We start from the raw sequence: 72,089 nt of genomic DNA, 5'->3' as shown, positions 1-72,089 counted from the left end.
TCGCTTATTTCACTTAACAATGATCTCCAGTTCCATCCATGTTGTTCCAAATGACTGGTCTCATTCTTTTTATGGCTAAATTGTATTCCATTATGTATAAGTACAATGTTTTCTTTATCCATTCATCTGTTGATGGACCTTTAGGTGGGTTCCAAATCTTAGCTATGGTAAACAGTGCTGCAACAAACATAGGAGTGCAGATACTTCTTCCATATACTGATTTCCAGAACTGCCACTTTAAATAGAGAGGTCAGTCAGGATTCTTTACATTTATGTGGGTACCCAGTTGAAAACCAAGAAGAATGCAAAGTCTGAGTATTTTTATATCTGCAGCTAAGGACATAATGATGAGCACCTGTGTCCTAGAGCAGATGCAAAAATTAATCCACAGCCAAGGTCTCCTGGTCACTCTTGTCTTGTGTGCCTCCCTTTAGTAGGGGAAAACATTTTACAAAGTCTTCCACTGACAAAAGTCAAAGAAAACTTTGTGAAAAGTATCAGGTTCAATGGCTCAGCAGGGACCTCAGACCAATAACCACAACCATTTATATACTTCGGTAGATAGCAAGCAATAATACCTTATTTATTTTTCTAATGGAAAAATTTTTAATGGAAAAAATTTCACACCTACACAAAAGTTGAAAGAATTGCACTATGAATATTCAGATACCTTCCACCTAGAAGTAACAATTGTTCATCTATGTCACATTTGCCTTATATTTCTGTTTGCATATATACAGGCCCCATCATTTAAAAACAGAGTCAAAAGAAAATGATTGAAGTGACTGCTATAGAGCTTAAAGGCTTTATTCAGCTGAGGTGCATCAGGTGATGTCCTGATTGAAGCAGGATCAGGGTTTTTATGAGGGAAAGTGGAATATGTGTTCTTGCTTTTGGCTTAGGTAGCTGTATGTGTGTACACACACACACACACACAGACACCACACACACACACACACACACACACACTAGAGAGAGACAGGGTCTTGCTCTGTTGCCCAGGCTGGTACCAAACTCCTGTCCTCAAGCGATCCTCCTGCCTCAGCCTCCCAAAGTGCTAGGATTATAGTTGGTGAGCTACCATGCCTGGACTGGGTAGCAGTTTTTGACTTTAAGTGAAACTCGTAGTTGGTGGCAGGGTCGTTCCTGTTTTTGTGCCCCTTGCTCAATCAGAACCCTTCAGGACAGTATTTTCAGAGGATTACTTTTGCAAACATTGTGGCTTATCTGCTAGTCAGAGCTCATGGGGGCAGGGGAGAGATAGCAAAAAAGGATGAAAGGTGCAAGGTACAAGGCAACAGAGAAACTGAGGACTCCACCGTGTTTGTTTTACAATACCTTTGTACAGTAAGCTGCAGACATCATGCTCCTTATACTCAGCAGGATATATACTCAGCATGTATCTCCTGAGGGACTGAATATCCAAACAGGCAATGGCCAGACCATGTATAACAATAGAATCCTGACCTACAACCTCTACAGCAATAAGCATGGGAAGCTAAACCACAACCTCAGTAGCAATCAGCCCAGATGGTCAGGATTTGATTGATGACATCTAGCTTCTCAATTTTTTTAACCCAATTTCCAACTCAGGGCCAACCAGAAAAAGCCGAATCTACTTCCCAAATCAATCGCATAGGTTGCCCCACTTCAGTTAGTCCACCTCCAGCTTGTGCACTCCAACACCCTCCAATCAGGACACACCTGAAGCCTTCCCCTTTTTCTACTACATATAAAGCTTTCCCATTCTTCTGCCTGCCTTTGAGTCTTTGACAAACGCCAAGTGATAATGGCCCAATACCTTACTATAGTAAGCTCTGAAAAGTCTCTGCTTTTTCTCATTGGATCGTCTGTGTATATTTCCACTCTCCTAAGAACGAGGACATTTTCTTGCATAGCCACAAACCCATTCTCACCCCTAAGAAATTTGAGAGGTTTTTTTAAATGATTTAAAATTTTATGTTTAAATTATCATATAGTAACACTGACTTTTTGGTGTACAGTTTAATTAATTAATTACCTTATTTATTTATTTTTGAGATGGAGTCTCGCTCTGTCACCCAGGCTGTAGTGCAGTGGCCTGATCTCAGCTCACTGCAACGTCCGCCTCCCGGGTTCAAGCCATTCTCCTGCCTCAGCCACCTGAGTAGCTGGGATTACAGGTGTCCACCACCATGCCCAGCTAATTTTTGTATTTTTTTAGTAGAGATGGAGTTTCACCATGTTGGCCAGGCTGGTCATTAACTCCTAACCTCAAGTGATCCTCCTGCCTCAGCCTCCCAAAGTACTGGGATTACAGGCGTAAACCACCATGCCCAGCCTAATTAATTTATTTTTAAGTGGAGGTCTTGCTCTATTGCCCAGGCTGGAGTTCAGTAGCGTGATCATGGCTCACTGCAGCCTCAAACTCCTGGCCTCAAGCAATGCTCCTGCCTTGGCCTTGCAAAGTGCTGGGATTACAGGCATAAGCCACCACACCCAGACCAGTTTCATAAATTTTAATTCATGTGTAGATTTGTGTAACCACCACCACCATCAGCATACAGAACAGTTCCATGACACCTCCCCCACAAAAAAACTCATCACACCTAAGAAATTTAACAATGATACAAAAATATTATGCAGTCCAAATTCCATATGTTTCTAGTTAGCTCCAATTTTTTTTTTTACAACTTAAAAAAAAAAATCCTGTATCCAAACAGGGTTCATGCATTGCGTTTGGTTGTCGTATCTCCTTAGTCTCTAATCTCTTCTTTAGTCTTAATCTATAATAGTTTCCCAGCCTTTTTGTCTGTCACAATGTTAATATTTTTGAAGGGCTTATGTCAATTGTTACAGATGGTTACAGTTACAGATGGTTCTGCATTTCTAACTGTTTTCTCAAAAACGGATTTAGGCCAAACGACTTGGAAAAGAAAACTACATGGGTGATGTGTCCCTCTCGGTAAGTCGTATCTGGAGGCATGTGTCAGTTCACTCTGTTGGTAATATTATACTAAGTTTGACTTCTTGGATAAGGGATGGACCACCAAATCTCCCCATTGCAAAAAAAGCCACCTCTGCCCTTTGTATTTAGCTGTGGGGTCATTCTTTGGGAACCCTGTGAATAATCTGTTCCCCAAGAAGCATTCACAAAAATGGTTTTAGCACTTTGACAGGTCACATTTAGCAGGCTTCCAAATTAACCCACCCAGGGAAGTATTAGAATTCATGGCTTATTTCCTGTCCCTGGAGCAAAAAATCTTATGAGTTCCTCAAACTATTGACAAACTGATTAATACATAACCTACTGACACTAAAAAGGACACTAATTTGTTTCTAAATCATGATGTTTTACAAATTTTTTGCTAAGTCATAAAGTTTTACTGATTGTCTTACGTGTAGAACATTTTAGCCTATGTGTTATAATCTATAGTTAATGATTATAACCTCTATATTATACCCTTCAATAAAAAGGACAACTGACATGAAGAGTCCTTCTCCCTTCTTCTAAATTTTCCCATAAAAGCCTTTCAGCCTATGGCAAACTTGAACATGATCAACTTTGTTGGTGTGTCTTCCTGGGTTGATCCTCACATTTGGCTTCCAGTAAAACTTTTCCAAATTATTTCTACCTCAACAACCTTAATTTGGGTCCATTGATGATCTTTGCCTAAAATAATTATTAACTTTAGGGTGGCAAAATGTGCTTCTCTAATTCTATTATTTTTCTGTATTAGCTGGCATTTTTTGTTAAAGAATTTTCCTTCCCTGTGCATGTAGGGTTTTTTTTTTAGAATAATTATAGTCATGTCCCACCATCAGATTTACTGCTTTTCTGATTGCAGATACATTGCATAACACACAATTAGTGCTTAAGAAGTATCAGTGCAATGAATAAATGATAAGTACTGCTATAATAGTCTACTAGAACTCCTGGACATATAATCTGTACTCATCAATTCCAGTTTTCTTCCCCAATTGCAGTATGTCAGATATACTGGTCCTCAGAAATCTTGTCTTGGCTCTGAAACCACATTTTTTTCTTACTTCTAATCTAATATCTTCATGCTTCTTGATTCTAGTGACTGGAATCATGCTGATGACTTGATTTCATTGATTTATTTGAGCTCTACTGAGAAACAACTGAACTATTGAATATTGCCATATTCATCTCCATAGAATTGTATTGTTTTGACTCACCCCAGCAATAGATGAAAGTATTAGTTTTCTCATAATTTCGCCAAAAGTATGGGTTGTTAAGCTTTTAGATTTTGCCAATCTGGGAGGTGGGAAATGATATCTCAAGTGTAGTTTTAATTTACTTTTGTCTTAATATGAGGGTGGTTGAGCATGCTTTCATGTTATTAAAATCCTGTGTATTCGTTTTTCTCTCAATGAATTTTGCCTATGTTTACTTCAGTTAACATGACATTAATATACTGCCAAATTTTAAAACTTCCCTTTAACCCTAATATAGTCCTACTTAGTTATGATGTATTATTCTTTAAAAAAATTATTGATATATAATAGATGTACAGATATATTATTATTATTTTAATGTACTATTGGATTCTATTTGCTAATATTTCATTTAGGAATGTTTTTGTTTAATGTTCCTAAATTAGAATGCTCTAAACTTAGTGTTAGCATGATATACCTTTCTTTATCCCCTTTGCTTTTAAACTATCTGTATATTTATATGTAAAGTGGGCTTCTTATAGATTGGCATATAGTTGGGTCTTGGTTTTTTATGCACTCTGACACTCCCTGTTTTTTAATTGGTGTATTTATATGATTCACATTTGATATGGTTTGGCTGTGTCCCCCACCCAAAATCTCATCTTGAATTGTAGTCCTCATAATCTCCACATGTCAAGGGAGAGACCAGGTGGAGGCAATTGAATCATGGGGGTGGTTCCCCCGATGCTGTTCTCGTGATAGTGAGAGAGTTCTCACAAGATCTGATGATTTTATAAGTGTATGGTAGTTCCTTCTGTGTTCATTCTCCTTCCTGCTGCCTTGTGAAGAAGGTTCCTTGTTTCCCCTTTGCCCTCTGCCATGATTGTAAGTTTCCTGAGGCCTCCCCAACCATGCTGAACTGTGAATCAATTAAACCTCTTTCCTTTATAAATTACCCAGTGTTGGGCAGTTCTTTATAGCAGTGTGAAAACAGACTAATACATTTAAGGTGATGATTGATGTAGTTTAATTATCTACCATCTTTTAAACTGTTTTCTATTTATTGTACTTGTACTTTTTCCTTTTTTATCTTCCCCTTTTTTCTGCCTTCTTTGGTTTTAATTAATCATTTTATATGATTCCATTTTCTCTCCTCTCTCCTCTATCAATTACACTTTTTAAAAATATTTTTTAGCAGTTGCCGTAGACTTTTCAATATACATTTACAACTAATCTAAGTCCACTTTCAACTAACACTATACTGCTTCATGGGTAGTACAGGTACTTTATAGCTGAGTATTCCCAATTCCTTCCTCTCATCCTTTATAACGTTGCTGTCATTTATTTCACTTATAAATATGCTATAATCGTATAATACATTACTTTGAACAGTTGTCTATTAGATCAATTAAGAATAAGAAAAATAAAATATTTTAACTTTAATTATTCTTCCTCTTCCTTCCTAGTAGATCTGAGTTTCTGACCTAGATTATTTTCCTTCTTTCTGAGGAACCCCTTTCAACATTTCTTGCAAGGCAGATCTATTGGCAATGAATTTCTTCAGTGTTCGTTTATCTGAGAAAGTCTTTATTTCACCTTCATTTTCGAAGGATAATTTCACTGGATCTAGAATTTAGGTTGTTGGATTTTTTCTTTTGACACTTTAAGTGTGCCTCTCCACTCTCTTACTGTTTTCATGGTTTCCAACAAGTCGTCCAATGTAATTCTTAATCTTGTTCTTCTAGTGGTAAGATTCCCCCTCCTCTGGATTCTTTCAATATTTTCTCTGTTGTTGGTTTTCTTCAGTGCAACTATCATATGACTAGTGTAGATTGTTTTGGTATTTATCCTGTGCTATGGTTTGGATGTTTGTTCCCTCCAAACCTTGTGTTGAAATTTGATCCCCAGTGTTGGGGGAGGGGCCTAATGGGAGGTGTTTGGGTCGTGGAGGTGGATTCCTCATGAATAGATTAATGCTCTCTCTCAGCGATGAGTGAATTTATACTCTATTAGTTCCCAGGAGAGCTGGTTGTTAAAAAGAGTCTGGCACCTACCCACTCTCCCTTCCTTCTTCTCTCACCATGTGATCTCTGCACATGCCAGCTTTCCACTATGAGTGGAGGCACCCTGAGACCCTCACCAGGTGCAGATGCCCAATCTTGAACTTTCCAATCATCCAAATCATGAGCCAAATAAATCTTTTTTTCTTTATAAATAACCAGGCCTCAGGTATTCCTTTATAACAACACTAAGTGGACTAAGACATCCTGCTTACTGGATCTGCAGTTTGGTGTCTGCCATTAATTTTGTAGAATTCTTGCCATTATTTCTTCAAATATTTCTCTTCTGCTCCTTCCTCTCTTCCCTTTTTGCTTTCCAATTATGCATATTTTACACTCTTTGTAATTATCCCACAGTTCTTGGAAATTCTGTTGTGCTTTTTTTTCATTTTTTCTTATCCTTGCTTTTCAGTCTGAGATGTTTCTATGACCTTTCTTCAAGCTCACTGATTCTTTCCTCTGCTATGTCCAGGCTACTTACGAGCTCACAAAAGCCATTCTTTCATTTCTGTTATAGTGTTTTTTTATTTCTAGCATTTCCTCTTGATTTTCTTAGAGTTCCTATCTCTCTTCTTAAATTACCCATTTGTTTTCACATGTTGTCCACATTTTACATTAGAGCCTCTAACATATTAATCATATTTCTGTTAAATGCCCTACATGATAAATTCAAAATCTGTGTCATATCCGAGTCTGGTTCTGATGCTTGCTTTGCCTCTTCAGACTATATTTTTTCTTGCCTTTTAGCATGGTTTTGTAATTTTTTGTTGAATGCTGGACATGATGTGTCAGGTATCTAACAAATACAGATCTTTAGTATGAGGTTTTATGTTAATCTAGGAGCTGGTCTGTGTTTAATGTTTGCTGTAGTTCTAGATGCCAGAGGCTTCAGGTTTCTCCAGTGTTCTTATTTTTTCCCTCCCCTGGTGTCTTTGAGTTTCCCTAAGAACTCCTTCATTAAATAGGGTCTGTGTCTTGCAGCTCTTTCAGTTTTAATTCACTGTTATTATACTGCAGTAGTAAAGAGTGAAAGAGAGGAAATGTTCCATTATCTTATGATTAAATCTCACTCTTTTTGTGGGCCTTAGTCTCTGGGCTGTGACCTTCAAAAGTATTTCTTAGCCTTTTTTTCTCCCCTGAGATTACACAGGACGTTTTTGACTGGGTGCCCTTCACCCAGGTAGACAAGTCTCTGGAAAAATTTCTTCCCCTAGAGAGCAGTCCTTCGTTATAGAGAAAGCTCTGAGTGTGTTTCAAAATGGCAATTTGAACCCTCTTACCCTCCTACCCTCCTCTTGCCAGAAACCTGAGGGGATTGTCTTTAGATCTTCACCTGAGGACCTTCTTGGCTTCCTGGAGGTAAAACCCAGGAAAGCATGAGACCTCCGTAAGAGGTTTCTTATTCTCAAGCTATTCATACTCAGCCTCTAGCAATTTGTCAAAATCACCAGTGAAGTGTTCCTATCTGCTTAGGGATCCAGCAGCTTCTGCTCCAGGTAAAGTAAGCTGATCTCAGCTGTGATTCTCTGTATTTGTCTGTCTCTCCAGATTTGGGGGTGGCAGTTTGCCTTGTGACCTAAACTCTCTGACGGCCTATGAAAAGTCATTGAGTTTCAGTTTGTTCAGCCTTTATTATTGTTGCAAGGATGGGAGTGATTACTTCCAAGCTCTTAACATGTCAGAGCTGAAACTAGAAGTCTGTGTTCACTTGTTAAATCTCATCAAATAGTGCACATAAGATTTGTGTGTTTTACTGTGTGTAAATTTTGCCTTAGAATATAGACAAATACTAAACTCTAGTTTATGATATGCATGTTGAAACTTTAGGGGTGATGTGTGCTGACGACTGTAACATAATTCGAAATGCATCAAAAAAAGAAGATGGGTTGATGAATGAAAAGAAAGATATGTGTATGAATAGATATGAGATAAAGCAAATATACTGAAATATTTGTTATAGATTTTTAGGTTGTGGTTTTGTGCATACTCACTTTAAAATTCTTTTAGCTTTTCTTTATGTCCCAAAATGTTCATAATAAAATGTTGTAATGAATGTATCATACTTTATATAATCTTTGGCAATTTACACTTTTTCACTTAGCATCCCTTCGTGTTGTTAAATATTACTGTAGTTTGTTCATTTTTACTCCTTTGGTGAGCATCTGGTTTGTGTCCAGGTTTTTATGACATGAATAGGCTTTCATGAATGTCCTTTTACATATTTTGTGGGGCACCTGGGCAAGAGCTTCTCTTGGGGCTATTTCTGGGAGTGGACTTTCTGTGTGATGAGGTGTGTGAATGTCCAATTATAGAAGGAAATGCTAAACTTCTTTCCAAAGTGGTTTCCCTAACTTACATTCCCACCAAAATTGTATAAGAGATCCTTAGCAACATTTAATCTTGCCCAACTGCTTTATTTTTACCAAATGAATGGATATAAGAGAGTATTTCAGTATGTTCTCAATAGGCAATTCTCTGATTAGTAATGTTTTACTCATTATTTTATTAATTTCTGTTTTTAACATTTACTTACCTCCTTTGTGGGTATTTCATTTTCCTTTCCTACAGTGTGTACTAAAAGTTTAGATAATTCATCTTCAGAATTTCTTGTTTACTAATAAATGCATTTTATGATATACATAATCTTAAGTATATTAATTTTCCCAGCCCATAGATGTTATATGTAGTGCTCTCATAATACTAGGTAGTTGGTAATCCATTTTAATTTCCTCCTTAACCCAAGTATTAATTGTATGTGAGTGCTTTTAATGTCCAGGTATTTGAAATATTTATTGTCCCTTTGCTTTTACCTCCATTTTTATTTCATTGTGGGTTATGAATATTGCCTTGTGATATCATTTTAAAGATTCATTATTTTGTTTGTAGTCTAGTGCAAGAATTTTTAAGGGTGTCTCATTCATGTTTAAAACATGTGAATTCTCTTGAGTACAAAATAAAGATTGAATATAGCTATATCAAATACCAAGTTTATTGATTGTATTATTCCAGTCTTTGTGTCTTACATATTTCATCTATTTGATCTTGTCAGTTTCTGTGAGATATATTATTCTTCCTTTGTAACTGAATACTCGTAAAATTTTCCCCATTGTGTCAGTTTTTGTTTTATGTATTTCAAAAGTACATAGACACACACACACACACACACACACATATAAATGCTCATGATTGGTGTGTCTTCTTGGTGGCTTGCATGGTTTTAAATTAAGAACTCCCTCTGTTTATCCCTTTTTAAATTCTATACTTCAAAATATATTTTGTCTAATGTTAATATCGTTACTCGTGAATATTTTCATCCATTTCTTTTCTTCATTTAAAACCTTTTCACTGCAAACTTTTTGTATATATACACCAAAGTAGATCAAATACAATAGTGACTTCCTATGTACCCAAAACTCAGCTGCAACAGTTATCAACATTCTATTTTATTTCCTCACTTCTCCACCCCTAGTTAAACAGCCCCATTGGTTGAGTATTTTAAAGCCAATACCAGACTTCATATCATTTCTTCCATACACTTCAGTATAAACCTCTAACATAACACTAGGACACTTTCCTTTTCTTTTTCTCCTCTTCCTCTCCTGTGCCTGAAACATTTTTAGATATGTATACGTGTGCTAGCAAGTTTCCACTGATTCAATTTCTTCTTTTATTTGTTCACTATATTAGTCTGTTTTCATGCTGCTGATAAAGACATACCTGAGATTGGGTAATTTATAAAGAAAAAGAGGTTTCATTAACTCACAGTTCCATGTGGCTGGGGAGGCTTTACAATCATGGTGGAAAGCGGAATGCAAAAGGCACATCTTACATGGTGGCAGACAAGAGAGAATGAGAGACAAGCGAAAGGGGAAACCCCTTATAAAATCATCAGCTCTCATGAGACTGATTCACTACCATGAGAACCATATGGGGGAAACTGCCCCTGTGATTCAATTATCTCCCACCAGGTCCTTCCACAACACATGGGAATTATGGGAGCTATAATTCAAGATGAGATTTGGGTGGGGACACAGTCAAACCATATCATTCACCAAACAAAAAATAATCCAATCCAGGGCTGTAGGAAAGACAGAGAACTATGTGATAATTAGACTCTAACCCTCTAATGTCTAGAATGTTGAACTGGGCTCCAAAAAGGGTGTGACTGATCTGAGGGCACAAAGATAGAGGACACCAGAGCTTAGGAACAAGCCCTTTAAAAAAGTCTTCCCTACTTGCTGGGTCAAAAGGTTCTTCAGCTAGCATAGAGTCTCCTACCACAGTCAGGGAGGGCTTCTCATAGGAGGTACTTGAACTGGGTGTTGCAGAATGTGTAGCAGTTCATCCATTGAGGGGATGTATGGATTCTTATTACCTCTGCCCCTCTGACATCTCCCAGAGGGGCACTGGCATCTCCATAATTTTGTATTTGAGGTGCTAAGAGGCAGCAAACTGGTTGTGGGGCAGGGTCAGAAATGTGTCTTAATGCTATGCTTCCATAGGAATTATGAACAATAAAATTTTCTAAAAGATGTTTTTGTTGACACATATTAAAGAAAACTAGTAGCCATATCAACTTAAGACTTATTTAATTGATACCTATTATCATTTCAGTTGAGATGGCTTGTGGGGGAGCTCATGGAGATTATGAGGATATTTAGGTTCTTACTCCAACCGCATCCCTCTCCTCCCATCACCAACACAGTGGGACTGGACGGTACCACTCTGATTTATCTCCCCTCTCTCCTCATGGTATCTCCTAGATGGGGACTGTACCACTCCCACTGCATCCTTTCACATCCAGTAGTATCACCAAGGAGAGGATGAATCTGTCCACCAGGAAGTCTACCCAAAGAAGTGTTACTGGCAGTGAGTCTGGGCAGGGTCTACAGTCCTCAATTCTTGTCTTCTTGAGAGAAAGAATTCAGCCGAGAGACAGAAGTAGATTTAAGGCAGAAATGAGAGTTTATTGAAGCAAAGTATACTTGAAAGGAACCAAGCAAGCAACTCAAAAGATGGAACGCCCCACCTGATTTTTGGCTCATGGCTCTTATATAATAATTATAATATAGAGTTACTATTTCCTGATTCTTCCCAGTCTCATCCTTCCTCTTGGACAGGCTGTTGGCTAATCACCACAGGCAGTGACTTGCCAGTATCTGGGAGTGGCGGCATGAGCCATTTGATGATTGAAGTTATGTGCATGCTGTCTTAGGGCAATTTTCACTTACTGGTCTAGTGCCCCTGGAGGAAGATCATATACAGGTCAGACTCCACCATTTTGCCCCTTACTGTGCATGCCTGGACATGTTCCCAGAGGAAGATCAAACTTTGCCATTTTAAGTTCTTATTGGGAAATTGTTGCCAACAAGCTCAAGATGTCTCTTGTTTGTTAGGAAATTTTCCCCTCCCTGTCACCAGCCACCTGACAACCACCTGACAGTCAACTGAGAGTCACTTGACATTCTTTGGGGCCCTATCCTCTTCTGCTCATATCTGCCTATCCACCTACTCTAACAGCAGTGCAGGCCATTTCTTCCCGGGGGAGCACCACTGTTCTGCTCTGTGAGGTGGGAAGCCACAACTTCTTTAACTGTATAGCATGAACACCCTTCCAATGATATCATCTGCAAATAAAAATGATTATCTCTCCTTTCTTAATATATAATCAGTTTATTTTATCTTCATATTTCATCGCATTAGCTAGAGCTTTTTTCAAAACACCGTTGTGATAGGAACAACTGTATGTCATTACTAGTTTTATTGGTAGCAACTTCAGCATTTTACCTTTTAGTAATAGGCTTCCTGGTGATTTTGAGCCTGTAATCTTTTCTGAATTTTTATATTCCCATTTTAGTCTGGTTTTAGTTTGAGAATACTGCCAAATTGTGTCAAATGCTTTTTTAGTATCCATTGATGTGATTTTGTCGTTTTCTCTTTTATTTCTTGATGTAGTGAAATAAACGGATAGATGTACTAACATTAACCATCTTTACCTTGAAGTTGAAGTAGGAGACGTAGTCAAGAAAGTAGCCATGTCTATCAGGATGTGTTAATACAGTGCTTGCTTTGTGGTCATGCTCCTCTGGCTTAGGCAAGAACTAACCTCAGTGGGGACTTCAGCCTGTAGAAAGCATGCACTTTGATTTTACTTGTCCTTGGACTGACTTTTTGCTCATTATACTAGTGAAAAACACACTACTGGGTGGAGATTTAAGATGCTAATGAGAGGTGGTGTATGAACAAACATGTACAGTTACCGAACATGTGCACCTAGAGGACCACCCATCACATACTTACTAGCAATGCCCTTTCCCACACTCTTATGAATAATCATGTAAAACTCCCCTAAAGGGAGCTTCCCTAGTGTCAGCCAGGGGTGTCTCACTCTTGAGCAGCCCACTCTGACTCAGCTCTCAGAGTGCTCTTTCAATTTTGTAATAAACTGGTTTATGGCTGTATCTCCCTTGCTGTGTGTCTCTTGCTTAAATTCTGTAAACCAGGAAGACAAGAACTGAGGACTCACAATCACCATCAACAGCCTTACTGGAAAATCCAGTTTGGTCATGGGGTAAATTTTTCTTTCCATACTTGCTGGATTCAAATTGCTAAAATTTTATTTAAGATCTTTCCATCCACAAGACAAAAAAAAAAACAAAAAAAACTCCAGATGTTAGAGTAGATAGATAGATAGATGATAGCTAGATAGACAGACAGGACAGACAGACAGACATGAGCAGGAAAGGCAGCCTCAAAGTAAGGAAGCCCTGGAAACCTTACCCCACTAGCAATCAGAAAAAACAATGGCCATATCTGGACTTGCAGTTAGGCTTATCTGGCCCTAACTGGGACTTATCTGGCCCTGGCAGGACATAACTTCAGTAGGGACTTTCCCCAGCAGTAAGCATGTGCACTTCAGCTTGGCTTGCCCTAAAGGTAACGTTTTGCTCATTTTAATAGTAAATATATATATATATATATATATATATATATATATATACACACACACACCCCTGGGTGGAGATGTAAGACATGTAACATATATACTAGCATGTACGGCCACAACATATGCACACCTGGGGACCACCCAAAGGTGAGCATATGTTGCATCCAATTTTTTATTGTAACATCCCATTTTTATTGTAAAAAATGCATAACATAAAATTTACCATCTTAACAATTTTTAGGTTTATAGTTCAGTAGTGTTAAGTATATTCACATTGTTGTGCAACTGTAGCCACCTGAGGGGTTCTTCCTGCCCACTGCACAAAGAAAGACCACAGTATTGCAGTAAAGAAAGAGTTTAGGCCAGGCGTGGTGACTCACACCTGTAATCCCAGCACTTTGGGGGGCCGACGCGGGCAGATCACGAGGTCAGGAGATCGAGACCATCCTGGCCAACATGGTGAAATCCCGTCTCTACTAAAAATACAAAAATTAGCTGGGCATGGTGGTGCACGCCTGTAGTCCCAGCTACTCAGGAGGCTGAGGCAGGGGAATCGCTTCAACCTAGGAGGCGGAGGTTGCAGTGAGCCGGGATCACGCCATTGCACTCCAGCCTGGGCGACAGAGCGAGACTCAGTCTCGATTTTAAAAAAAAAAAAAAAAAAAAAAAAAAAGAGTTTAATAGTCACAAGGCGGGCCACGGCATATGACAGACAGAGTTATTATAGTACTCAAATCAATCTCCTCCAAAGCTTGTAGGTTGGGGGTTTTTCGAAGGCAGTTTGGGGGAAGCAGTGGGGGTGGCTAGGCTTGCTGCTAATTGGTTGGGGCAGAGATGAAATCATAGGAGGTGAAAGCTGTCCTCCTGCATGCTGAATTGCCTCGGGGTGGGGCCACAGGAGTGGGATTGGTGAGTCTAGGTGGAGCCATGGATGTCAGACATGCAAAAAACCTGAAAAGATATCTCGAAATGCCAATCTACAGTAGTGGTGTTATCTGCAGGAATGGCTGGCAATCTATGTCTAAACCTTAGCAGAATCAGGTTCCTCTCCAACCCCTAGCCTGATGGCCTTCCATTAGCTTTACAATGATTTTTGGGAAAGAGCTATTATCATTTAAACCATAACCTAAATATCTTCCAAAGTTAGTTCAGCCCCAAAGCCCAGGAATAATTAAGGAAAAGGCAAGATGGGTGGTGGGCTAGATCAGATCTCTTTCACTGTCATAATTTGCTCACTGATATAATTTTTGCAAAGGCAGTTTCACAACTGTAACTGAGTACTCCCATTTTCCTAAGCAACAGTTTTTTTCTCTTTTCTCCTTTCCCCTTTCCTCCTACTTCCCATTAGCCCTTTTTCAAGTGCAAAATAACCTCTCACCTCCCCCTCTCCAGACATTTCCTACATGGCAAGTTCATCTATGTGCTCCAAGAGGGAACTCCCACCTCCAGGGTGTTGCCTCAGGAGGACATGCCCAGAGCATGCCCACTTAGCCACTTTTACAACTTACTTCTGCCCAGGAAGGTGGCAACACAATGGCCCAGTAGATAAGGTACAGATAAGGCTAGCAGAAGAGCCCTGCCCTTGCTCGTTTCCTCCCCTACATTATATAAATGCTCACTTTTTGCTCCAAAGGTGAAGCAGTACATTTAAAGCTGGACACTTTGTGCACTCCCCCAAGCTAGCTTTGGAAATAAAATCACTTTTCTGGAAAGTACCAGGACTCACTCTTATTAATTGGACTCTACATGCAGCAAGCGACTAACCCACTTTTTGGTTACAATTTTTGGTGGCCCACACAGGGACATGCTCTGTGCTCCAGGTAGGCCTGTGCCTGACCACCCAGTTTCGCTATCGGATGAGACATGGGGTCACCTGTGAGTGCCAGCTGCTCATGGCTATCAGATCCCACGATGAAAGCGTTAGGGAGCTTCCCAGCAGCTGCAAAAAAATGCTTTTTTTGGGGGGAAATTTCCCTTTTGCTCCCCACTCCCAGCACAACATTTGCTGCCTTCAACGCATTGCCTGTGCAAGGGAAGTGAATTCTGGGGGAAAAAGAGAAAGAGCTGACAAACTTTGGAACTGGGTAATTTGGTTGGCAGTGCACCTGACCACCCTCTGTCTCTTTTGGGGTGTCACTGAAGCCCTGCTCTACTTAAGACCTGGCTGTTATTGACATCATTTGAGCATTTTAATGCATTTGTATTTATTTGTATGTGCGGCACCATGGGACCTGTGCTCGGACTGGACTTAACAGCCCATGGAGCCATTTGGAACTGGGGAGAGGGATTCAGGACCTCACCCAGCCCCCTTGGTTGGGGACTCGTTTGGAAGCATGCTGTCTGTTTGCGTATATGAATATATGGCTTTGTGTATGGGCCCTGATTTCTTTCTTTTCTCTCTACCTCCAACTTCACCCTTCTATCTTTGGAGAGCCGCTTACAGCTTTACTCTTCTCAGCTGCAGGCGGCTCTAGCTCCCTCTGGTCTGACCAGTGACTTGCAGAAGTAGGAGGAACCCTTCCCACACTGTGCAGACTTAGGGTGCTGAGGCTCTCCCTGATGGGAGATAAATGATGGTGGTGGAGGTATCAACCTCACACCACTCAATGTCTGCAGGAGGGCTCTTGAGCTCCCTTTCCATCGCTTTATTCTCTCATCTCTTTCTTCCCCTACCTCATGCCACCCTTGCAGAAGGCAGCCAGGTGATATCTTCCTCTGTTTATTTTTGGCCTGCTTTATATAAGTGTGTATGTGTGTGTTTATGCATACGTACATGTATTTTGTTATGTATTGTGGTCACAAGGAACCAAATTCCTTAGAGTTAAGACGTACTCATAAATTAAGTAAAATCTTTAATAAATAAGCTGGCTTTACATTATTGGTAAAATAATATTATAAATATCTTAAGAATTGTCAACATACATTTCCATTTGAGTTTATTGATCAAGCGGTTTCATATTTATCTCTGCCAGATATCATTAGGTGCCAAAATTTGGCATAAGAGTTATAAAACTATAAACCCAGCCCAAGACAGAATGATCTTTGTGTAATTTTTGATAAATAAGACATTTAATATTGTTTGAGGAAAATAGCTAAACCTTATGAGTTATCAACAAAACGCCTATGTGTTTTAACTTTAAGGTTCTTACTTAGATGAACACCTGATGTTCACAAGCTTTAAAATGGTTAACAGGGAATTAACTTTCAATAATGACTACCTCTGTGGTAAGATCTCAGTTTTCAGAAGTAATCTAAGTAAACGGTTAAAAATGGGAGAATTATATGCATATAAATGAGATAAATGCTTCTAAGTAAAACTTTTTTGTATGATTTAAGATCTTAAAATCATTGTAGATGCTTGTTGAATGTCTGGGTCATTTCCAACTAAGAAAGGGTTATTATATAGGAAACATGTTCCAAAATTATGGACTGGTTCTCATCTATAAAATGGTAATATCTGATAGGCAGTTCAGAACTTCTTGCTTCTGGCTGCTGTGCCAATGGAGTAGCCATTCTTTATCCCTTTATTTTCTCAATAAACTTTCACTTTACTCTGTGGACTCGCCCTGAATTCTTTCCTGTGTGAGATCCAAGAACCCTCTTTTGGGGTCTGGATTGAGACCCCTTTCCACTAACATCTTCCTGGCGAACCACAAGGGACTATACTGAGGAGACCCCCTGATCCAACGGAAATAGACTGCAGCACCAACTGGCTGATTTTGGGTAAGTGGTGGGGTATATTTTACCTGGGTAAAGGGTGGGATTGAGTTAGAGGCCCAACTTAGGATAGACTCTCCTAAGATAGAGAGGGTTAAAGGCCCATCTTAATAAAAGGCAAGGCTTCTTGACCAAACTTGGGTCTCAGGCCCAACTTAGGAAGGTTAGAGTCCTTCCTAAGATTTAGAGGGTTAAAGGCCCCTCTCAGTAAAGTCCCTCTTGGTTAAAAATGAATTTGGCATTATGGGATGTTAACCGCTATTCTCTTTGGATTAATCTGTCTTATACTCTTTGCTGACGACTGTGGGTGACAGGATTAGGCGTATACAAGACCGTGGAACATGGGGAACTTTTTCCTTCCCAAAAGGGGAAACTTGAGAGCTGATGGGACTGCTGGAAAAGATCCCTTCACAACTGACAAGTGGCCATTTGAACTTTTGATTCAGTGTTGCTGCAATGAGTAGGTCTTTCTCTGGCCTCCCTGAGTTCTTCACCTTCCCCACCGCAGGGAATGCTTTCTCTCTCTCTCTCTCTCTTTTTTTTTTTTTTTTTTTTTTTTTTGAGACGGAGTCTTGCTCTGTCGCCAGGCTAGAGTGCAATGGCGCGATCTCGACTCACTGCAACCTCTGCCTCCCGGGTTCAAGTGATTCTCCTGCCTCAGCCTCCCAAGCAGGTGGGACTACAGGTGTGCGCATCATGCCCAGCGAATTTTTTTGTATTTTTAGTAGAGACGGGGTTTCATCATGCTGGCCAGGATGGTCTCAATCTCTTCCTCGTGATCCACCTGCCTCGGCCTCCCAACGTGCTGGGATTACAGGTGTGAGCCACTGCGCCTGGCCCTCTCTCTCTTTCTCTCCTTTCCCTTTCCTATATTTTCTGTTACTCAGAGCAACCATCTTGTCCAAAGACCACATGTTGAAACTCCTGGTTGGAGACCTGTGAAACAAACAAAAAAAAAAACTGGATGAAGTTTCCCTCTCATCTTGTTTTATGTCCTTGGGAGCTTGACTTTGTAACCAAGTGGGTGGTACTTTCTCTTGGTCTCCACCATCCAGGGAACAGGAATTTTGGAGTTCGTGTTATAGTTAGCCTTAAAGATTATCCAGAGCAGTTAAAAACCTTTGCAAGCTCAAAATTGGCTGACTCTAGACTCCTAGGAAGAGCAATGAAAACTGCTCAGTGCTGTAGCTCAGTAGCTAAGGCTTTGCCATTTTACAGTGGTAGCCCAGGCTCTCAATTCCCTGTCTAGGGAATGAGTACTTTTTGGTTGATATCTGTGTGACCTTTGCCATTTGTTGATTCTCTTCCTCTCCATGAACAACTTCTGACTTCTCTCTTGAATTTTTCTTTCTCTGAGCACCTGGGAAGTTACCTTTGGTAAAGTTCAAAAGCCAGAAATATTGACCATTTTACTCGGCTAAAAGTTGGATAATAAGAAATTTTAAAAGACTTTTTTAAAAAGAACACTATGGTTAAAAGTCAGCTTAATTAAAAGTGGATATTCAAGCTATGGGTATATTGAAAAGGCCTTTATGTTTTTTTCTCAAATCTTGTTTTTCTTGGGAAAAAGTTTTTCTTTTCAGTCAACTGAAAAGTCATTTTTCTCCATTTTGTTTTCTTGCCACTCTTGATGCATACATGAGAGGACCTAAGAAAATTTCTAACAGCCTGGGACTCTTTGGGGAAAACAGAGGAGGTGCCACACACCCTGTTTGGGGAAAAACCTCTGTTTTCCTCATGAAACCCCAGGAATTGAAAGTGGATAGATCTCTCTCAAAATCTAAGGCCCTGTTCTGTATTACATTGTGTTATCTGATGTTTTTGACATTTGGGGGTATCAGAAATTACTTCGCATTATGAGAGAACTTTGGTGTCTAATTACTAAGTAGGAAATATACTTTTAGGGCTGGCTAATGGCAGTTATGGGCTTTTATGGGATATGGGCTGATTCCCTCCTCTTTGGGATCTAAAATCTAGTATAAAAATGGGACCCTTAATTTTGGGGGATCTGTTTTGCCTTCCAGCTGTGCCTGCTTATTAGGCCCTAGAAACTGAATGGTTTCCTGGCCCTGTTCCTCAAAGGGCTCTACCCTGAAGCCAGTAATCCAATTGAGAAACAAAAACTGGCAAATGAAAAATCTTACAACTACAGAATCTTCTGACTGTTTGTGTATTTATATGTGTTGTATGTGTGTGTGATGTGTGATCAAATATTTTGTCAGAAAAATAAAAACTGTAATGCCTTTTAGTTCACATAACTTTAGTAATCTTTGAGAAATAAAGATAGTTTTAAAGATTATTGGTAAAATAAAAATGTCTTCAAAATTTAGACATTTGGTCTAAATTAGGCAGGTCAGATATTAGGTTTGATAAATGCTTTAAGGTCATAAGTTATTTATTTGACTTTTGAAAATTGTTCAACTTACCTGCTTTAGAGCCATTAGATTCTACATAAGGCCTGGGGACATGTGGAGTTAGCCATAACCCCTACCAATGCTGACAAGAGTCAGACTTTATCTGCACTTCTGTCTGGTGTCCTAAGCCTCACACCTAGTACATAATTAAAATTGCTTACTTACTAAGTTTTTCACCAAAAATAAAAGTTACTAAGAGTTAATATTGTAACATGTAATTGAAACTACTGAGGAAACAGTTTTACATGCAAGGTGTGTAAGGAAAGTAAAATGTGTTTTTGGTAAAAGATTATAAGAAGGCATGGGAATGTGGATTTTTTTTTTCTTTTTTCTTTTTTTGCCTAGATTAAAGGGTTAAAGTCTTGTTTTAAGTTTGATAGGAAAAAGCTAAACTTTTGAGCAACTTATGGAAGGTTTATGAAAGATTAATCTTGTAAAAGAAATTCTATGTGTGAACACTGGCTAAAGTTAAAGGGGTATTCAGTTTTTTCATAAGTTGAACATTGGAATAAAAAAGCACAATAGATTTTTCTTAGAGCACTGATCTGTTCTTTAACAAAAATCTGTAAAGGGTTATAAAAAGTTTATGAGACTCTTACCTTATGGTCAGGCATGAAAATTGGATAGATTTGTCTATAAGGTTTTATTAAGAATTGGGGTTGACATTAATAGCACACCAATGCAAAGGGTGAAATTTGGCTTTCTCTCTTGAACAAGATTTTCATGTTATATTAAAAATATTGAAAGATTTTTGTTTGCCTTTTGAATAAATTATAGTAAAAATAGGGGAAAGAAAAGAAACAGATTGTTTGGAAAACTAAGTCTTCCCTGTATTAATGAGTAAAGGTTTTATTTTATTTATTTATTTATTTATAATAAATATGTTATTGATATGTGTTCCAAAATTATGGAACCTCAAGAGGAGAGGAATTTACCTGACTCGTATAGGCATTTGACAGTACAAACCCATGGCTGGGGCTCAGCTTTAAAAAAGGTCTTATCTGAGATTCTTTATGGAACGAAGTTTCATCAAAGCCAATTTTTAAAAAGCCTATGTGAAAATAATTATTCTTGCTGCACTTTATACAAATAAACAGGCCAAGTATAAGACTAAAGCTTATTTTATAAACAAATTAGCCCTATTATTATTTGTTTTTAATAAAAATGAAGACTGGAAAGAGAAAAATTATGTTTCAAGAACTATGGCACACCTGTTATTAGATTCTAGTCTCATCAGTTGTTTTTGTTTTTTTTTTTCTGTAATTTAGACTAACCCTGCTTATTCCTGTGAATCAACCAGTGATCTTTGACTAGAGCTCAGAAGAAACAAGAGGGATGGGTACTGTAGAAATCTGGATCAATATTCTAATTCTGGGCACATATTGGAATTGGCTAGCAACCCAATATCAGTTTGGTCCCAACAGTTGCCCAGTTCATTGAATGCCTTATTTTTTTCGTTTACTTAGAATAATTTTGCTTATTTTACTTTACTGTTGTGAAATATATTCCTGCTGTACTCTGTGTAGAAATGCTGGATAGGTAAGCTTACTCAATGTTTTCTTAAATTGAACACATACCAATCTTCCAGATATCACCTTTGGTCAGAACTTGGAGTTATGAATGGCCCTCAGTGTAATGATGTTTTCTCACTGAGCTCTTCTCTACCCTGGATACAAGACACCCCAATAGTTAGGCGGGAATGTCATCACCCCATTTGGCCTGAAAATCACAGAAGATGGATCTTTGTCCCTCTACAATTGCTAGGATTAAGGGTTCCCTTGTAAAAGGGAGGGGGGAAATATGTCAGAGGTGTTCGAACCAGAGTAACTCCATCTTGAATAGGGGCTGGGTAAAATAAGGCTGAGACCTACTGGGCTGCATTCCCAGGAGGTTAAGCATTCTTATCTCACAGGATGAGATAAAATGTCCACACAAGATTCAGATCACAAAGACCCTGCTGATAAAACAGCATACAGTAAAGAAGCCAGTCAAAACCCACCAAAACCAAGATGGCAGCGAAAGTGACCTCTGGTAATCTTCAGTGCTCATTATATGCTAATTATAATCCATTAGCATGCTAAAAAAACACTTCCATCGGTGCCTTGACAGTTTACAAATGCCATGGCAATGTCTGGAAGTTACCCTATATGGTCTAAAAAGAGGAGGACCCCTCAGTTCTGGGAAATCCCCACCCCTTTCCCAGAAAACTCATGAATAATCCACCCGTTGTTTAGCATATGATATGGTTTGGCTTTGTGTCCCCACCCAAATTTTATCTCGAATTATAATCCCCATAATCCCCACCTGTCAAGGGAGGGACCTGATGGGAGGTGACAGGATCATGGGGGCAGTTTCCCCCATGCTGTTCTCGTGATAGTGAGTGAGTTCTCACAAGATCTGATGGTTCTATAAGTGACGGTTTCCCCTGCTCTTTTCTCCCATGTCATCTTGTGAAGAAGGTGCCTGCTTCCCCTTCTGCCATAATTATACATTTCCTGAGGCCTCTCCAGCCATGCAAAACTGAGTCAATTAAACCTCTTTCCTTTATAAATCACCCAGTCTCAGGGAAGTTCTTTTATAGCAGTGTGAAAACAGATTAATACAGCATATAATCAAGAAATAACTATAAATATACTCAGTCGAGCAGCCCATGCCACTGCTCCACCCATGAAGTAGCCATTCTTTATTCCTTTCCTTTTTTTTTTTTTTTTTTTTTGTGGCTACAAAGTCTTTATCAAATTATTTAAAATGTTGGCATTTAAGTATTCATGTGTGTACAGTTACATGGAACCTTCAGGTCAATGGGGCACAAATGTGGTATACACACAATGAGCCTGGCAGGGAAGCAAATGAGACCAGGCTTGGAGCTACAGGGCTTTAAAAAAATTGGATGTCTTTCTGAGGGTCTGAGAAGAATAGGGCAGAAGAGGAAAGGGTCACTTTAGGGGTCTGGCTTAACCCACTGCCCAAATCTCCAACTGAAGAGCTCTTTTCCCATCCTCAGGGGAAGAGGGCCTGTTTTCAAACGGCATCCCTACTACACTTACACCCCTTCCCTAAAATCTTGATGTGGCAAACACACCCAAGAACCCACTGGAATACGTCCTTGTAAATATGTTTGTATCAGAGAAAACAAGGCACTTTGGGAGCATTATGGCTTACTCTACTACATGTACATCATTCTAGACAGAAAGTAAAAATTAGTTACTTCCTCAAGTGAATTAACTGAATAAACTTAATACAATGACAAAATTGTTCCCTAACCCACACTGAGGCACGGTTAAAGTGAACACGGCAGGAGGCACAGAATGAGGCACATCTCTGCGCGACACCTGGTGCCAGGTCAGCTGGACCCCAGCAGGGCTTAAAGCCTGATGCCCCCAGGAAGCCTGACATCTCTCATGAGCAAAGCCCCCTGGCCTTGGGGCACTGGCTCCCTCCCTCCCCATACCCTGAGGTCAGGTGAGGGGCCGCAGTGGGAGGCAGTCTTAGAGCAGAGCTGGGACACGGTGGGAATGCTTAAGCAGGGTCAGCAAAGCCACAGAGACCTCAATCTGTCCAAGCTGGCGCTGCAGAGTCGGAGGATCAGCGCCACGGGAAGAGATTTCACATTAGCCCTGACAACACCGCCTCGGCTCTGCAGTGACATTGGCCAGGGTCGTTTCTGACGGCACTCGAGCTTCCACTGGAGGCGAGCTGGAGCCTGGGTCAGCTGCTCTGAGCCTCCAAGGGCTGGCTGAGCCTGCCCCCTCCCCCGGGCTGCTCCTTTAGAATGTACCCATCTCACAACCAAGGCAAAGCCACAAGTCACTTCTGACACTATTGGAAGCTGGGCCCCAGGGCCACAGGAATGGGGGCAGGTCCCCTGGGTGGGGTGAACCAGGAAGGGAGGAGGCTCCTTGGCTTCAGCGCTTAGGAGTCATTATGGGCCATTGTTCCATACTCTCACTAGCTTAGGCCCAGATTAAATAATCACTAAACTTTGCATTCTACATTATGTGAGTCCAAAAACAGGATTACCTGCATTGGGTCCTTTATCATCTTAAAGGGCTCTGGGTCTAAAGAAGCCTTTTTTTGTTTTTCTTTTGGTGCATACACATAGGTGGAGCCCAGAGGGCCTCCCGACTCACTGGGTCCCCGGCCCCCCAAGCTGAGGAGGCTTCGCAAGGCTGGCTGCGACAAAGTGCTGAGCTTGGCTGCATAGATTTTAATGAGAGTGTCAGGCAGAGCTTTGCTGTTGCTCTCCGGACTTGCAGATCATTACCAAACCAGCTGTAGGATGAGAACACAGCACATCGAAACCCTAGGAGGTCACTGAGCTAATGATCTAATCCTACCTTCCACAGGCAGTGCCCCTCCCCACCTCCTCCTGCCCCCAGCCCTTTCCACAATGGACTCAGTCCATTCCAGAAGCCAGGCCAACACCGCCCCCTTCAAGGTCAGAGCAGAATGACAGTGAGTGGCTCTAGCTCTCCGTTTTCTGGAAAGGAGGAGGATGGGGGTAATTCAGTCAAAGCCATTAGGCCCAAACCCTGGCCTGGCCAGGCCCCAGGTCTCCTATTTGGGACAACCACTGCCCTCTGCCTGCCTCTGCAGCTACTGCTGGGCTGCGGCCCAGGCACCTTCAACAGCCATTTTAGGATTCTGATGAAAGCACCTTCAGCTTCTAAGGTACAGGCTGGGAAACAAGGTGGGGGCCCACATAGCCTGGTGTCTCAGCATGGAGCTTGGTGCCAAGTCCTGTGCTAGAGACACCTGATCTAGAGTGAGGGAAGAGGGCATAACTTGGGAGTGGCCACAGCAGGAGGGCATGCTGACCCCTATAGTGTCAGTCCCCACACCCTGAGTTCCAGGAAAGAAGGCAAAGGGGAAGCAGCCAGCAAGGCGACAGAGGCAGAACTCATGACTATACACTCTCTCCTCAAGCCAGAGGGCTTTACGAGGGCTTTGGCAATTACTACAACTATTTGCTGTGCTGGGTAGGGACAGGTCCTGTTTCTCTTTGTTTCAGGGCTCTGAAAGCCAGAGAAGCCAGCAGAAGCCGATTTCAGCATAAGAGGCTACACAATAGTTAGGGCAGAAGAGAAGAAACCTCACTGTTGGTTAGAGCTGACCAGTTTTTTTCTGAATAATAGCACCTGTGAATTAGCTCTGGGAAAAGTGGGGAGGGAGGGAGCTTCACCATGTGCAGTGAGGGGAGCTGGAAACAGGACCTGGAGCCCCTCTGCCTTTCAGCCTGCTTCACAACTGCCAGGACCCCCCAGGCAGGTACCGGCACAGCTGCCAGCCTGAGGGACTGAAGTTTCCACAGTTGGCAGAATCTTTGTTTAAACTAGGGAAATAAAAGGGGGAGGAGTTGCAGAGGAATTGAAAACAGCACCTGTCAAAGCTGCCTATCCCCTTCCTTCTCTCACTACTTCTGGTCCCCCAGAGGGGCTGGTCCCAAGGCTATGTGGTTGGTTGGTGACAGAAAAGGGGCAACAAAGAATGACAAGAGAGGCTATGAAGGTCTGAGCAGCACTGACAGGGCTGGCACAGACCCTGAGCCCTCCTACTGGGACCCCAACCTATGGTGAGGTCTGGAGTAGCAATACAGCCGAGAAAGCTCTTCCCAGACTCCAGCAGGTGCCCATTCTTTGGTCCCAGAAAGCACAGGTGACTTGGAATCAGGAACTCTGGGCTCTAGCTATGTCACTAACCAATTGTGTGACCTTGAGCAAGTCACTTCCCATCTCTAGGCCTCAGCATCGTTAAAGGGTGAGACCCACGGGGCTCCACTGTTCTTCCAGTCCTGCAGCTCCAAGTCTTCAGGCTTTGCTCCTGACAGCCAGAAGAGGCTCCTGTCCTTATGTGTCAGGGATAGTTTGGTCATGGATACTAGAGGTTAAAACTGAACTGTGTTGCCTGAAGGCATGTAGAGGTGGTGGTAGTGCATCCTGAACACCATACTCACCAAAGGGATCCTGGGAGGGAAGCAACAACACCAGCCTATAGAAGAGCATCATTTTTGGGCAGAGGAGGTGAGACATTCTTTAGAGGCTTGATGCCTCCTGGAATAAAGGGCATCCCAGGCATAGAGATCGCTTAGCAAAAGGCAGGCCCACCCTGCTGATTAGGGCAGAGGGTGAGGCAGTTTGGCCGTTGGAGCCTTCGACCTGCTCTGCGCTTTCAGTGCACGGGAAAGGGGCCAGCTGTGTCCATTCAGGCCACTCCCCCTGCTTTAGAACCAGAGGTGGTTGGCATTATTCGAAGTGGCTGAGAGCACAGGTTTTAGAAGACTGTAGTTGAATATGGCTCCTAAGGGAAGGCCCCATCTCCAACGGAAACCCAATCAAAGGAATCTGCTTTGGGATTTCTCCTTCCTTTAAATATGCAACAGGCACTTGAAGGAAAGAGGGAACATCCCAGCTACTGAGCCTCAGGAGCCCCACAGGGCCTGACAATGGGAAGAGGAAATACATGTTGACTTGGAGGAAGCACTTGGATATATCTTTGGTTGCTTCAGGGAAAGCTTCGGCCCCTTAAAATTATGTTTTTCCTCCCTTTTCTCCCCTACGGGTCTGTTGGGGTTGGCATCAAAGAAGGCAGGTAGGAAGGAAAGAAAAAGAAAGTGGGCAGCAGGCAGAAAGAGTTAATCGGACCAGTCGTCCTCATCAAATTCAGAGGAGTCATCTTCTGAGTCACTGTACTCAACAGCAATGAGACGAGACACGACGGTGGCCACGTCATTGCCCACGACATCCCGCTTCTCTTGTTCCTGCTGCTCCTCAACCCTGCGCAGCTGAAAACCTTGACGGATGGCTGAAAGCAGGTCGCTACGGGCATCGCTTACGGCAGGCAAGGAGGACCTGGACTTGGTGGTATCAGAAAGCGGTGGTGGTAGAGCAGGCTGGCCATCTGCACCAGTGAAAGGGGGAGGAGGGGGCCCCGGAGGAGGAGGAGGAAGGGGAGAAGGAGGTGATCCTCCTGTTGGCTGGGACAAGGGAGGTGGTGGCAGAGTTGGGTAGTCAGCTGCCGGTGGTAGAGGAGGAGGTGGAGGGGCAGCAAAATCAGGGTGAGGTGGGAAAGATGGGGGTGAGGGTGGTGGAGGCGTCCCTGGAGACCCAAATCCTACAGGCAGTGGTGGAGGTGGGATGCCTATCATTGGAGGTGGAGGTGGTGGAGGGGCAGGTGGTGGAGCAAACCCGGGTTTAGGGCCTGGTGGAGAGCCTAGAGGAGGAACTGGTGGTGGATGGCTTGGGCTGACCACACTGGATCTTTTGGGTCCAGCCAAACCAGACCCTCTTTGGTTGTCCACTGGGTAACTGAATTCTGCTGGTGGAGGAGGCAAGTTGTCCTCGAAGGAAGGAGAAGGTGAAGAAGCAGAGTCTGACTGTGATGGTGGTGGATAGCTACTTGCATCCATGTTTTCAACACAGCCAATGCTGCCATTCTGGTACACCAAGGTGGGTGGATACCCAGAAGGCCCCACCTTTTCTTTGGACTCCACAAATTCTTGCCCCATCTTAATTTTCTCCCACTCTTCCTTACGTGTCTTGATTTTACATGGGTTTACATCCCCTCGATTTGGATTATCTTTCTTTTCTTTCCTATGCTTTCTCTTCTCTTTCATGATATCCTTGGTGTCCTGCAGCATCTTCTCCTTCCAAAGATCAAAGAAGTATGAAGAGTCTGTGTAGAATTTGAGTGCCTCTTTTCCATCTTCCCTGTAAGGGGTAAGATTGTTGAGAGGGGGAGGAGTATCACAGGTCTTGTATGTTTCTAAGACAGGCACTGGGAGAGAGTTTCTGTCAAAAAGCTTCTGGTCTTGAATGATGGAGCTTCTGAAGGCTTTTCGGGGGTTGATTCCTTGCAGTGACCCTTCTTCTTCCTTGGGATCCAGCTGAGTGACTTTAACTTGTAGTCCGTTGACCCTCTCAGCAAGGGAGCTTACCCGAGAGGCAAAGGTATTTGCCTGAGTAAAGAGCTCTCCAAAAATGTCCTCTGCATATTTACTCAGGCTGCCCAGCTGTCGGATGACATTTGCCAGGGTGATGTTGGTCACGCATTCCAGCTTGCTTCTAACGCTAGGCAACCTCTGACGGCACAGGTGCCTTGGCTCGATGTTCTCGTTACTAACGGCATGGTGGACCTGCTTCAGGCAATGTTCTGAATGATGAAAAACAACCTGGCCTCCCGCAGTCACCGTCAGCGACAGGAAGGGCAGGCCGGCCGCCCAGTCTCCGCACAGAGTGTGCTCCCGCGGACCGCCTCGCGGGCTGCCACACGGCCGGCTATTGCTTTACTTTCTTAATAAAATTGCTTTCACTTTTTCAAAAAAAGAATTTCTTGCTTCCTAGTTTTATAGAAAATGTGACAAGGAAAATATGTTCTTATTGACAAAAAAGAATTTTGTCTAATTCAAAAGTTATTTAAAAGCTAATTCAAATTACGGACTTAAAAAGGTTATTGTATCCATGTAAGTTTCTGTATTGTCTTTAAAGTCCTTGCGCCGTTAAGTTACAGGGCTTTGACTCTTGAGACTAAAAAGGACACATGATTGTGTTATATCTAGTCTTAATTTTCTTGAATAGTTAAAATCATTTGCAAGCTCAAAAATGACTGCTCTAGACTCCTGAGAAGAAGTAGTAGTGGTCACCTTGTGCAATAGTTCGGTAGCTAAGATTTTTGCTCTTTCACACTGGCAGCCTGGGTTCAATTCTCAGCTTAGGTAATTAGTCCTTTCCCATTCGTTATGTGTGTGACTTTTTGCCATTTATTGGTTCTTTTCCCTTCCATGGACAGCTTCTGATTTCCTGTCTTGAAACTTTCTTTTCTCTGGGCTACCTTTGGAGCAATTCTAGGTCTTGTAAAAACCGCTTGCTGTCTCATTGAAGATACTTCATGCACCTGTGGTAAAGTCATACCGTTAGTTAAGGCTTATTGATTTCATGTAGGAGGTAAAAGAATTCAAAAGCCAGAAATATTGGCCATTTCTCTTGGCTAAAATCTAGTAATAAAATATTTTAAAATGATTTTCCTTTGGAGAGCTCTGTAGTTCGAAATCAACTTAATTAAGGCTGATATTTGCACTATATGTGCATGGATATTGTTTTAAACCCCTGCTCTGCCTCTCAAACCTCCTCAGTTGATGGATATCTGTCTAATTCTGCACCTGCTCCTGTCTGTTCCTCCTTCCTCTTGCATCTAATCTTTTGTCACCCTACCAAATCATCTCCATATCTGTGTATTTATATATGATGTGTGTGATGTTTTACTACCAGAATATATGACAGTGGTCTAATTTATTGGCTTAAGAATGATAAGCACTTAAATAAAATATTTTGTCAGAAAAATAGAGACTTTAATGCCTTGTAAGTCACAATGTCTCTAACAATCTTTGAAAAATAAAGACAGCTTAAAGATTATTGGTAAAGTAAAATAAAAATATCTTCAAAATTTAGATATTTGGTCTAAATTGGGGGGATCAGATACTGTTTGCTAGATGTTTTAAGGTCATAAACTGCTTCTGTGACTTTTAGTAATTGTTTGACTTGCCTGTTGTACAGCAATTAGATCGTAGGTAAGGCCTGGGGACATATGAAGTTAGCCAGGCCCCCTGGCTAGGCTGGGAAGTCATGTGTTCTGCAATCTTATACATGGTTAAAATTGCTTACTCGCCAGGTTTTCACCAACAATAAAAGTTGCTAAGAGTTAACATTGTAATATGTACTTGCGACTACTGGAAAAATAGTTTTACATGCAAGGTGTATAAGGAAAGTAGAATGTGTTTTTGGTAAAAGATTATAAGAAGGCATGAAAACATGGTTTTTGTTAAAGGGAACGTAATTTTGTCTGTCCTAACCTAAAGGAGTAATGGGATGAAACTGAAAGTTTAAGCAAGTTGTGAAGAATTTGTGAAGAGTGGATCTTATAAACAAAGTTCAGTGGGTATAAGCAAGTTGCCTGAGATTTGAAAGGGATGATTTAGTTTTTTGTGGATTGAACATTGAAATAAAAGCACACTGATGCAGGGCCAGAATCTGGGCCCCTGTGTCTGAGTAACAGGGTTTTCTTAGAGAATTGATCTGCTGTTTAACAGAAAGCTGTAAAGGATTATAAAAGATTTCTGGAAATTTTACCTTATAGTCAAACTAATTAAGATTGGATAGATTTTGTTTATAAGGTTTTATTAAGAATTGGGTTTAACATTAATAGTACACTAATGCAAACAAAGGTGAAATTTAGCTTTCTCTTTTGAGCAAGATTTGCATGTAATATTAAAAGATAGTGAAATATTTTTGTTTACCTTTGGAATAAATGACAGAAAAAAAGCGAGGGGAGAGGAGACAGATTCAATTGGCCTCATGCATCTTTATTGGGTCCTGTTTGGAAAGCCGTTTCCCCTCTATTAATGAGTACAGATTTTTCGCTTTTATTAATGGTGACCTAGAATTTTATTGTATAATATTAAGTGTTTAAACCTTTGATATTTGACAAACTTTCCACAGTCAGATTTTAAATTAAGCCCCCTTTTTTGATCTGGTTAACACTTTTAGATATTGGATCCCCTAAAGTCCAATAGGGACATATTCAGCTTGTTCTGCATATTAAAATCATACAGGAAGTATTGTCAAGTACAAAATGGTTTTCAGATCTCTTTGGGCTGTATTTGTATAAATGTGTTATTGGTGTGTGTTCCAAAATTGTGTAAGATTCTTGCAATTCTGATATGTCTCAGTATATATTATAAGTAATAATTATAATTGTTATATTAAATTGCTGCATGCCACAGAGATGTTCAGACTTTAATCATGGTTATTCTAAGACTTTTGTCATCCACAATTGTTTTACTTTGATTATTTTCAAATGATTTTATAATCAGCTGTAGGACTCTGAGAGCTGCTCTTGAATGCAAGTTTCTGATAACTTCAGAGATTGTGGCATCAGAATAGAGGAAAAACTTCCAAGACTCCCGTAGAGAGCTAATGTGTTCATGAATATTGAGTGGAACAGGAGTTAATTACGTAGACTGAACCAACAGAAGACCAAAATCTTTTTATGGCATTTTGTTTAAAACGTTGCTAACTCTTGTTTTTCAGAGTCCAGAAAAACTTTTTCTTTTGAGCTATTTGCAGCTTTTAACAATTGCATAAAGTACACTCCTGTGAGCAAAACTTGAAACACATTTCTTTCTCTCTACTTGCTTTCTCCAGAATTTTAAAACCATTTGTTAGTAAACTTAAGTTATTTGCATAAGTTCAATAAGAATCTGTTTTCTTTTCTAACAAAACACAACTGGAGATAGTGGTTACTTTACCAAGGCTTTGGTTGGAATAGCACACTTTCATACTGCTTTAAGGAATCAAAGTTGACTTATAAAGCCCATAAAAGCCCCTTGGAAAAACTGGCCTCATACATTGTCTATGCAGTCCCTGTATAGGGTTTTTGACTTGTGGTAAGTAAAGAATGTCATTCTCTGACAGGCCTAGGAGCCCCAAGTTATCTTGGGACCTGAAGTAAGGAATTCACCCAAATCATACAAGTATTACAGGCACAGATGAATCCATGGCTGGGCTCAAGGCTTTGAAAGTCTAATCCAAGATTCCTTATGGAATAAAGTTCCAGCAAAGCCAATTTTCGAAAGAGCCTATATGACAAATAATTATTCTTGCTGACTTTATGCAAACACTCAGGCCAAGAATACTAAGACTAAAATTTATTTTGCAAATACATTTGTCCTACTATGATTTGTCTTTAGTAAAAACAGGGACTGGAGAGAGAAAAAGTATGTTTTGGAAAAAAATGTAGTACACTTATTGTTAGATTCTAGTTTTGTTCACTGTTGTTGAGTTTGTATTATTTTCTACAATTTGGAGTGAATCCTAAATTATTTCCAGGCTATGAGTCCCCAAACTAATGTTTTCCAATTTTTTCTTTTATTTTTCTGACTTGGATTCAATGAAATTGCTACTACCTTTTTCCTGAAGCCCTGCAAACTGAAGCTTATTCCTTGTAACACAGGTGAGAAAAAAGTGTCAGATTGCCTCTTCCTTCCTCCTGTATAACTAAAGATACTGGAGTCTAACATCTGAATAAATTGTGCCCAACATTAATCTTTGTTTTTCTTCTGTTTCCATAGAAATGCCTCTTATTAAAAATTTGTCTCCATCAGATGCAGGGGCCTAGCCCATCTGTAATGCCGCCTCCTGGATGAGACACAGCTATTTAAGCTGATCCAGTCTCAAGAACTGGACAGGGCTTATCACTACTTTCATGAGTATTCATAGCTCTCTCTGTAGCCTGTTAAATATATATACTTAGCCAACCTATCATCATATCTGGTTGTGATTGGCAGTGGGGAAACTGCTTTATAATTAAGAATTCAGGAAATGCCCCAGATAGCCCTACAAGACATGCACCAACAAATCAAAGCTATGTCTGGCCACACATTGTCTCTAGACTAATGCTTAGCATCCTGATTCAGGTCAGGACAATTCTAATGGCAAAAGTTGCTTATAACATTGACCCCGACCGCAGGGATAGGCATATCCCTCTGTTGTGGAGTTTACTGCTGTTGTACCCTCTGTGTGGGAATATAAGGCAGGCTTTCCCAGAGACCTTATGGATGTTGCACCATAATGCTCCAAACAACATCATCTGTAAGTCTGGGTACTCATGAGTATTTCCAAATCCAAATAAATCAGTTTCATTCTGACTTCCAATGTCTATGTCCCCTTTCAGCAGCTTATCCAGAGACCTGTGTGTTTCAGTGGACTGTATAGTGTAGTTGATGGAGGAGAGGGGGGATGTGGAGGGTTCAGCCCCATGGCCTAGAGGAGAAGGGAGGCAGCTCCCTGCCGATTCTAGACTCTGCAAGGTATCCCCTCACTTGTACATCCTCACTTCCCCAACTCTGACTTCATAGATCCCTTTTCTTGTCTACAAAAGAACCAGAAAAGACCTGGTCTCTGCTAAATCATCATTTGTTTCTTTGTTTAGTTACTGCTTCCATTTACCATTGGATTTAGGAGGTTTATAATAATCAGAATAGTAACATGAATACATGTGAATCTATAATATGATCAGGGAAAACACAGACAATGTTGACACAGTCAACAACAGAGCATCAGTGGACTGTAAATATTCGTGCAATGTTGAATGAATTTTAGTAACATAGATATGAAACAGGTTCACTGTGCACTGATTACCAACTTCTCTGAGTCCAGTGGGACAGAACATACACACACACAACAAATGACATGAATCAGGTTTATTACTTACAGACAGGCAGCAAGGGACAATGGAAGCCTAGGAATCATTATGAGCGGGTCCCCTGAGGCTCAGGAAAGCTGCCAGAGAAGGAAGAAGTCTTGTCTGTGTATGCCTCACTTGCCCCACAGCTGAGGGACGATCCCAGAAAGCAACTCACCCTGGGTTTTGTACCCTGGGGGATACATGACTTTCTGTCCTGGAGAACTGAAGGACATCTTGTTTCTAGGCATGACTGGAACAGAGCCCCGGCTGTTCCAGCCAGTCCCTGCCTATTTCAAGATGTTGCCTTCCCAGAATGTTCTACAGTTATCTTGAGAACTGCAAGTGAGAAAAGAGGGAGAACCGGGTCAGTCCAAGGCCACCCAGAGAACTGTCCTGCAATAGTTATTAAAATTAAACTATAAAGTTGTGTTCTTTGTGGCAGATATAGAATGAAAGAAATATAAGCAGTTATATAATTTACATTTAATTGCCACAAGGACAATGTGACAATTCCTCTATAGTAAAGACTCTCTGGATGGAGTTTTCAAAAGATTTTTGATAAATCTTCATATAAATTGATACATGGGGGTTCTGTTCATAATTATGCTATAACAACTAGTCACAGAACCCTATTATTAGGCTGACTATATGTTCAATATAAGACTATATATTGACTAATATATAATGTTGTTATTTATAGCAATATAATAACTCTGGGTGGCCTTGGACTGACCCGGTTCTCCCTCTTTTCTCACTTGCAGTTCTCAAGATAACTGTAGAACATTCTTGGAAGGCAACATCTTGAAATAGGCAGGGACTGGCTGGAACACTGGGGCTCTGTTCCAGTCATGCCTAAAAACAAGATGTCCTTCAATTCTCCAGGACAGCAAATCATGTATCCCCCAGGGTATAAATAACACTGTTATTTATAGCAACTCCATCATGTGTGTAGTAGTAGTATGGCAGTCCCCCCTTATCTGCTGAGGATATGTTCCAAGGCCCCCAGTAAATGCTTGAAACCATGGATATTACTGATTCCTACATATCCTGTGCATGAATGTCCTTTTCCTTCTTCACAATTTCATGGAAAATTCATTCTTACTGTAGATCTTAACAACCTCAGCATACAAGTTTTTTCTTTTATTAAGTCAAGACCTTTCACTTTTTCACTTACAAGAAGTACTTTATGGCTTCTCTTTGGCATATCCAAATTGACACCATCACTACTTTTGCACTTCAGGGCCATTATAAAGTAAAATAAGGGTGACTTGAAAACAAGCACTGTGATTCCACGGGAGTTGATTTGATAACTGACATGGCTACTAAGTGACTAACAGGCAGATAGGGTATACAGCATGGATGCACTGGACATAGGGATGATTCATGTCCCAGGCAGGATGGAGTGGGATGGTATAAGATTTCATCAACGTACTCAGAACAGTGCATAATTTAAAACTTATGAATTCTCTATTTTTGGAATGTTCCATTTAATATTTTTAGACAGTGATTGGCCATGGGTAATTGAAACCACAGAAAATGAAACCATGGATAAGGGGGGGACTACTGTATTGTGTTTGCTTTGGCTATCTTCTAGAGCAGGACTTGGCAAGCTTTGTCTGCAGGGCCAGATAGTAAATATTTTAGGCTTTGTGTGTCGTATGGTCTCTGTAGCAACTACTCAGTTCGGCTGTTGTAGCGTGAGAGCAGCCTTAGACTGTGTGTAAACAAATGAGGGTGGCTGCCTACCTCTGTTCTAGAGCATTCTTCAGAGGCAGCAAAAGGTCTAGGGTCAAAGCAAATCTCAGCAAATGTATTATAACAAGCAACCAAGAGTATTTGAGGACACACCTTTCTGATGGCCTGATTTCATACAAAGAGAAAAAGTTCAATTATATGTTCAGTGGATGGACTGAATGCATTTCAGTGACATGTAATAGTTTTCTTGGGCAGCTGTCTTAGTTCAGGCTGTCATAACAAAATGCCATAGACTGATGGCTTAAATAACTAACATTTATTTATCACAGTTCTGGAGGCTAGGAAGTTCAAGATCAAGGTGCTGGCAAATCTTTGGCTGGTGAGGGCCCTCTTCCTGGTTTGCAGATGGTCATCTTGTTGTATCCTCACATGGCTGAGAGAGAGAAAGAGATCATCTCCCTCGTGTCTTTTCTTATATGGGCAGTAATCCCATTTATAAGGGCTCTGACCTTATGACATAATTACCTCCAAAAGGACCCACCTTCTAATACCATCACATTGGGGGTTAAGATTTCAACATATGAATTTTGGGGGAACAAACTTTCAGTCTATAACAGCAGTCTTTTGACACTGCTTGAGCCACAGATAGATCAAAATTATAAGGGGAATTAGTTATATATATAATTTTTAGTACAATTTTAGACCGTATGGGAGCCCATTCTGTGTTCATTTCCTTTTTTCTTAAAAATTGTCTATTTTTTTCATATTACAGAACTTATCCATGTGTAATTTATAATATTCAAGCTACTCAGAAACACAAAAATAGTATAATGGACCCCCTTGTATCCATCATCAATATACAACAGTTATCAATAGTTATGGGCATATGGCCAATCTTGTTTTATCTACTACTGCTGGGTTATTTTAAAGAAAATCACTGAAGTAATATCATTTCTTCCTTACTTTCTTTAGTATGTATCCCTGCTTAACTACAATGCCATTATCACACTGAAAATATTAACAATATTAAGAAAATAATTTCTTAATATTATCTGTTCCTACACTGTGTATAAATTTCCTCTCTTAGACCACTTTGTGTTGCTATAACAGAAAACCACAGACTGGATAATTTATAAAGAAAAGAAAATAAATTTACTTCTTACAGTTCTAGAGGCTGAGAAGTCCAAGGTCTGGCTGGCCGCAGTGGCTCATGCCTGTAATCCCAGCACTTTGGGAGGCCGAGGTGGGTGGATCACCTGAGGTCAGGAGTTCAAGATCAGCCTGGCTGACATGGCGAAACCCCATCTCTACTAAAAATACAGAAATTAGCTGGGCGTGGTGGTGGGCACCTATAATCCCAGCTACTCTGGAGGCTGAGGTGAGAGAATCACTGGAACCCAGGAGGCAGAGGTTGCAGCGAGCCAAGATCGTGCCATTGCACTCCAGCCTGGGCACCAAAAGGGGAACTCTGTCTCAAAAAAAAAAAAAAAAAAAAGAAGAAGAAGAAGAAGTCCAAGGTCAAGGGGCCACATCTGCTGCATCATAACATGGCAGAAGGCATCGCATGGTGAAAAAGCATGTGCGTGTGAGAGAGGAAGGGGACCAAACTCATCCTTTTTATCAGGAACCCACTCCCACAATAACACCATTAATCCATTCATGAAGGCAGAGCTGTCATGACCTAATCACCTCTTAAAAGTCCTACCTCTCAACACTTTTGCATTGGAGATTAAGTTTCTAACATATGAACTTTGGGGGCCACATTCAAACCATAGCATTTCCTTAATAGTCTCATAAGTGTCCTTTTAATTTAAATTTGTTTAAATTTAAATAAGAATATTGATGTTGATACTATATACTGTTCTTTTTCAGATTTCCTGTTTTACTTGTACTTATTTATGTATTTAGTTTTGTACAATTTTATCACATGTATAAGTTTTTATATCCACCACCACAGTGAAGATACAGAACAGTTCTGTCACCATAACGATCCTCATTGTTGCGATTTTATAACCATAACTATCTTCTCTTCTTATCCCTTTGTCTTAAAACCCCTGGCAACAACTAATCTAGTCTCTATTTCTAAACTTTTATCATTTCAAAAATGTTATATAAATGGAATCATGTGCAGATGGTCTCTGGCCTACAATGTTTTGACTTAAAATTATTTAACTTTTCCATGGTGCAAAAGTGATACACATACAGTAGAAACTGTACTTCAAGTATCCATACAACCATTCCGTTTTTTCACATTCAGTTCAATATTCAACAAATTACATGAAATATTCAATGCTTTATTATAAAATAAGCTTCTTGCTAGATTATGTTGTCTAACTGTGCTAATATAAGTATTCTACGCACATTTAAGGTAGGCTAGGCTAAGCTATGATGTTCGGTAGGTTAGGTGTGTTAAATGCATTTTTGAATTATGGTACTCTCAACTTACAATGGGTTTATAACGGGATGTATGTTGAGTAGAATCTGTAGTATGTAACCTTTTGGGATTTGCTCTTTTCACTTAGCATAATTCCCTGGAGATTCATTCATTCATTCATGAATTAGTTCATTCAATGAATGAATGAATGAATGAAAAGCTGTTGCATGTATCAATTGTTCATTCCTTTTCGTTGCTCAGTAGTATTCCATAGTATGGATGTACATGTTTGTTTAACCATTCACCTGTTGAAGGATAACTGGTTGATTCCAGTTTGGAGCTATTACAACTAAAGTTGATATGACCATTTGTGTACAGGTTTTTGTGTGAACACAAGTTTCATTTATTTTTCTGAGAGAAACACCCAAGAGTGCAGTTGCTGGATTTATGGTAATTTCATGTTTAGTTTTATGAGAACTGCCAAAGTCTTTTCTAGACTGACTGTGGTACTTTACAGTTTACACTGCCACCAGCAATGCTTGAATAATCCAGTTTTTCCACACCCTCGCCAGCATTTGACATTGTCACCACTTTTCATTTTGCCATTCTGATAGGTGTCTCACTGTGTTTTTAATTTGCATTTCCCTAATGTCTACTGATGTTGAACACCTTTTCATGTGCTTATTTGTCATCTCTATATGCTCTTTGGCAAAATGTCTATTCATATATTTTGCCCATTTTCTAATGGATTGTCTGGATTTTTACCATGGAGTTTTGAGGTTCTTCATATATTCTAGATGTCAGTCTTTTGTCAGATATGTGGTTTCCAAATATTTTCTCCCTGTCTGTAGCTTGTCTTTCATTCTCTTCACATGATCTTTCACAGAGCAAAAGTTTTTAATTTTGATGAAGTCCAATAAAAGTTTTATTGTTTTATGTTTTATATTTAAGTTCATGATCCATTTTGAATTATATTTTGTATAAGGTGTGAGGTTTATGTTGAGGTTATTTACTTGTTACAATGTCTAATTGCACCAACACCACTTGTTGAAAAGCCTATATTTCTTCCGTTGAACTGTTTTTACATCTTCCTCAAAAATCAGTTGAGGCTGGGTGCAGTGGCTTATGCCTGTAATCCCAGCATTTTGGGAGACTGAGGCAGGAGGGGATCATTTGAGCTCAGGAGGGCAAGGCTGCAGTGGGCTATGATCATGGCACTGCAATCCAGCCTGAGTGACAGAGTGAGACCCTGTCTCAAAAAAAAAAAAAAAAAAAAGTCAGTTGGGCATATCTGATGAATGCCTTTTTAAAAAAATGAATTGGGATTCAAACAAAGGCCACACATTGCATTTGTGAGATACAGTTCTTAAATTTATGTTACTCTATAAAAGATTAGCTTCACATTTTCCCTTGCTATTTATTTGTTAAAGAAACTGGGTCATTTATTCTGTAGAATGTCCCATATTCTGGATTTGGCTGATGACATCCTTGTGATATCACTGAAGATATTCCTTGATCCTTCATATTTAATGTAAGCTGTTAGCTCTAGAGGCTTGAACATATTCAGGTTTAATTTTTTGGCAAAATGCTTCATAAGTTGTGTTTCGTACATATTCTTGCATATCACTGGGAGGTGCATAATTCCTCAATATCTTTATGTGCTAAGATTAATCAGTGGGCTCAGGTGTTGTTGAACCTGATCCATAGATTATAAAGCTCCCTGCAGCCTTTCACTTAAATGTTTAGCATCCATTGATGATCATTGCCTAGGTCCATTATTTAATTAGGATTTTCAAAATAGTGATATTTTAATGCTATCCCTCCCTCTTTATTAGCTGGAATACTTCTATAAAGAACAACTTCAGGCTAGGCACGGTGGCTCACACCTGTAATCTCAATGTTTTGGGAGGCCGAGGGGGAGGATTGCTTGAGCCCAGGAGTTCGTAGACATGCCTGGACAACACAGTAAGACCCTATATCCACATTTAAAAAAATAACTGGGCATGGTGGCACACACCTATAGTCCCAACTATTCAGGAGGCTGAAGCAGGAGGATCACTTCAGCCCAAGACTTCAAGCCTGCAGTGAGCTATGACCATGCCACTGTACTCAAGCAAAACCCTGCCTCCAAAAAAAAAAAAAAAGAACTTCATATCATCAACTATAGGTAACCCTGAAGTACAGTTCCTATAGGAGGCATAATATTTTTAACATAAAAAATCTGATTATACTTTTACTTCTGAACAAGGTAGAGTAACAGGGAATGGATTTGCCATCTCAACAGAAAAAAAAAAAACTAAAAAGAAGCACAGACAAATTATATAAAACAAAATTCTCAAGACATTGTGTGTCGGTCACTGAAAGACAGTGATCCCTGAGAAATAAGAATCAAATAAGATCAGCCCTGTGAATGCTCCAGCTTACAACCCGGAGAAAGTTTCTAATCCATAGAATAAGGAAGAGGAACCCAGGTAGATCCTGGCAGTCTCCCTGTGTTGAAGAGGGCTAGCTAACAGTACAGGTAGGCCAAAGTGGCTGGAGTTTGCAGGACAGAATACCAGAGAAAAGGGAGCTGCATAGAGAAAGAACTTTGTGGATCTGCAGGAGGTCTCCCTTATATATTCAGTTGGGTAGACTGATCTATGAGTGTGTGTGAAGAAACTACTCAAGACCAAGGAAAGAACAATATTAGCAGAGCTCATACTGGACTGGAAATAGTGCCTGTTCTCACCAGAGTGGAAAAGCTCATAATTCATGAAGCATCAGGTAGTCAAAAGGGTCTTTCTCTTAGTAGTGGGACAAAATTAGCCCCCAAACTAAATGCTACTTTGGTCCCACCTAACAAAGCTTAAAACTAAGACCTTAAAGGATTGAACTGTTTCCAAGTAACCTAACTGCTTCCCAGAGCAAAGCTCAATAATATTTATGGAATACAAAAATATTCAGGGCCCAAAAAGATAAATTTCACAATGTCTGGCATCCAGTAATTACCAGGCATGCAAAAAAAGCAGGAAAATATGGCCTATAATGAAGAGAAAAATCAATCAAAATTGACCCAGAAGGGACACAGATGATAGAATTAGTAGATAAAGACATTTGAGCAGTTATTATAACTGTATTCCCTATGTTCAAGAAACTAAAAGAAGGCTTGAGATTGAGTAGAGACATGATTTGCTGATTGAATTTAATACACAATGAGTGGGAGAAATTTACATTAGATATTTTTATCCTACACAATGTTAAGTATAACTAGGTATTTAAGAGGCATACCATATGGGATATCATGGAGAAAATGCATTAAAAACAATTTCCGACCTTCTTCCATCCCCAGTGCTGACCATGCTACCTTGAACGGGATTGTGTTGTTACAGGTATCAGTGTCATTTGAGGATATGACTGTGGACTTCAGCAGGGAGGAGTGGCAGCACTTGGACCCTGCTCAGAGATGCCTGTACTGGGATATGACACTAGAGAACTACAGCCACCCGCTCTCAGTGGGTAAGCACTGCTGCCCTTGCATCTTTGAGGCCTCAGTGAGGATATTTCTAATCTCAGCTGCTGAGTGCTGCCTGACATCTCATATGTGATGACCCTTGATTTGTCTGAGATTCAGTTCTATTCATTTTTGTGATTATTACTCTGTTCCCAGTGAAATGTGTTTACTTTTCTGAAAATCCCCTGAAACCCAATCAGCTGGACCCAATCGTGTATCATGTCCTCTTAACAGGGTACCAAGTCCCCAAGTCAGAGGCCACCTTCAAGTTGGAGCAAAGAGAGGGGCCATGGACGCTGGAGGGGGAAGCCCCACATAAGAGCTATTCAGGTGAGTGAGCGTGATCCAGGCAGATGGGGACATGGAAGTCAGTCTCACTTTCCCTAGGAGAACCTGATGTCTTGGAAACACTTTGAAGATAACCCATCTTGAAAGTTCTAAACTTTTGGGGTTAACTGAATATAGAGAGTATTAGTTCCTCAGATACCTAAATGTCATCTCCGAGTATGACTCTTGCCAATATCCATTGTCTTCTTTGCTTGGCCTTTTAGCAGGAGAGTGATCTGCCTCCTCTTCCCCATCCTTGCACTCTGGATCACGTATCAAGCTGCCCCTCAAGGACCTCCCTTTCTTGGTTGTTTTCCCCTTCTCTTACATTTTCTTCCCTGCCGTCTCCAGTGATCTTAGATTCAGTCCTTATGTATTCAGGTTTTTATGGATCTGCCTCCTTTCAAAATCACTGCATCCCACTCTTGCTTCTGCTTAATCTCCTTTCATTTCATTTCCTCTCCAGCTTCTCAGAACTGCCATCTACAACTATCCTCATGCCATTTCTGGTCTGTCAACACTTCCATCAGAATCTATACTCTTCCTCACCAACCCACGCCTCAGCCTCAACTGCTCACTTTGTGGTGTTCATACTTTCATTCCATTTCTCTTATAATTAGCTACTTGGAATGTTTAATTATATTTGTTATCCATGTGGGATTCATTTCTGTGGATTGCTTGTTCTTATTGTTATATCTATTTCTAACCACAGATCTTTCTGTCTTTTACTTGTTGATTTGTACTGTTTGTTTTCTTATCTTTACAGACTTTTCTTCCTCCACTCCCTGTAGCTGAGGTGCCCTTCACTAGGGCCCTGTATACTGTCCTCTGTTCTTCCCTTTGTAGAATATCTTCCTTAAAGGAGTCTTTCATCTATTCTGAACTCATGTTTTGTTTTCCTATTCTATTGACTTATATACAGTCATCCCTCATTATCTATGGGGGATTGGTTCTAGAACCCCCTTTGGATGCCAAAATCCACAGATGCTCAAGTCCCTGAAATAAAATGGCATAGTATTTGCATATAACCTATGCACAGCCTCTCTTATACTTTAATTCATCTCTAGATTACTTATAATACCTAATATAATGTAAATGACATGTAAATAGTTGTTATACTGTATTGTTTAGGAAATAATGACAAGAAAAGAGTCTGTACATGTTCAGTACTGATGCAACCATTCTCTTTTTAAAAAATGTTTTTGATCTGCCATTGGTTGAATTCATGGATGCAGAACCCACGGATTACGGAGGACCCACTGTACCTTTAGTCTTTGCATTATAACTGTGCTGTAGTACCATATTTACCTGTGTAAAATAAGATTTATCACAGCTATTTAATTTCTTCACTTTAATATATTAGTAAGTGGAATTTTCATTGCCTGAATCAGAAAATGTTCTTACCTCCTAAATTCTTTTGGATTCTAATATATTTCCTGGCTCTTCACTCTGGAACTCCTACCTTTTTTTCTATTCTTGGAAATATTTAGATGTCCTTTCTTTTCAAATCCCACTTATTTCACCTAAAACTAAGTCCATTTTTTTAATCATGTTTGGATTATACTGTTCTTTTTATATTATTCCTTTTTTTAACTTTTATTTTAGGTTCAGAGGTACATGTGCAGTTTTGTTGTATAGGTACATGTGCAGGTTTGTTGTGCAGGTTTGTTGCATGTCATGGGGGTTTGGTGTACAGATTATTTCATCATCTGGGTAAGAAGCATAGTACTCTATAGGTTTTTCTGCTCCTCTCCCTCTTCCCACTCTCAACCCTCAAGTATGTCTCAGTGTGTATTGTTCCTCTTTTGTCTATGAGTTCTCATCATTTAGCTCTCACTTATAAGTGAGAATATGTGATATTTGGTTTTCTGTTCCTGTATTAGTTTGCTTAGGATAATGGCCTCGAGCTCCATCCATGCTACTGCAAAGGACATGATCTTGTTCTTTTTTATGGCTGCATAGTATTTCCTGGTATATATTACCACATTTTCTTTAGCCAGTCTATCAATGATGGGCATTTAGGTCAATTCCATGTCTTTACTATTGTGAATAGTGCTGTGATGAATGTACGTGTGCATGTGTCTTTATGGTAGAAAGATTTATATTCCTTTGGGTATATACCCAGTAATGAGATTGCTGAGTCAAATGGTAATTCTGTTTTAGGTTATTTGAGGAATTGCCACACTGCTTTCCACAATGGCTGAACTAACTTACACCCCCACTAGCAGTGTATAAGCAATTTGCTTTTCTCCACAACCTCACCAGCATCTGTTATTTTTTCTTTTTAATAATAGCCATTCTGACTGGTGTGAGATGGTATCTTATTGTGGTTTTGATTTGCATTTCTCTAGTGATTAGTGATGTTGAGCATTTTTTCATATACTTGTTGGCTGCATGTGTGTCTTCAGTGTTTATGTCCTTTGCACACTTTTTAATGGTGTTGTTCACTTTTTGGTTGTAGAATTGTTTAAGTTCCTTATAGATGCTGAATATTAGACCTCTGCAAATATTTTCTCCCATTCTGTTCGTTGTCTGTTTACTCTCTTGATAGTTTCTTTTTGCTGTGCGGAAGCTCTTTAGTTTAATTAGATCCCATTTGTCAATTTTTGCTTTTGTTGCAATTGCTTTTGGCATTTCCATCATGAAATCTTTGCCCATTCCTATGACCTGAATGGTATTGCCTAGGTTTTCTTCCAGGGTTTTTATAGTTTTGGGTTTTACATTTAAGTCTTCAATCCATCTTGAGTTAATTTTTGTATATGGTGTAAGGAAGGTGTCCAGTTTCAATCTTCTGCATATGGCTAGCTAGTTATCCCAGCAACATTTATTGAATGTGGAATCCTTTCCCCATTGCTTGTTTTTGTCAACTTTGTCAAAGATCAGATGGTTGTAGCTGTGTGGCCTTGTTTCTGGGCCCTCTATTCTGTTCATTGATCTATGTGTCTGTTTTTGTACCAGTACCATGCTGGTTTGCTTACTGTAGCCCTGGAGTATAGTTTGAAGTCAGGTAATGTGATGCCTCCAGCTTTGTTCTTTTTACTTAGGATTGTCTTGATTATTTGGGCTCTTTTCTGATTCCATATAAATTTTAAAATAGTTTTTTTCTAATTTTGTGAAGAATTTCAGTGGTAGTTTAATGGGAATAGCATTGAATCTATAAACTACTTTGGACAGTATGACCCTTTTCACAATCTTGATTTTTCTATCCATGAGCATGGAATGTTTTTACATTTGTTTGTCTCTTCTCTTATTTCCTTGAGCAGTGGTTTGTAGTTCTCCTTGAAGAGGTCCTTCACTTCCCTTGTTAGCTGTATTCCTAGGTATTTTATTCTCTTTGTAGCAATTATGAATGGGAGTTCATTCCTGATTTGACTCTTTGCTTGTCTATTGTTGGTGTATAGGAATGCTTGTGATTTTTGCACATTGATTTTGTTTCCTGAGACTGCTGAAGTTGCTTATCAGCTTAAGAAGCTTTTAGGCTGAGATGATGGGGTTTTCTAAATACACAATCATGTCATCTGCAAACAGAGACAGTTTGACTTCCTCTCTTCCTATTTGAATACCCTTTATTTCTTTCTCTTGCCTGATTGCCCTGGCCAGAACTTCCAATACTGTGTTGAATAAGAGTGGTGACAGAGGGCATCCTTGTCTTGCGCCAGTTTTCAAGGGGAATGCTTCCAGCTTTTGCCCATTCAGTATGATATTAGCTATGGGTTTGTCATAAGTGGGTCTTATTATTTTGAAGTATGTTCCGTCAGTATGTAGTTTATTGAGACTTTTTAACAGGAAGGGATGTTGAATTTTATTGAAGGCCTTTTCTGTATCTATTGAGATAATCATGGGCTTTTTGGCCTTAGTTCTCTTTATGTGATGAATTATGTTTATTGATTTGCATATATGGAACCAGCCTTGCATCCTGGGGGTGAAGCCAACTTGATTGTGGTAGATAAGCTTTTTGATGTGCTGCTGAATTCAGTTTGCCAGTATTTTATTGAGGATTGTTGCATCAGCGTTCATCAGGGATATTGACCTGATGTGTTTTTGTTGTCGTTGTTGTATCTTCTTCCAATCCATGAATATGTGATATCTTTCTATTTATTTGTGTTTTCTTCTACTTCATTCTACAGCACATTAAAAGAATTAATCACTATGATCAAGTGAAATTTAATCCCTGGATGTAAGGATGGTTCAATATATGCAAATCAACAATTATGATTCACCACATTAACAAAATGAAGAATAAAAATCATATCATCATCTCTATAGATGCAGAAAAAGCATTTGACAAAATTCAACTGTTTCATGATCAAAACTCTCAACAGAATAGGTATAGAGGGAACTTACCTCAATACAATAAAGGTTGTATATGACAAACCCATAGCTAATATCATTCTCAATGGTGAAAAATTGAAAGCTTTCCCTCTAACTAAGATCAGAGGTAAGACAAGGATGTCCTTCTCGTCACTTCTTTTCAACATAGTTCTGTAAGTCCTGAACTAAGTCCTTTCTATTAGGATGCCTTTTCCTTCTTTCTGTTGATTAATTGGCTATTAGCTAAGAGAAATAAATAAAAGTCATCCTAATAGAAAAGGAAAAAGTGAAATTGTCTATTTGCTAATGACACAATTTTATATATAGAAAATCCTGAAAATTCCACCAAAAAACTGTTAGAACTGATAAATGAGCTCAGTAAAATTGCTGTATTATTCTGTTCTTAATGGGATTAGCTAATTCCCTTGGTTTTTTTTTACAAGTTTATTTTAAGTACTGCTGGCAGATTTTATTATCTAAACCATGACATCTATTTTATGCTCACTGTATGAAATAAAATGGAAGTTACTCCCTATTATGTAGCAAATGATCATTAAACTCTTCTCAGTGACAACAGGCCACAAATTTCTAGTTGAACATTGTATATATTCTGTAACTCATGTTCTATTCCATTTTTCTCATTTTCCTTAATGTTTCCTACATATGAAATTCCTCTCTGCATCTTGGCTGTTGATTATTTAAGGCTGTTTCTCTCCAGATATGGGTTTCACTAGTTCTATTAAATTTAATGTTTAATTACTCTAGCATTGAATATCTTTCCCTTTCTTCACCTTCCATCCCTCAGAATTTCAAAACTAATAACTTTTCCCCTTTATTTTAGTTTTTAATTTAAATTTTTGGGAGAGATAATATATTTACAAGGTTTGAAATTCAAAAATATGAAAGAGTACACAGTGAAAATTCTCACTCCCATCTCTTTTTTCCCATATCCCTCCCCAGGGACTACCAATATTAATGGCTTCCTTCCAGAAATATTTATATGCAAATTATATATTTTCAAATTGTATAACAGATGATGATTTCCCTCCTAGAACTTTTCTAAAATCCTTAAGAATAAAAATGATAGCAATATTTTATTCTTAATTTTTTAGTAGAAAAAGGGATAAACCAGTTCAAGTACTAAAATTTTTGGTTTTGTGGAGATAGGTAAACCAGGGTGTTTTGTTTCAGTGGGATTGTTTTCAGTGTGTTGAAAAGTGTTCAAAGAAACAGATTGTTAGTGGGAAGGGAAAACATGGCTTGAAAACAAAAAGAATTCAGCCTTTGTTCATTAATCATTCCAGCAATGTGGACAACAATTATTTAAAAACCATAAAAGTGGGTAACATAGATAGTGTCTGCTCTTAAAATTTAGAGAAAATCATGTCTCCCTAGAAATGTAGTTAGATCATGAGATTAATTTTCAGAGCATAGGACTCTTAACTGATCTATGAATCACATATGCATTTTGAATCACATATACATTTTGAGTCACAAAGCAGAAAAAACAAGCTTAATGAGAGAAGAATATGTGAATAATGATTGGATTTAGGAATACACTGGATTTTTGAGTAAATATTACTTACTAATGGAATGCAAACTCACATATACTATCTATTTTTTCAAACCAATGACTGTATGTGTGGCCTATGAAGTTGGTGGGCTCAAGAGTGTTAAAGATAACATTTTCAGCACAGGCATGAACTTTTTACATTGAAGAGTAGTAGCTGTAACTAAATATTTTTGGCTCCAGTAAAAGATTTGTGTTTGTGTGCGTGTGTTTGTGTGTGTGTGTATATGTGTGTGTGTGTGTGCATGTATGTGTGTTTGTGTGTGTATGCTAAATGAAGTACGAAGTTCAAAAAAGTTCCTCATCTGTGCCTATGAATTGACATGCTTAAGAATAAATGAAAAGAGATTTATGGATATAAGAGTATAGTATAAGAGTGAAAGTATAGTGGAGTTTGGGGGACAAGGTTCTGGATGCCAGTATTTTAGCCTGGCTACAAGAGGAAAACAAACGGGATTTTATGATCAGATCATGCTCAGTATCTTCAAACTTGGTAGAATAGAATAATGGTGTAATTCAGGGGTCTCCAACCTCCAGATCACAGACTTGTACCAGTGGAAGATAGTCCGTGGCCTGCGAGGAACCAGGCGGCACAACAGGAGGTGAGCAGTGGGGCCAGAAAGCGAAGCTTCATTTGTATTTACAGCTGCTCCCTGTCACTCACATTACCACCTGAGCTCCCCCTCCTGTCAGATCAGTGGGGGTATTAGATTCTCATAGGAGTGCAAACTCTATTGTGAACTGAGAATGCGAGGGATCTAGGTTGTGCACTCCTTATGAGAATCTAATGTCTGATGATCTGTCACTGTCTCCCATCACCCCCAGATGGAACCATCTAGTTTCAGGAAAACAAGCTCAGGGCTCCCACTGCATTATGGTGAATTGTCTAATTATTTCATTGTATATGACAGTGTAATAATAATAGAATAGAAATAAAGTGCACAATGAATGTAATGCACTCGAATCATCCTGAAACCATCCCCCCTCCCTGGTCCATGGAAAAATTGTCTTCCACAAAACTAGTCCCTCGTGCCCAAAAGGTTGGGGACTGCTGGTGCAATTTATGCATTTTATAAATATTGAAAACCTGCTATATTTCATCTTCTGTAAAAATAATTGAAATATTAGTGATTTCCTCTTCTTGGTAAGTTGATTTATTTATTACTTAGGGTAAAACTGAGCTGCTATAAGAACTAACTGGGTACTAGATAGCCTATGTAAATGGAGACAGGCTGGCTTGGTTTAAATCCAGTCTACTTGACACAGGATCTGTGTCATCTTGGGCAAATTATTTACCCATTCTGAGCTTCAGCTGTTTCTTCTGAAAGCATGTATAATAATATCTACCTCAGAGGGTTGCTATGAAAGTTAAATGAGTTTAAATATATGTATTATGTATTAATACTTTTATATCACTTAGAAAAGTACCTGGCATGTTCTAAGTGCTAAGTGTACAGCATATAATGAGAATCATCATTATCATCATCATCATGTGATTTCTCTGTGTTCAGTCTGGATAAGTTGCATACGGCTCCTCTATACTAAGCTAACTGTTTTATGTTTCAATTTTACCTTCTTTTTCTCCTTTTAGGAGGGAAGTGTGGGATTGAAATTCTATAATAGTAAATTTCTGTTAAAAGCTTTATTTCACAATAAGAGAGTAGGTGAATTCAAGAGGGACAATTCATTGTTTCCATTTTTAGTGAAAACTGTGGCAAGATGATGAACAGATAGAGAGTGGGAAAACCAAAATAGATCTTTGAGTCATTTGCTTTCATCAACAGTAACATATTGAATAATGAAAAAGATTATGAATATAAGTACATTGGAAAAACAATTCACATGAGCCCATATCTAATTAGTTCACAGAAGCCATCCCTTAAATATGATTCATTTGGAAAGGATCTGAAACATAATTAAAACTTACAAGTCCCAATAGAAGCAATGCAAGAAAAACCTTGAGATTATTAATTATAGTCAAATTTTACTTACAGCTTCTTATACTATGTTAATTCTCATACAGGTGAGAAATTTTGTGAACCTAATCAATGTAGAAAAGTCCTCAGTGACAAATTTGGATGAAGAATGGACACATTCTTCATCTAAAATTTCTCACTGGGAGGATAGCCTATGTAGGCACTGAATGTGGAAAAGTCTTCCCTCAGAAGTCACACATCTTCACACATCAGACTTTTCATTCTGGGGAAAAGCCCAACGAATGCAGAGAAAATGAGAATGCTTTCACCCAGTAGTCAATATTCACTTTGCAACAGAGAATTCACACCGAAGAGAAACCCTATATATGCACTGAATGTGGGCAGGCCTTCATCCAAAAGACACACTTGATTGCACATCAGAGAATATATAGTGGAGAGAAGCCTTTTGATTGCTGTTACTGTGGGAAAGCCTTTCATTCCAAATCCCAAGTGCATGAGCATAGGAAAACCCACACAGGAGAAAAACCCTCTACAGGCACAAAATGTGTGAAGGTCTTCACCAAAAGATCCAATCTCCTTGCACACCAGAAGACTCATACTGTAGAGAGCTTATGTCTGTACTGAATGTGGAAAGGCCTTTACTTACAAATTGGTCTTGATTACACATCAAAGATGAGAAACTTTATGAATGTGGCAACTGTGGGAAAACCTTTACCCAGAAGTCTCACCTCAACATACATCTGAATTTTCACACTGGAGAGAAACCCAGTGTATGTACTGAACATGAAAAAGCCTTCAACCATAAGTCAAACTTAATCACACATTAAGAAGTTCATGTTAGGGAAAAACTCAATGAATGCAGTGATTGTGGGAATCCTTTCAATTCACAGCTCCATGAGAATCAACAAAGTCATGCAGGAGAGAGACCCTATGCATGCACTAAATGTGGGAAGGCCTTCAAAAAATCACATCTCCTTGCACATCAGAAAACTCATATTGGAGCAAAATCCCATGATCTGGTTTGGATCTGTGTCCCCACCCAAATATCATGTTGAATTGTAATCCCCACTGTTAGAGGAGGGGCCTGGTAGGAGGTGATTGGATCATTGGGGGCAGAGTTCTCATGAATAGTTTAGCACCATCCCTGCTGGGTACTGTCTAGTGAGTGAGTTCTCATGAGATCTGGTTGTTTAAAAGTGTGTAGCTCCTCCCCACTTGTTGTTTCTTCCTCCTGCTCTGGCCATGTAAGACATGTCTGCTTCCCCTTCACCTTCCATCATGATTGAAAGTTTCCTAAGGCCTCTTTAGAAGCTGAGTTGATGCCAGAATTATGCTTCCTCTACAGCCTGCAGAACTGTGAGCCAATTAAACCTCTTTTCTTTATAAATTACCCAGTCTCATGTATTTCTTTATAGCAGCATGAGAATGGACTAATACATCCCATATATGTATGTCCTGAGTGTGAGAAGGCCTTCACATGCAAGTCAGTTTTGATTACATATCAAAGAAAATTTACACTGGAGAGAAGCCTTATGAGTGCAGTGACTGTGGGAAAGCCTTCACACACACACACACACACACCACTAGCTTCAGCAGCAGCAGTGAATTCACACAGGAGAAAAGCCCTACGTATATACCGAGTGTGACAAGGCCTTCACCAACAAGTCAAGTTTGAATAAGTACCAGATTACTCATTCTCCAGCTAAACCTTATAAATGCAGTGACTGTGGGAAAGGCTGCACCCAGAGATCAGCTTTCAATATGCATCCAAGTATTCCTACCTAAAAGAAAATCTATATGTTTCTTGAATATGAGAAAGCCTTCTCAGAGAAGTTGGATCTAAGTGTATGCTGTAGAATGCCTGCAGCAGAAAAACCATGTGAATATATTCATGAGCCAAGTTAAGAGGAGAAGCCCTAAGAATGCATCAGAGCAGCATCTTTCCATATTTGCACATCCTCATTATGTGGAGTATACACTGTTGGTGCCTCACCCTGATCCCCTTGACTGGCCAGGGCATCCATTTTCTAACTGATGCAAGTGCTGTAGCAAACAGCTTATACCTGTAACTTTTTCCAGAGCATTGCCTTTGGTTTTCCATAGTGCCAACGTGCTTGCAGATGGTTATACTGCCCTCCTAGGGAGTAGCCAGTGAGTGATTTATAAAAGGATACAAGAGCCCAAGTTCCTCCCTCAAGGCAGAACAACTTTGCAGTGAAATTTACAATCCAGAGGCTCCTCCCCCTCTCCACACTCCTCTGCCCCGCATGGGGCCAAAGCTTGACTCTACATGAAACCACATCCTTGTGATGACTCCTCTTTTCCTATCCTTCTCTTATTCCCTTACAGGTTCACCATGAAGAACACATAAATCATATGCTTCCAGATGCCTTTCTTAGCCTCTGTGTATAGAAGGGAACCTGACCTGAGATGGTATCATAGAATTCATAGAACCCAACTGAGGAGAAATTGCTCAAGTTTAATCCTTTAGGAAAAGACTTCCCACAAAAACCGCTATAACATAAATTGATTCCAAACTCCTTATAAAAAAGGAATATGGAAAATTATGTAAATGCTTTTCCTGTTTTCTGTGAAATTTTAAGTATTTTATAGTGTCAACAAACTAAGTTGTAGGACAACTAACTAGTATATCTGATATGGACATACCCTGAATTCAAGAGAATATGTCTCATGATACACTGCACAACAGAAGGTATAGTATGTGTTTTAAATATTTTTGTAATATGGTATAATTGTACCTGTCAAATATGTTCCCTAGTGTGTATTTCTAGCAAGAGATTCCACAATAAAACCATGATTTTGATTCCTTTATATATATAGGATTCTGTTTTTATGTAAATGTGTAAATATAATCCTATCATACTAGCTTTTATTTCACAATACTTTTTCTCTTCTTTCTGTAGACATTCATGTGAAAGCCTAAACACAATGCTATTATTCTTTCTTATTACTAGTACATAATAATTGGATATATTTATGGAGTACATGTGATACTTTGATACATGCATACAACACATAATGATCAAATCAGGGTAATTGGTATATCCATCACCTCAAACATTTATCTTCTCTTTGTGTTTGGAATCTTGCAAGTCTTTTCTTCTTGATATTTTGAAATATAAAGTAAATGATTAACTGTAGTCACTTTATTGTGCTATTGAACACTAGAACTTACTCCTATCTAACTCTTTGTTTGTATCCATTAACCAACCTCTATTTATCCCCCTTATCCTTCCCAGCCTCTGATATCTATAATTCTACTCTTTACCTCTAGAACATCAACTTTTTTACCTAACACATGAGTGAGAACATGGGATATTTGTCTTTCTGTGCCTGGCTTATTTCATTTTTTTTTTTTTTTTTTTTGAGATGGAGTGTCACTCTGTCACTCAGGCTGGAGTGCAGTGGCACAATCTTGGCTCACTGCAACCTCTGCCTTCCAGGTTCAAGCAATTCTCCTGCCTCAGCCTCCCAAGTAGCTGGGACTACAGATGCACGCCACCACGCCCAGCTAATTTTTGTATTTTTAGTAGAGACAGCATTTCACCATATTGGTCAGGCTGATCTTGAACTGCTGGCCTCAGGCAATCCACCCACCTCGGCCTCCCAATGTGCTGGGATTACAGGCGTGAGCCACCACGCCTGGCCCGACTTATTTCATTTAACATGAAGACCTCCACTTCCATTCATGTTGCTACAAATGACACGATTTCATTCTTTTATGACTGAATAGCATTCCACAATAGTATCATTCTTATTAGATTTTAATATGTAGTACTTTTAATCTTCCTTTTATTTGCTCAACTTCCTCATCCTTTTATTCTTTTTTTTTTAACTGCACTCTCATGTTTATTAAATAGCATTCACAATAACCAAAACCATTATTTCTTCTAAGTATTTCTTTTTATTTATTTATTTATTTATTTATTTATTTATTATTATTATACTTTAGGTTTTATGGTACATGTGCACAATGTGCAGGTTACTTACATATGTATACATGTGCCATGCTGGTGCACTGCACCCACCAACTCGTCATCTAGCATTAGGTATATCTCCCATTGCTATCCCTCCCCCCTGCCCCCACCCCACAACAGTCCCCGAAGTGTGATGTTCCCCTTCCTGTGTCCATGTGTTCTCATTGTTCAATTCCCACCTATGAGTGAGAATATGCGGTGTTTGGTTTTTTGTTCTTGCAATAGTTTACTGAGAATGATGATTTCCAATTTCATCCATGTCCCTACAAAGGACATGAACTCATCATTTTTTATGGCTGCATAGTATTCCATAGTGTATATGTGCCACATTTTCTTAATCCAGTCTATCATTGTTGGACATTTGGGTTGGTTCCAAGTCTTTGCTATTGTGAATAATGCCGCAATAAACATACGTGTGTATGTGTCTTTATAGCAGCATAATTTATAGTCCTTTGGGTATATACCCTGTAATGGGATGGCTGGGTCAAATGGAATTTCTAGTTCTAGATCCCTGAGGAATCGCCACACTGACTTCCACAATGGTTGAACTAGTTTACAGTCCCACCAACAGTGTAAAAGTGTTCCTATTCCTCCACATCCTCTCCAGCACCTGTTGTTTCCTGACTTTTTAATGATCGCCATTCTAACTGGTGTGAGATGGTATCTCATTGTGGTTTTGATTTGCATTTCTCTGATGGCCAGTGATGGTGAGCATTTTTTCTTGTGTTTTTTGGCTACATAAATGTCTTCTTTTGAGAAGTGTCTGCTCATGTCCTTCGCCCACTTTTTGATGGGGTTGTTTGTTTTTTTCTTGTAAATTTGTTTGGGTTCATTGTACATTCTGGATATTAGCCCTTTGTCAGATGAGTAGGTTGTGACAATTTTCTCCCATTTTGTAGGTTGCCTGTTCACTCTGATGGTAGTTTCTTTTGCTGTGCAGAAGCTCTTTAGTTTAATTAGATCCCATTTGTCAATTTTGGCTTTCGTTGCCATTGCTTTTGGTGTTTTAGACATGAAGTCCTTGCCCATGCCTATGTCCTGAATGGTAATGCCTAGGTTTTCTTCTAGGGTTTTTATGGTTTTAGGTCTAACGTTTAAGTCTTTAATCCATCTTGAATTGATTTTTGTATAAGGTGTAAGGAAGGGATCCAGTTTCAGCTTTCTACATATGGCTAGCCAGTTTTCCCAGCACCATTTATTAAATAGGGAATCCTTTCCCCATTTCTTGTTTTTCTCAGGTTTGTCAAATATCAGAGAGTTGTAGATATGCGGCGTTATTTCTGAGGGCTCTGTTCTGTTCCATTGATCTATATCTCTGTTTTGGTACCAGTACCGTGCTGTTTTGGTTACTGTAGCCTTGTAGTATAGTTTGAAGTCAGGTAGTGTGATGCCTCCAGCTTTGTTCTTTTGGCTTAGGATTGACTTGGCGATGCGGGCTCTTTTTTGGTTCCATATGAACTTTAAAGCAGTTTTTTCCAATTCTGTAAAGAAAGTCATTGGTAGCTTGATGGGGATGGCATTGAATCTGTAAATTACCTTGGGCAGTATGGCCATTTTCACGATATTGATTTTTCCTACCCGTGAGCATGGAATGTTCTTCCATTTGTTTGTATCCTCTTTTATTTCCTTGAGCAGTGGTTTGTAGTTCTCCTTGAAGAGGTCCTTCACACCCCTTGTAAGTTGGATTCCTAGGTATTTTATTCTCTTTGAAGCAATTGTGAATGGGAGTTCACTCATGATTTGGCTCTCTGTTTGTCTGTTATTGGTGTATAAGAATGCTTGTGATTTTTGTATATTGATTTTGTATCCTGAGACTTTCCTGAAGTTGCTTAATCAGCTTAAGGAGATTTTGGGCTGAGACAATGGGGTTTTCTAGATATACAATCATGTCATCTGCAAACAGGGACAATTTGACTTCCTCTTTTCCTAATTGAATACCCTTTATTTCCTTCTCCTGCCTAATTGCCCTGGCCAGAACTTCCAACACTATGTTGAATAGAAGTGGTGAGAGAGGGCATCCCTGTCTTGTGCCAGTTTTCAAAGGGAATGCTTCCAGTTTTTGGCCATTCAGTATGATATTGGCTGTGGGTTTGTCATAGATAGCTCTTATTATTTTGAAATACGTCCCATCAATACCTAATTTATTGAGAGTTTTTAGCATGAAGGGTTGTTGCATTTTGTCAAAGGGACTTTTCTGCATCTATTGAGATAATCATGTGGTTTTTGTCTTTGGTTCTGTTTATATGCTGGATTACATTTATTGATTTGCGTATATTGAACCAGCCTTGCATCCCAGGGATGAAGCCCACTTGATCATGGTGGATAAGCTTTTTGATGTGCTGCTGGATTTGGTTTGCCAGTATTTTATTGAGGATTTTTGCATCAATGTTCATCAAGGATATTGGTCTAAAATTCTCTTTTTCGGTTGTGTCTCTGCCAGGCTTTGGTATCAGGATGATGCTGGCCTCATAAAATGAGTTAGGGAGGATTCCCTCTTTTTCTATTGATTGGAACAGTTTCAGAAGGAATGGTACCAGTTCCTCCTTGTACTTCTGGTAGAATTCGGCTGTGAATCCATCTGGTCCTGGACTTTTTTTGGTTGGTAAGCTATTGATTATTGCCACAATTTCAGCTCCTGTTATTGGTCTATTCAGAGATTCAACTTCTTCCTGGTTTAGTCTTGGGAGGGTGTATGTGTTGAGGAAATTATCCATTTCTTTTTTATTTTTTTGTATTTTATTATTATTATTATTATTATTATACTTTAGGTTTTATGGTACATGTGCGCAATGTGCAGGTAAGTTACCTATGTATACATGTGCCATGCTGGTACACTGCACCCACTAACTCGTCATCTAGCATTAGGTATATCTCCCAATGCTATCCCTCCCCCCTCCCCCCACCCAACAACAGTCCCCGAAGTGTGATGTTCCCCTTCCTGTGTCCATGTGTTCTCACTGTTCAATTCCCACCTATGAGTGAGAATATGCAGTGTTTGGTGTTTTGTTCTTGCGATAGTTTACTGAGAATGATGATTTCCAATTTCATCCATGTCCCTACAAAGGACATGAACTCATCATTTTTTATGGCTGCATAGTATTCCATGGTGTATATGTGCCACATTTTCTTAATCCAGTCTATCATTGTTGGACATTTGGGTTGGTTCCAAGTCTTTGCTATTGTGAATAATGCTGCAATAAACATACGTGTGCATGTGTCTTTATAGCAGCATGATTTATAGTCCTTTGGGTATATACCCAGTAGTGGGATGACTGGGTCAAAAGGAATTTCTAGTTCTAGATCCCTGAGGAATCGCCACACTGACTTCCACAATGGTTGAACTAGTTTACAGTCCCACCAACAGTGTAAAAGTGTTCCTATTTCTCCACATCCTCTTCAGCATCTGTTGTTTCCTGACTTTTTAATGATTGCCATTCTAACTGGTGTGAGATAGTATCTCATTGTGGTTTTGATTTGCATTTCTCTGATGGCCAGTGATGGTGAGCATTTTTTCATGTGTTTTTTGGCTACGTAAATGTCTTCTTTTGAGAAGTGTCTGTTCATGTCCTTTGCCCACTTTTTGATGGGGTTGTTTGTTTTTTTCTTGTAAATTTGTTTGAGTTCATTGTAGATTCTGGATATTAGCCCTTTGTCAGATGAGTAGGTTGCGAAAATTTTCTCCCATTTTGTAGGTTGCCTGTTCACTCTGATGGTAGTTTCCTTTGCTGTGCAGAAGCTCTTTAGTTTAATTAGATCCCATTTGTCAATTTTGGCTTTTGTTGCCATTGCTTTTGGTGTTTTAGACATGAAGTCTTTGCCCATGCCTATGTCCTGAATGGTAATGCCTAGGTTTTCTTCTAGGGTTTTTATGGTTTTAGGTCTAACATTTAAGTCTTTAATCCATCTTGAATTGATTTTTGTATAAGGCCATTTATTCCAGATTTTCTAGTTTATTTGCATAGAGGTGTTGTAGTAGTCTCTGGTGGTAGTTTGTATTTCTGTGGGATCGGTAGTGATATCCCCTTTATCATTTTTTATTGCATCTATTTGATTCTTCTCTCTTTTTTTCTTTATTAATCTTGCTAGCGGTCTATCAATTTTGTTGATCCTTTCAAAAAACCAGCTCCTGGATTCATTAATTTTTTGAAGGGTTTTTTGTGTCTCTATTTCCTTCAGTTCTGCTCTGATTTTAGTTATTTCTTGCCTTCTGCTAGCTTTTGAATGTGTTTGCTCTTGCTTTTCTAGTTCTTTTAATTGTGATGTTAGGGTGTCAATTTTGGATCTTTCCTGTTTTCTCTTGTGGGCATTTAGTGCTATAAATTTCCCTCTACACACTGCTTTGAATGCATCCCAGAGATTCTGGTATGTTGTGTCTTGGTTCTCGTTGGTTTCAAAGAACATCTTTATTTCTGCCTTCATTTCGTTATGTACCCAGTAGTCATTCAGGAGCAGGTTGTTCAGTTTCCATGTAGTTGAGCGGTTTTGAGTGAGATTCTTAATCCTGAGTTCTAGCTTGATTGCACTGTGATCTGAGAGATAGTTTGTTATAATTTCTGTTCTTTTACATTTACTGAGGAGAGCTTTACTTCCAAGTATGTGGTCAATTTTGGAATAGGTGTGGTGTGGTGCTGAAAAAAATGTATATTCTGTTGATTTGGGGTGGAGAGTTCTGTAGATGTCTATTAGGTCCGCTTGGTGCAGAGCTGAGTTCAATTCCTGGGTATCCTTGTTGACTTTCTGTCTCGTTGATCTGTCTAATGTTGACAGTGGGGTGTTAAAGTCTCCCATTATCAATGTGTGGGAGTCTAAGTCTCTTTGTAGGTTACTCAGGACTTGCTTTATGAATCTGGGTGCTCCTGTATTGGGTGCATGTATATTTAGGATAGTTAGCTCTTCTTGTTGAATTGATCCCTTTACCATTATGTAATGGCCTTCTTTGTCTCTTTTGATCTTTTTGGTTTAAAGTCCGTTTTATCAGAGACTAGGATTGCAACCCCTGCCTTTTTTTGTTTTCCATTTGCTTGGTAGATCTTCCTCCATCCTTTTATTTTGAACCTATGTGTGTCTCTGCATGTGAGATGGGTTTCCTGAATACAGCACACTGATGGGTCTTGACTCTTTATCCAATTCGCCAGTCTGTGTCTTTTAATTGGAGCATTTAGTCCATTTACATTTAAAGTTAATATTGTTATGTGTGAATTTGATCCTGTCATTATGATGTTAACTGGTTATTTTGCTCGTTAGTTGATGCAGTCTCTTCCTAGTCTCGATGGTCTTTACATTTTGGCATGATTTTGCAGTGGCTGGTACCGGTTGTGCCTTTCCATGTTTAGTGCTTCCTTCAGGAGCTCTTTTAGGGCAGGCCTGGTGGTGACAAAAATCTGTCAGCATTTGCTTGTCTGTAAAGTATTTTATTTCTCCTTCACTTATGAAGCTTAGTTTGGCTGGATATGAAATTCTAGGTTGAAAATTCTTTTCTTTAAGAATGTTGAATATTGGCCCCCAGTCTCTTCTGGCTTGTAGGGTTTCTGCTGAGAGATCCGCTGTTAGTCTGATGGGCTTCCCTTTGAGGGTAACCCGACCTTTCTCTCTGGCTGCCCTTAACATTTTTTCCTTCATTTCAACTTTGGTGAATCTGACAGTTATGTGTCTTGGAGTTGCTCTTCTCGAGGAGTATCTTTGTGGCGTTCTCTGTATTTCCTGAATCTGAATGTTGGCCTGCCTTGCTAGATTGGGGAAGTTCTTCTGGATAATATCCTGCAGAGTGTTTTCCAACTTGGTTCCATTCTCTCCGTCACTTTCAGGTACACCAATCAGACGTAGATTTGGTCTTTTCACATAGTCCCACATTTCTTGGAGGCTTTGCTCATTTCTTTTTATTCTTCTTTCTCTAAACTTCCCTTCTCGCTTCATTTCATTCATTTCATCTTCCATTGCTGATACCCTTTCTTCCATTTGATCGCATCGGCTCCTGAGGTTTCTGCATTCTTCACATAGTTCTCGAGCCTTGGTTTTCAGCTCCATCAGCTCCTTTAAGCACTTCTCTGTATTGGTTATTCTAGTTACACATTCTTCTAAATTTTTTTCAAAGTTTTCAACTTCTTTGCCTTTGGTTTGAATATCCTCCCATAGCTCGGAGTAATTTGATCATCTGAAGCCTTCTTCTCTCAGCTTGTCAAAGTCATTCTCCGTCCAGCTTTGCTCCATTGCTGGTGAGGAACTGCGTTCCTTTGGAGGAGGAGAGGTACTCTGCTTTTTAGAGTTTCCAGTTTTTCTGCTCTGTTTTTTCCCCATCTTTGTGGTTTTATCTACTTTCGGTCTTTGATGATGGTGATGTACTGATGGGTTTTTGGTGTGGATGTCCTTTCCGTTTGTTAGTTTTCCTTCTAACAGACAGGACCCTCAGCTGCAGGTCTGTTGGAGTACCCGGCCGGCCGTGTGAGGTGTCAGTCTGCCCCTGCTGGGGGGTGCCTCCCAGTTAGGCTGCTCAGGGGTCAGGGGTCAGGGACCCACTTGAGGAGGCAGTCTGCCCGTTCTCAGATCTCCAGCTGCGTGCTGGGAGAATCACTGCTCTCCTCAAAGCTGTCAGACAGGGACATTTAAGTCTGCAGAGGTTACTGCTGTCTTTTTGTTTGTCTGTGCCCTGCCCCCAGAGGTGGAGCCTACAGAGGCAGGCAGGCCTCCTTGAGCTGTGGTGGGCTCCACCCAGTTCGAGCTTCCCAGCTGCTTTGTTTACCTAAGCGAGCCTGGGCAATGGCGGGCGCCCCTCCCCCAGCCTCGCTGCCGACTTGCTGTTTGATCTCAGACTGCTGTGCTAGCAATCAGCGAGACTCCGTGGGCGTAGGACCCTCTGAGCCAGGTGCGGGCTATAATCTCCTGGTGCACCGTTTCCTAAGCCCATCGGAAAAGCACAGTATTCGGGTGGGAGTGGCCCGATTTTCCAGGTGCCGTCTGTCAGCCCTGGAAAGGGAACTCCCTGACCCCTTGCACTTCCCGAGTGAGGCAATGCCTCGTTCCTGCTTTCGGCTGGGGCATGGTGCGCTCACCCACTGACCTGCGCCCACTGTCTGGCACTCCCTAGTGAGATGAACACGGTACCTCAGATGGAAATGCAGAAATCACCTGTCTTCTGCGTCGCTCACGCTGGGCGCTGTAGACAGGAGCTGTTTCTATTCGGCCATCTTGGTTCCTCCCTCCCTCATCCTTTTATTCTACCTTCACTAATACCTGCAATCCTCCCTACAGATCACCAGTGCAAACCGTCATGTATGAACAATTTCACTCTTATTTTCATGTTTGTAATACACACACATGCACACACACACACTTCTCCTATATTACACACATACATTCTTTTTGGATGTTTCACAAAAGTGAGATTATATTATGCTCAATTCTCTGCAACTTGATTTTTTCACTCAATAATACATTTTAAATAGTGACAGAAAACTCCAACATGATAGAATTTTTCCATTCCCTGCAATTATTTATCGGTTGGGTAAGTGCCAAATTTATTCTCCAGCATCTAGAGAACTGACTGAGGTTTGTCTAATCTAAGTTGGGCCCCACTGTTGGCACTGCAGCTGGGGAAACTATGCTCTACATGTCTCCCATTCTGGAACTGAGACTGGAAGGCAGCAATTACCTGTGTATCCTCTTATAGTGGTGCAAAGGGGCAAGAAGGCAAGCCAGTACAGGCAAAGCCTTGTAAGGCCTAGCCTCAGAAATGACATATTACTTCTACCCATATGCCATTAAGCAAAGCAAATCACATGAGCAAGCACAAAGTCAAGGGGGAAAGGGTATGGACACAGGGAGGAGGGAAAAATTGGGACCAATCATTCAATCTCCCAAAACTCAATGAATGGTCACTCACCCCTTTCCCTGACTTTTTTCTAATAAATATCCTGGAAAGTTAGCATAGCATAATAGTTAAATGCATCAACTCAGAAACCAAATTGCCTAAGATTTATAAGGGAAAATAAACATAAAGGAATAGCTATAAGCCACTCCCCAAAAAACGTAATGATGGTGATTAACCCCACCAGGTATTAAAACATACTATAAAGCCTCTATAATTAAAACTATGTGGTTATGTCACATGAGTACACAAACCAGTGAAATAGAGTAAAAGGTCCAGAAATAGATCCAAATACAGAATAAATTTTTGTATATTATTGAAATGGCATCTCAAATCATGAGAGGCAAAGATGAACTTTTACATAAATGGTGTTGTTTCCTAGGATTGCAGTAACAAATTACCACAAACTGGGTGGCTTAAAACAACAGAAATTTATTCTCTCACAGCTCTGGAGGCTAGAAGCCAAAAATCAGGTTGTCATCAGAGCTGTTTCCTTTTAGAGGCTCTGGGGGAGAATCTATTCTATGCCTCTGTCCTATTCTATGCCTCTCTCCTATTCTATGCCTCTCCTAGCTTCTGGTAGCTCCGGCGATCTTTGCCATTCCTTGATTTGTACACGCAGCACTCCAATCTCTGCCTCTGTCTTTACATCACCCTCTCTGTTTCTTTTTCCTCTTCTGTCTGTTATAAGAACACTTATTATTGGATTTAGGGCCCACTGGCTTAATCCAGGATGATGTCATCTCAAGATCCTTAAGTTCATTACATTTGCAAAGATCCTTTTCCCAGGTTCTGAGGACACATCTTTTAGGGAGACAACAACCCACTAGACATGGCCATTTAGAAACAGATTAAATTGGATATACACCTTACACCATACACGAGAACAAACTCCATATGGATCAGAGATTTAAATGTAAAAATGAAATAATATACAAGTATTAGAAAAAAACTTGGGTGTATTCCTTTCTAGCCCAGATCAGCTGTGCCTTAAAGTTCAGATATCTCAGAGAAATAAATTAGTTAATAGATGTAAAGCATTTAGAACAATGCATGCAATCAGTCAATGCTCGATGAATAGTGGACATGTCCCTAAGATTCTCAGAGGTTGTTTGCTTCTCCGTCACCTTGACTTCTCCTTCCATCTCCCTGTGGTAGCACTCAGGGCTGGAACTTTACCATCTTGACTTCTCCCCTCTCTCCCCCAGTGGTAACACCCACATGTGGACTGTATTACCCTGAACTCACTCATAACCACGAGGATTATTTACCTAGAGGGATATATATCACCCTGACATCTCCCCCATCTTCTCCAGTGGTATTTCCCAGTAGTTTACTGTACCTCTCTGACTTCCCCATTCTCTCCAGTGATATCCTTCAGAAGAGGATGGCTCTATCCCAAATTTTTACCTCTGTCCCACAGTTGTATCTCTTAGGAGATCACTTATCTGCCTTGCCCCATGCCATAAACTGAGGGGGCACTTAAGCTTCTGTAAATACCACAGATCCCTATAGCTCAGATCTAAACACTCCTACTCCAGGAATCCTGCCTAGTGAAGGCCAACACCTCTAATCCCTGAACCCTTTGTTAAAACAAGCAAGGCAGCTTCCTTCTCTGTATGTAATGGATACTTTTCCAAGAAGGCAGCCCCCATGGGGGAGCTCACCGTAAACTCTACCATGTTCCCTGCCTACAAACACCACTTATGGAGACCAAACACAGACTATCTGTACCATACTGACTGTTGGCCAACTGTGGTGTCAATGTTCCTAAGTATGTGCAAAACCACAGCTTCAGAAGGTGTGGTGCTAGGGGTGAGCTCCCAAAGTAACAGCGGCTTTCAGTGTAGGAGTTAGTGCTACTGCATGGAAGATATCCAAGGTTTCAAAGGTTTAGCACCTAAGGAGTATTGAGATGACTTAAGGCATGGGGTGATAAAAGGGATTTGTGGGGCAGTAATAAATTTCAAAAAAATTTTATAGGACTTCCAGTTTCAGCTTGGAGTCATATAAAGCTGAAACGACATTACTGCCATTCTTACAACAAGAAAAAAACTGGACAAGTTGGAAATTAAACCCATTAGAAACCATCAGAAGACTGAAGTCATGGAACAAGCAACTATTGTATTATAAAATCTTGAGAGAGACAGGCACCTTCAGGGGAAAACACAACACAAACATTTGCTTACCTGGAGCAGATGCCAGCTGAATGCCGTATAAACTAGTAGGAAATTTAACTAGAACTTTCAATGAATTGCTAAGGGCCAAGTGTGGGCTAGTGTAAGGTTGTGAAGTTCCTGGGGGAGGTGCTACAAACGTGGTGGGGTTTCTACCCTTTTGCAGGCTTTTCCTCCAGAAGCCCCATAAGAAAGAATCCAGTGAAATACAATAAATAAAAAGAGCGTAACAGAAATAAAGAATGCCTTCAATGAGTTCATCAGTAGACTTGACACAGTCAAGGAAAGAAATCAGTGAACTCGAAGATAGGTCAATAGAAATTATCCAAATTGAAACACAAAGAGAAAAGTGTATGAAGAAAACAGAACAGAGAGTCCAAGAGCTGTAAGTCAACATCAAATGATGCAATATATGTGTAATTTTAATTCCAGAGGAAAAGAAAGACAGAATGGAGCTGAAGAAAATTTGGAAGAACATAATGGCCATAATATTTTCAAAAATAGTAGCAGACACCAAACCACAGACCCAAGAAGCTCAGAGAACACCAAGCAGGACAAACAAACAAACCAACCCACACCTAGATATATAGTATTTGAACTGCTGAAAACCAGACAATGAGAAAACTTTGAAGGCAATGAGAAGAAAAAAACACCTTACTATGGGAAAACAAAGATAAGAATTAGAGCAGGCTTCTTGTGAGGACCACACAGCTAAAAACCAATAAGGTGACACCTTTAAATTGTTTAAAGAAAAATGTTAATTTAGAATTTTCCAGTGGAAATATCCAATGGAAGGAGAAATAAAGATTTTTTTTCAGGAAAACATAAACTGACAAAATTCATTGCCAGCAGGATTAACCTATGATAAATATCAGAGGAATTTTTTTTAAGTTTTATTTTGGGTTCAGGGGTACATGTGAAGGTTTGTTACATAGGTAAATTCATTTAACAGGGGTTTGTTGTTCAGATTATTTCATCACCCAGGTATTAAGCCCAGTACCCAGCAGTTATCTTTTCTGCTCCTCTCCCCTCTCTCACCCTACACCCTCAAGTAGACCCCAGTGTGTATTGTTTTCTTCTTTGTGTTCATACGTTCTCAACATTTAGCTCCCACTTATAAATGAGAACATGCGGTATTTGGTTTTCTGTTCCTGTGTTAGTTTGCTAAGGATAGTGGTCTGCAGCTCCATCCACATTCCTGCAAAAGACATGATCTCATTCTTGTTTATGGCTTCATGGTTTTCCATGGTGTATATGTACCACCTTTTATTTATCCAGTCTACCATTGATGGGAATTTAGGTTGATTCCATGTCTATGCTATTGTGAATAGTGCTGCAGTGAACATTCATGTGCGTGTATCTTTATGGTAGAATTATTTATATTCCTTTGGGTATATACCCAGTAATGGGATTGCTGGGTTGAATGGGAGTTCCTCTTTTTGCTCTTTGAGGAATCACCATACTGTTTTCCACAATGGTTGAACTAATTTACACTCCCACCAACAATGTATAAGCAAGCATTCCCTTTTCTCTGCAACCTCACCAGCATCTGTTATTTTTGACTTTTCAATAATAGTCATTCTGACTGATGTGAGATGGTATCTCGTTGTGGTTTTGATTTGCATTTCTCTAATGATCAGAGATACTGAGCTTTTTCCATATGCTTGTTGGCTGCATGTATGTCTTCTTTTGGAAAGTGTCTGTTCATGTCTTTTGCCCACTTTTAATGGGGTTGTTTGTTTTTCTCCTGTAAATTCCTTTAAATTCCTTATAGAAACTGAAGAGTAGACCTTTGTCAGATGCATAGCTTGCAAATATTTTCTCCCGTTCTGTAGATTGTCTGTTTACTCTGTTGATAGTTTATTTTGCTGCGCAGATAGTTTATTTTGCTGCGCAGAAGCTCTTTAGTTAAATTTGTTCCCATTTGTCAATTTCTGCTTTTGTTGCAATTGTTTCTGGTGTCTTTATCATGAAATCTTTGCCCATGCCTATGTCCTGAATGGTATTGCCTAGGTTTTCTTCTGGGGTTTTTATAGTTTAGGGTTTACATTTAAGTCTTTAATCCATCTTGAGTTAATTTTTGTATATGATGTAAGGAAGGGGTCCAGTTTCAATCTTCCGCATATGGCTAGCCAGTTATTTCTTGTATTCTGCTAGTTTGGGGATCGATTTGTTATTGCTTCTCTAATTCTTTCCGTTGTAATGTAGATTGTTAATTTAAGATCTTTCTAACTTTTTGATGTAAACATTTAGTGCTATGAATTTCCCTCTTAACACTGCCTTAGCTGTGTCCCAGAGATTCTGGTATGTTGTATCTTTGTTCTAATTAGTTTCAAAGAACTTCCTGATTTCTGCCTTAATTTCATTATTTACCCAAAAGTCATTCAGGAGCATGTTGTTTAACTTCCATGTAGTTGCATGGTTTTGAGTGATTTTCTTAGTTTTGACTTCTATTTTTATTTCACTGTGGTCTGAGAGTATGTTTGGTATTATTTTGGTTCTTTTGCATTTGTTGAGAATTGTTTTATGTCCAATTATGTGGTCAATTATAGAGTATGTGCCACGTGGTGATGAGAAGAATGTATATGCTATTGTTCTGGGGTGGAGAGTTCTGTAGAGGTCTAACAGATCTATTTGGTCCAATGTTGAGGGTCTCTTCTCCTTCATTAGTCCAAGGTTAGCAAGGGCAGTTCCACTGCAGAGGCAGTGGCAGAGAAGCTTTCAGTTGAGCCTGGAGGCTCTGTCCAGGGAGTTGGCCAGCTGCTACTGGCTCGATAGCTCTGGCAGGAAGTGGCTGGAAGCCCAGGCATAGAGGATCTGCCTGGGAGGAGATACGGGAACGCGCACCCATATAACAATCTGGCCACTTTTTCATAGGACTGCCGCAGTTTTCCAAGGGCCTGCTCCAGTGCCTTGTCACCTCGGATTTTCCGGTATCTGGAAGTATCATCAGTGAAGGCTGCAAAACAGCAAAGATGGTGGCCTGCCCCTCCGTCTGGGAGGTCTGTCTCAGGGAGGTACCAACCTGCTGCCAGCCCAAATGCACCTGTAGGAGGTGGCTGGAGACCCTGATTGGGAGGTCCCACTCAGTGAGGAGGAACAGGATTTGGGACCCACTTAAAAAAACAGGCTGGCCACGTTTTTGTAGAGCAGCTGTGCTGTGCTGGGGGTCCACTTCAGCACCTGGTTGCCTCAGACACCCCAAAACCTGAAGGCTGGAACAGCTAAGTCACCCAAACAGCAAAGATGGCGGCTCATCCCTCCCTCTGGGAGCTCCATCCCAGGGAGTTTTCAAATTTCTGTCCACTGGAGAACACCAGGCGGGTGGGGGCGGGGGTGAGGGGGAGGGGGGCAGGGTGACTGGTGGCCCCAGTTGGGAGAGCCTGCCCAATGAGGAAAAATGGGATTGGGGACCCGCTTGAAAAAGCAGTCTGGCCACATTTTCATAGAGCGGCTGTGCTGTTCTGGGGAATCTCTTCCACCCCTGGTCAGCTTGGAGCCTCCAAAGTCGGAAGGCTGGAATGGCTAAGGTACCCGGACAGCAAAGATGGTAGCCTGCCCCTCCCCCTAGGAGCTCTGTCCCCTACTGCTACTGGTGGCTGGCTGGAATTCTAAGCCAGTGGGTCTTATTCTATGAGGTGCCATGAGGTGGGGCCTGTGGACTGTCACTGCTCAACCCCCTGGATTCAGCCTCTTTCCTAGGAGTATTTATGGGGGTCTAACCTCCTGCTTTTGCCAGGAAGCCCAGAAAGCCCGAGTATCTATGGTTTCCAGGTCTCTGCATGTGCCTGAGTGGCTGCTCTGCTGAGACTCCACATAGCTCTGTGTGTCAGAGTGAAGGCCCTGGTGGAGTGGGTTCACAAGGGGATCTCCTGACCAGAAGGTTGCACATTCACTCATGGCTTACCTGGGCAGGGGAGGTTGCCCTGGCTCCGTGTCGCTCCTGGGTGGGCTTGCTTTTCTCCATTCTCCGTGGGTCAAGTTGTTTCCTTGATTAGTCCCAGTGCATGTACCTGGATGTTTCAGTTGAAGGTGCTGTATTTACTCACCCCTTCCGTTCCTCTCAGTGGGAGCCATGCACACTAGCTGCTTCTAGTTGGCCACCTTGTCAAAGGAAATTTTTAAGTGGGAAGCAATATGTTATAGGTCAGAAACTTGGATCTACATAAATAAATGAAGTGTCAGAGCACACATGGACATAAATATGGGAACAATAGACACTGTGGACCACTAGAGGGTGGAGGGGAGATGGTTAAAAAGGTACCTTTTGGGTACTATGCTCACTACCTGGGTGATGGGATTCATACTCCAAACCTCAGCATCATGCAATATTCCCATGTAACGAATCTGCACATGTACCCCTGTATCTAAAATAAAAGTTGAAAAATTTTAACAAGAAATGAAATAAATGAAGGTAAAATGTGATATTATTTTCCATATTTGTAATTGATCTAAAATATGATTGGCCATTAAGCAATAAAGTAACAGTGTATTGAATATTTATAGCATCTGTAAATGTGAAATGTACTGTCATAAGGTCCTTATATTACATGTGAAGCATTACGGTATTATTTGAATATGGACCCAGATTATATTAAAACATATATATTAGGAAACATTTCAAGGTTTACTGTCATACAATGAAAGTAAGTACAGATCACGGTGAAAGACTTCCAGCCAAGTGGTAAGATACTGCCTTACTGCAGTCACAGCACAGATACAGCAGAAAGGAGCAAGTATTTTGATCTATTTCATCATTGGCTGTTATACATTAGCATTCTTTTTAGGGCAAGTAGAGCTGTGTAAGCTGACTTGTGTATAGCTGATTGGTTTCATTTCTTTGAATCACACTAACAAGGATGTCCAAAAGCTTACATTTTGTATTTTGTTGATGACTAGAGTCCGTGTTGTGGGGAAATAAAGATGACTTACATTTTGGTTAAGTGATTATGGGTGGTTGGTCTTGGGGAATATTTATACTGTAGCCTCCATTTTAATTTTATAAAACATATATTTTAAACCCTAGGACAACCACTTTAAAAGTGTTTAAAGCCAAGCTTAGTGGCTCACGCCTGTAATCCCAGCACTTTGGGAGGCCGAGCCGGATGGATCACCTGAGGTCAGGAGTTCAAGACCAGCCTGGGCAACATGGTGAAACCCCGTCTCCATTAAAAATACAAAAAAATTAGCCAGGCATGGTGGCAGCGCGTGTAATCCCAGCTACTTGGGAGGCTGAGGCAGGAGAATCGCTTGAACCTGGGAGGCGAAGGTTGCAGTGAGCCAAGATCGCACCATTGCACCCCAGCCTAGGCAACAAGAGTGAAATTCCATCTCAAAAAAAAAAAAAGTGTTTAAAATAAGTATAAGTAGTAAGTCAATGGAATCATAGATAATAGTCAATAAAAAATAGAGAAGGCAGAAAATGAGGAAAAAAGAAAGAACAAATGCAACAAAGAAAAAATAACTAGTGTGATGGTAGATTTTAATCTAACTATACCAATATTACATTAAATGTGAAGAGGTTAAACATACCATTTAAGAGGCAGATATTTTCAGATTGGATAAAGAAGCAAGATCCAACTGTATACTGTCGATAAGGAAAACACTTCAAACATGAAGGTTTAGATAGTTGAAAAGTAAAGATATGGAGAAAGATATATTATGCAAACACTGAGCAAGAGAAAGTTGGAGGGGCTATATTAATTTCAAAGTAAACTTCAGAACAAGGAAGATTATCAGGGATAAAGAGGAACATTGCATAATGATAAGGGGATCAAGTCTTCAAGAAGACATAACAATCTTAAATGTGTATGCAACTAACAACAGAGATGCAAAATACATGAGAGAAAAACTGATGGAAATGAAAGGAGAAATAGATAAATACACAGTTAAAGTTAGAGAGTTCAACATTCCTCTCTCAGTAATTGACAGAGCACATAAGCAGAAAATAAGTAAGCCTATAACTAACCCAAACAGCACTATCAACCAACTTGGCTGAATTGACACGTATAGAATACTCCACCAAATAACAAAAAATTACACATCTTCATCTTCTCAAGTTCCTATGGAATATGCACTAAGATTGACCATATTGTGGGCCATAAAACAAGCCTTAACAAATTAAAAAATAAAAACCATACAAAGAATATTCTCAGATCACAGCAGAGCTAAAATAAAAATCAATAACAGAAATATATCTGGAAAAATCTCCCAAATATTTGGAAATTAAACAATATACTTTGAAATAAATTTGAAATTTCAAGAGAAATTTAAAATATGTTGAATTAAATGAACATGAAAATACAACTTATCAAGATTTGTGGAATGAAGAGAAAGCAGAGAGCAAAGGGGAATTTATAACATTAAATGCATATATTAGAAAATGGGAATTACCTTAACTAGTAACAGACATTTATACATTAGAAAACAAGAAAAAAGAGCAAAGTAAACCTTAAGCAAAAGGAAAGAAATAATAAAAAATTAGAGCTGAAATCAACAAAATTAAAACAGGAAATATAAAAAGAAATCAATACAACAAAAAGGTGACTGAAAATATAAAATTGATAGACTTTTAGCCAAGCTAACCAAGAAAAACAGAAGACACTAACTACCAATATCAGAAATAAAAGTGTACATCACTACTAACATAATAGACATCAAAAGGATAATAGAGACTACCACAGACAATGGTAGGTCTATAAATTTAATAACTTAGATGAAATAGACCAATTCTTTAAAAGACAAAATCTACCAAAACTCACTGAAGAAGACATAGATAACTTGAATAGCCCAATATCTATTAAATAAATTAAATTTGTAGCTAGAAACCTTCAAAGAAAAAAAAACTGTAAGCCCAGATAGCTTTAGTGGTGAATTCTATCAAATATTAAGAAAGAAATAATACTAAATCTACACAATGTCTTCAGAGAAAAGGAGGAAACACTTCTCAACTCACTTTATTAGATAATTTTTACATGAATACCAAAACCAAATGAAGGCATTACAAAAAAGGAAAACTACACACCAATATCTTTCATGAATATAGATACAAAAGTCCTTAGCAAAATATTAGTACATTGAATCCAGCAATATATCAAAAAAGATAATACATCAAAAATAGTGAGATTCATTCCAGGAATGCAAGACTTGTTCAGCATTCAAAAATCAATCAATGTGGGCCCAGCACGGTGGCTCACGCCTGTAATCCCAGCACTTTGGGAGGCTGAGGCGGGCAGATCACCCGAGGTCGGGAGTTCGAGACCAGCCTGACCAACATGGAGAAACCCCATCTCTACTAAAACTACAAAAATTAGCCAGGCGTGGTGGCACATACCTGTAATCCCAGCTACTCGAGAGGCTGAGGCAGGAGAATCACTTGAACCTGGGAGGCGGAGGTTGCGGTGAGCTGAGATCGTGCCATTGCACTCCAGCCTGGGCAATAAGAGCGAAACTCCATCTCAAAAAAAAAAAACAATCAATGTAATTCACAAACTAGATAAGAAAAACCATATTATCATATTAGTAGATGAAGAAAAAGCACTTGACAACCTCTCATGATTAACTCTCTTAGCAAACTAGGAATAGAAGGAATTTTCCTTAATCTAATAAAGGATATCTAAAAATAAAACCCAGAGCTAACATCATATTTAATGGTGAGAGACTGAATGTTTCCCCCTATGATTGGAAACAAAGCAAGGACATGGTCTCTTACCACTTCCTATTTAATAGTGTACTGGGAGTTCTAGCTAGTGCAATAAGGCAAGGATAAAAAACACATAAGATTGCAAAGAAATAAGTAAAACTTTCCTTATTCACAGACGGCATGGCTTTCTATGTAGACAATCCCAAAGAATCTATAAAGAAAATGTCCTGAAGTAATACGTGATTTTAGCAAGCTGTAAGTTACAAGATCAATATACAACATTCAGTTGTGTTCCTATACCAGCAATAAACAATTGGAACTTGAGATTTTAAAACAATATCAACCATAATAGCACCAAAAATAATCAAGTACTCATTAAAATATATCCCATGTTTATGAATTGAAAGAATTAATATTGTTAAGATAAAAATATTCCCAGGCTGTTTTGATTACTGTAGCCTTATAGTTTAGTTTGAAGTCAGGTAATGTAATGCCTCCAGCTTTGTCCCTTTTGCTTAACATTGCTTTGGCTATTTGGGCTCTTTTTTGGTTCTGTATAAAGTTTAGAATAGTTTTTTTCTAATTCTGTGAAAAATGACATTGGTAGTTTGATAGGAACACATTTGAATATGTAGATTGCTTTTGATAGTATGGCCATTTTAATGATATTGATTCTTCCAATCCATGAGCATGGAATGTTTTTCCATTTGTTTGTGTCATTTAATATTTCTTTCATCAGTGTCTTGTACTTCTTGTAGAGATCTTTCACCTCCATAGTTAGATGTATTCCTAGATATTTTTGGGGTTTTGTGGCTATTGTAAAAGCAAAAGAAACTATCAACAGAGTAAACAGACAACCTACAGAATGGGAGAAAATTTTTGCAAACTATGTATCTGACAAAGGTCTAATATCCAGCATCTATAAGGAACTGAAACAAATTTACAAGAGAAAAACAACCCCATTAAAAAGTGGGCAAAGGACACGAACAGACACTTCTCAAAAGAAGACATACATGTGGCCAACAATCATATATTAAAAAAAAGCTCAGTATCACTGATCATTAGAGAAATGCAAATCAAAACCACAATGAGATACCATCTCACACCAGTCAGAATGGCAATTACTAAAAAGTCAAAAAATAACAGATGCTGACAAGGTTGTGGAGAAAAAGGAACGCTTATACACTGTTGGTGGGAATGCAAATTAGTTCAACCCTTGTGGAAGACAGTGTGGCAATTCCTCAGAGACCTAAAGACAGAACTTCCATTTTACCCAGCAATCCTATTACTGAGTATATGCCCAAATGAATATAAATCATTCTATTATAAAGACACATGCATGCATATGTTCATTGCAGCACTATTCACAATAACAAAGACATGGAATCAGCCCAAATGCCCATCAGTGATAGACTGCATAAAAAAAAAGTGGTACGTATACACCATGGAATACTATGCAGCTATGAAAAAGAATGAGATCATGTCTGTTGCAGGGACATGGATAGAGCTGGAGGCCATTATCCTTAGCAAACTAACACAGGAACAGAAAACCAAATACTGCATATTCTCACTTATGTGGGAGCTAAATGATGAGAACACATGGGCTCATAGAGGGGAACAACATACACTGGGGCCTTTTGGAGGGTGGAGAGTGGGAGGAGGGAGACGATCAGGAAAAATAACTAATGGGTACTAGGCTTAATACCTGAGTGATGAACTAATCTGTACAACAAACCCCCATGACACAAGTTTACCTATGTAACAAACCTGCAAATGTACCCCTGAATTTTAAATAAAAGTTTTTAAAAATAATACATTAAATAAATATTATTGTACTTGATTTTATTATCCTGATTTCATATCTATATCTTCTCATAGAATAATTCAGCCTATTCAATGGAATGTAATGATGAAATAACGAATTTTATGCCTTTGATTTTATTGTTACCATTTATTTTTCTTTGTTTTTCTCTTTCTTTTTCTTTACTTTTACTGGCTTAATCAAGTTTCTGTTCACGTTCTTCTTCCACCCACCTTGTTCATTCAGCAATTTTTAATTCTGTAAATTGTTCAAGTGGATATGTTCCATTCTTAATAAGCACAACTAAGGCTGTCATGTTTCTATAAACTTGTAACTCCACCTGCACAGACAGATGCCTCCTCATTCCCA

At 39.7% G+C, this 72,089-nt stretch overlaps 2 protein-coding genes across 2 annotated transcripts; one reads left to right on the top strand and one right to left on the bottom strand.

The window, feature by feature from the left end:
- Positions 1-24,222: 24,222 nt before the first annotated feature.
- On the bottom strand, positions 24,223-32,767 carry LOC100437132 (actin-binding protein WASF2-like). The gene is made up of 2 exons (XM_054544174.2): positions 32,670-32,767; positions 24,223-27,577 (listed from the first exon to the last, which is right to left on the bottom strand). Exons 1-2 carry the CDS (start codon positions 32,765-32,767, stop codon positions 25,930-25,932), a joined length of 1,746 nt encoding a protein of 581 aa, XP_054400149.1. The 3' UTR covers positions 24,223-25,929.
- LOC112130717 (zinc finger protein 630-like) lies at positions 31,254-67,318 on the top strand. The gene is made up of 4 exons (XM_054544170.2): positions 31,254-31,301; positions 39,975-40,101; positions 40,331-40,426; positions 65,155-67,318. Exons 2-4 carry the CDS (start codon positions 39,996-39,998, stop codon positions 65,487-65,489), a joined length of 537 nt encoding a protein of 178 aa, XP_054400145.1. The 5' UTR covers positions 31,254-31,301; positions 39,975-39,995; the 3' UTR covers positions 65,490-67,318.
- Positions 67,319-72,089: the final 4,771 nt, after the last annotated feature.

The sequence above is a fragment of the Pongo abelii genome, chromosome X (genome assembly GCF_028885655.2).
Source record: "Pongo abelii isolate AG06213 chromosome X, NHGRI_mPonAbe1-v2.0_pri, whole genome shotgun sequence".
Classification (NCBI taxonomy): Eukaryota; Metazoa; Chordata; class Mammalia; order Primates; family Hominidae; genus Pongo; species Pongo abelii.
The sequence above is the reverse complement of the archived record's forward strand: the minus strand, read 5'-3'. Positions and strand labels throughout refer to the sequence as shown.

Excerpts from the sequence above, each read along its gene's own strand:
- LOC100437132 (XM_054544174.2), bottom strand. The coding sequence starts at position 32,767 with ATGTCCTTCAGTTCTCCAGGACAGAAAGTCATGTATCCCCCAGGGTAC. Across the intron at positions 27,578-32,669 it reads GTCCCTCAGCTGTGGGGCAA|CAATAGCCGGCCGTGTGGCA; the intron begins GTGAGGCATACA and ends AAGAAAGTAAAG.
- LOC112130717 (XM_054544170.2), top strand. The coding sequence starts at position 39,996 with ATGACTGTGGACTTCAGCAGGGAGGAGTGGCAGCACTTGGACCCTGCT. Across the intron at positions 40,102-40,330 it reads CAGCCACCCGCTCTCAGTGG|GGTACCAAGTCCCCAAGTCA; the intron begins GTAAGCACTGCT and ends TCCTCTTAACAG. Across the intron at positions 40,427-65,154 it reads CCCACATAAGAGCTATTCAG|GACTGCCGCAGTTTTCCAAG; the intron begins GTGAGTGAGCGT and ends ACTTTTTCATAG.